This window comes from Ochotona princeps, chromosome 25, assembly GCF_030435755.1.
Source record: "Ochotona princeps isolate mOchPri1 chromosome 25, mOchPri1.hap1, whole genome shotgun sequence".
Taxonomy (NCBI): domain Eukaryota; kingdom Metazoa; phylum Chordata; class Mammalia; order Lagomorpha; family Ochotonidae; genus Ochotona; species Ochotona princeps.
Window position 1 is genome coordinate 26016741 of NC_080856.1, and position 60948 is coordinate 26077688.

General features: G+C 44.3%; 1 protein-coding gene across 15 annotated transcripts; it reads left to right on the top strand.

The window, feature by feature from the left end:
- Positions 1 to 3141: 3141 nt before the first annotated feature.
- Positions 3142 to 59831, top strand: EZH2 (enhancer of zeste 2 polycomb repressive complex 2 subunit). 15 transcript variants are annotated; one of them, XM_058655004.1, is made up of 21 exons: positions 3142 to 3257; positions 26404 to 26527; positions 27080 to 27208; positions 34491 to 34538; positions 37658 to 37774; positions 40222 to 40342; positions 41394 to 41534; positions 42542 to 42644; positions 43130 to 43308; positions 46834 to 46925; positions 48365 to 48605; positions 49310 to 49479; positions 50538 to 50632; positions 51802 to 51842; positions 52266 to 52391; positions 53165 to 53343; positions 55896 to 55991; positions 56892 to 56973; positions 57798 to 57878; positions 58013 to 58097; positions 59502 to 59831. In XM_058655004.1, exons 2-21 carry the CDS (start codon positions 26411 to 26413, stop codon positions 59560 to 59562), a joined length of 2304 nt encoding a protein of 767 aa, XP_058510987.1. In that variant the 5' UTR covers positions 3142 to 3257; positions 26404 to 26410; the 3' UTR covers positions 59563 to 59831. The 15 variants fall into 15 exon arrangements, with proteins under 15 accessions (XP_058510987.1, XP_004597859.1, XP_004597860.1 ...); XM_058655003.1 differs by lacking the exon at positions 3142 to 3257 and adding an exon at positions 3471 to 3609; XM_058655006.1 differs by lacking the exon at positions 3142 to 3257 and adding an exon at positions 3471 to 3609 and having other exon boundaries at positions 43130 to 43293.
- Positions 59832 to 60948: the final 1117 nt, after the last annotated feature.

Genomic DNA, 60948 nt, shown 5'->3' on the forward strand with positions numbered 1-60948 from the left:
GCACTCTGCCAATCATTGTCGAATGCTGAGCAAATAAATCAATGTCTGGGAAGGAAATCCCATCCATGGGATGCAAAGGGAATGTTCTAAAGCTAAGGAAGGAAAGGGAAATTCGCCACTTTGCATGCTGCCTTCTCTTGCTCACCCAGGTAAGTCCCGAAGGGACACTGGGCATCAGCAGTGCCCAACACAACACCTCCAGACTTCAGGGCTAAAGGCGCCACTTCTGGCTTCGCCCTATATTTAATACTGAATATAACAAAGAACAAAATGACTTACTAATTGCTTTTTTTACTGTAATCTGAGTAATTTTAGACAGACATGGCACTCACACTTGATATCAACCATTGTTTAGCTTGCCTTTCTGCCTTGTCCAATTCTCTTCAGCAGCTAGCATTCACACTCACACGTGGTCGGTATGCCTTATGCACTGTTAGATTTGTACCAAAGGCCTATGTATTTTCTTGCCCTCTCAGGCTAAACATTCTTAGGTAAATCTTCATTAAAAAAAAATTTCTTCTCATGTCTAGTCTTCCAGTATGTCAACATACTAAAAACAGCTGGGCCTGGTGTGGTAGCCTAGCAGCTAAAGTCCCTGTCTTGCATGTACCAGGATCCCATATGGGCGCCGGTTCTAATCCTGGCAGCTCCACTTCCCATCCAGCTCCCTGCTTGTGGCCTGGGATAGCAGTTGAGGACGGCCCAAAGCCTTGGGACCCTGCACCTGCGTGGGAGACCTGGAAGAGGCTCCTGGCTTTGGATTGGCTCAGGTCCAGCCGTCACTGTCACTTGGTGAACCAGTGGATGGAAGATCTTTGTTTCTTCTTCTCTGTAAAATCTGACTAATAAAAAAGAAAAAAAGGCTGCAAAATATCATGTTCTTCAAAACACAATGAAGTCCTTTTGCAATGTTTTAAATTATCTTTCTTCTGTCACCACTGTGACCTAAAATTATGTTGCTTAAATGTATAATGTTATCACTGAACTTAGGCACTATCACGATTCACTGGTCTAGCTCTTTGCTGTTCCAACTCAGCCTTTGTATTACACGAGGGAGATTTTCAAAAACTTCACGTCAAGTACGCATTATGAAAAAACTATGCACACATTTCAAAATTTCTTCAACAATTTTTAATTTCATTTTCCATCAATTTTGAAGCTCCCCTACACTTATACAACTTAAAAAGATTTATTTACTTTTATTCGAAAGTCAGATTTACAGAGAGAAAGATCTGCTGGTTCACTCAAGTGGCCACAATGGCTGGAGCCGAGGCGATCTGACGTCAGATTTTTCCTGGGTCTCCCGTGTGTGCAGAGTCCCAAGGCTTTGGGCTGTCCTCGACTGTTTTCCCAGGCCACAAACAGGGAGCTGGATGGGAAGTGGAGAGGCCAGGATACCAACTGGCATCCGTATTGGATCTTGGTGGTTGTAAGGCAAGGACTTTAGCTACCAGGCTACTGTGTAGCACCCAACTTTTTAAAATAAGTGCCTGTTAGCTTCCTCTGCTTGTTTTCCCAAGATGTATGGTCAGCTCTGGTTGGACCTGTAATTTCAGTGCATATTCAGCATCATTCCTTGATTCTAAATGCGTCAAAAAGTCAACACATATATATATATTGCAGTCATTTACATAATCTTTTGATTTACTGATAGTAAATGTATTGTAAGGCAGGGGTTACGGTGTGGCAGGTTAAGCCAGTTTGTGATGCCTGCTTCCAATGCTGGAGGGCTGATTCCAGTCCTGCCTGTTACACTTCAGATCTAGCTTCCTGCTGACGTGACTGGGCAGGTGGCAGAAGATGGCTGAGTGGTGGGCACCTGCCATCCACATGGGGGACCAGCAGGGAGTTTGTGCCTTCCATCTGGCCCAGACCTGGCTGTTGCTGCCATTTAGGGAGAGAAGCAGTAGATGGAAGATCTTTGTCATTTTAGCTTTCAAATAAATGGATAAATTTGTTACAAAGGCTTCTGCTGTTTTACTACCTAATAATAAAGAGATAAAGCCAGTAATTTGATAAACAATCTAGGTAGAAGTAGTTACGTTTTTGAGATTTAAATAGTTGGTCTAGAAGGGAGCATTTTACCATGGAAAATGAAATGTACTGGTGACTTAATAACACAATCACATAACACCTACCTTTCACTCTTCCCCACATTTCTTTGTGTACTACTTGGTTTTTATTGGGGGCACAATTGCTTTTTTTTTCTTTTCAGCTTCCTGTCACGTGCATTTTCCAATAACTGAATTTGCCTAGAACATATGAAGCATTAGTTCTTTAAGAAAGATCGGAAAACTTATGGGCGAATTCATCGAATCAACTTGTAAAACATGAAGACTTCTTACCTAAGCTGATAGCTGACTTTTGCTAACTTTCTAGTCGGAGCTCCCAACGTGGAACCCCAGTTTGCAAGAGCATGTGGCCCCACAGAGGCATCCTATTACAAAAAAATAAAACTGTAAATACTCACCTTCAACGCCAGATGCAGGAACGGAAGAAGAGCTGGTACCTTAGGTAGGACAGGCCTAGCTTAGCTCTGACTTGAGGCAGGTGGAGTCCTCCCATCCCCCTCACCCGAGGACATTCCATAATCATCATAAAAACTTGTGATCATTTTACCACTGTGCGGAGGTCACAGGGAACGGCCCCCTTGCCCAACACATTTTAAGGCTGACACGTGCTTGGAACGACAAACATCACCAGGGACCGAAAGGGGCGCTTTTTCACGACAAAGGCGACTTGACAGGTTTCTAGGGGGTGGGGACAGTGACCTCCCGGCGGCTCAAGTCCAGCCGGCTGCGGGAAAGCGGCCGCCTGAGAGACCAAAGTCGAAGTGACGGCGGCTTCCTAGGGTGGAGCCATGCCGGAGAGCCGAGATCCGAGCGCCGAGGCCGCGCGCCGGCCAACCCGGGGCTGGGCTCGGCGCGCGGGGAAACTCGGCTCGGCGGTTACAAGCCCTTCCCGCCCCCGGAGTTTTGAACTGGTTCAAACTCGGCTCTCCTGCCCTGCGCGCCCCTCCCCCGCCCGGGAACTCCGCCGCGCCGGTTCCCGCCAAGAGCCGCGAGCGCGTCGTCCCGCCCTCCAGTCGGTTCCCGCCACCCCACCCTTCCCGCCCTCCCGGGCTGTGGTGGCGGGCTTCGGAGGGCCGCCCCCAGACTCCCCGGTCCCCGCCCCGCTGCCCACCGCCTTCCCGAGAGGCGCCGAGCGCTCAGCGAAAAGAACAAAGAGACGGCGGGCGCCGGCCGGGCTTCCACACGGTGAGCCGCGTCCCTCGGCGCGGGCCCCGGCGCCAGCTCGCGCGCACGCGCCGCCGCGCGCCCGCCGGCTCGGCGTGAGGCTCGCTCGTTGCCTCCGAGCCCGGCGGGCCCTGGGATTGGACGAGCGCCCGCCTCGCATCCCGCCAATCGGGGCGGCGCTTGATTGGACCGGGGGGGTCAAATAAAAGCGATGGCGATTGGGCTGCCGCGTTTGGCGCTCGGTCCGGTCGCGTCCGACACCCAGTGGGACACACAAGGCAGTGGAGCCCCGGCGGCGGCTGTGGCGGCGGCGGCTGTGGCGGCCCGCGGGGGCGGCGCGCGGGAGCGGTGCGGGTTGGCGCGCGGGTCGAAGGTAACGCGCGCTTTCGAGCTGTGCTGTTCGGCCGGCCGGGCTCCGGGAGTACGAGCCAGGGTGGCGGCGGGCGGCGACGCCGGGACCTCCCCGCCGCTGCCCTGCCGGTGCGCGGTTACCGCCGGAGCCGGAGCTTTCCCGGTCTTCGCTCCTGCTCGCGTGCGCGCGCGCGGGGGAAGGGCACGGGGAGGACCCCCTGCCCCTCTCGCCCACCTCTCCACGAGGGACACCCCCCCTGCGAGGGGGCGGGCCGGCTCCTGCGACCCCGCGAGCGGGGCAGCGCGGACCCCTCTCCCAGAGATGCGAGGCGAGAGCCGCGGCGCGCGTGGGGCGGGGGGCTGCCGGGGGTCCCTCTGCCTGCCCGCCGGCTGGAGGGGACGTTCCGGTGCCCGGTCCGAGGGGCAGAGCCGCCCCTCCACCTCGAGCTGCCAAGTCTTCCTTTGTGTGGCGGGCCCGCGGGAGCGCCCGGGTGGGACGGGACAGACACAAGTTGGTGGGGACCGAGCGGCGAGTCCGCACTCAGACAAAGGACGGACTGTGTCTCCCCGGAGGGCTCGCGGCGTGAGGGCAGGGCAGGACACTCGGGGTCCCCCCCCTCCGGCCACGGGCGGGTGGGCTGGGCTCGGTCCCGCCCCACGCACGGCCCCGGCTCCCGGGGCGCGCCGGCTCCGGGACGGGCGTGCGCGACGTGGGAACTCCGGAGGAGCTTTGCATCTGACATCGCCCCTCCACCCCCCGAAAAGCGCCCCGAGACCCCCGTGTCGGCGGCAGGGTCGGGCCGCCGGCGCCTCGCGCCCGGGCTTTACCTTAAGTTTGAAGGCAGAGCGGAGCTCGTGGTCCGCCGTCTGGGTTTTGTTCGTTTGGAGGGCTTTCTGTTCAGTCCCCAGCTCCATTGTGTGTCCCCCTCCACCCGCCAAAAACAAAACAAAACAAAAAGCAGCCCTGCCACGGGGTTACTTTTTGAAAATGGGAGGAAGCAAGAAGCACGGTCTTTCGGAAAACTTGGTGAATGCTTAGTGAGTTCCCAGTTTTTCAAGAATTTTGCTTTTTTTTTTTTTTTTTTTTAAAGAAATTGCAAGCTGTTTTGACTAACTTGTGTGGTACAGCTGGGACCCGGCGACAGGTGCTAACGAAGTCAACTGTCATTTAGCCAGCGATTATTTGCCAATCCCGGGGGGTGGGGGGCGTCGAATGAAGATTGGATGGTAGACAGAGGTGAGCCCAGATCCATTCCAAAGCTGTATTTAGGCTCCAGGGTTAGCAGTTTATTAATTGATGTTACTTTGCGTGAACAATAGCTTGGTGAATCACAAAGACTGAATGGGGCAATGTTTGTTGCTGAAGACATTGAATGTGCCCTGCCCCATAGATAAGTGAAACTTAATTATCACGGTGAACCTGTGCAATCCAAACTGCTTTGGAAATGACGATTGTCTTTGGGATTTAAAATGTGTTACTGTGAGGTTTGTTTTCTAGATTTCAAGAAGTTTTAATTTTACAACGTTTTAATGTCGCATAAGGCAACTTAGAAAATAATCCTTAAAAACATAGCTCTGCTATAGTAGAATATAGTTAATACTTAGATGGATTTTTGGAGTTTATTTTCTATTGCTCTTCATTCCAGAGCATTGGGATTTATTTAGAATTCTACTGGTGTATTACTGACTTAGTATTTAGAATAAAATGCAGTGTGCAGAGATATAATTTTTATCCTGATTTGCTTAATCTTGTTTGTAACAAAATAAAAATATTTATGGTGTGTTTTAATTTCCTGTGTATAATCTGTAAAGTTAAAATTAAGCTTTAAGTAATTACAGTCTGTCTTTCTGGAGATGTGTTAGGAAGTGTCGTGTTTCAGCAGAATTGCTGTTTTAAATTCTAACTTTTGTGGAAAGTGAGTCTCTCCCAGGAAAAAAAGTTAGAGAAGCGTAATTTACCTTGTGATCACGTAGTGCTGGGCTGACGGGCAGAGAGCTGGCCACTCACGTGTGTGGCTTTAGCGTGCAGGCGGTGGGCAGTGCTCCACCCGGTCCCACCAGGAGCAAGTCAGTGCTGCGCTTTGGTAAGATCATGGTTCCATCTGTGTTAGCTGTTGATAATTTGGTGTTTAAAAATAGTGCTAACATTGTGTGTTGGTGTAAGATGAACTAGCTGTGCAGATTTTTGACGGAAATTTTTGGTATTTGAGGCTAACACATTTTGACTTTTGCCCTTGTATATTCTGTATTTGATAATAACTATGTTCTTACCATGGATTTTTTTCTAAGTCTCAGGGATTAAAATGTTTTAAATTACTTTTTGAAAAAGTGGAGAATCAGTTTAATGTAGAATTATTTAAATAGTAGCAAAAGCTCTTGTTAGAACAAATAGATAGTGCTGTCTCTGTTCACAATTGGGCATATAAATTATAAGTCTGTTTCGGCCATTTATAGATTTTAGACACATTTCTCCAGGTCACACTGGAGTTGTTTCAGGGTGTCTCATCCTTTGAGGTGACATTCTCGAGAAAATTGAATTTTTTTTATTATTAGCCTTTAAATAGGCCACGAAAACGAAACTTGGTCTGTTGCTTTTACAAAATCAACAACCACGTTGTTCATATATTGAGTTTGGGGGTCCTTATGCTTGTAATGGTTGGGGTTCCAGGTTTTGTCAATGAGGAAGGATTCTATGGGGGTTGACGAAGCCTTTAAGTGAGAACCTAAGTGGAGAGGAGCAGTTGGTTAAATTGAGAAAAAAGTTCCTGGTCAGGTAATGTTTTCCACCTTGCAGGCCTTTCCCTCAGCTTGCAGGTGTTCCTTGTGGGGACTCTGAATCCAGCGGTCTGTGGTGACTTGCTGCTGCCTGGCTCCTCTGTTCTGACTGCCAGGAGACAGCGGCTCTTGGTTTTTCTATTTAGGTATATACCTAACACCTATGTTGGCAGTTGCCAGAAAACAGGGATTTTCAATAGTTGAATGAATGAAGAGAATATGAAAAAGAGGGCAGTAATTTGATAGAGTAACTTGGAAAGTAAACAGGATGTGTTTGTGTAACAGAACTTTGGAAGATGGAAGATCTTTTTCTTCCAATTCTGAGAAACAGTGATTACAAAGAAAATGATTGTCAACATAAATTAGTTTCAAGGTTCTTTCTAGGTATAATCTGTGACATTGAGAATTGGAGGTCCTTTAGGTGGTATTATTAGTATTCCTGTTCTGTGTTTCAGGGAACCAGAGAGAAGCTTGGGAAGTCGTCTGGGTGCTTAGCATATAGTAGCTGCTGAGTTTGATTTATGTTTATATTGATGATCCTTGTACAAAAATATATGCAAGGGAGAGGTAAGAGAGGGTAGCACATCTTTTAATTCAAAGATGTCTGGTTAGAATTAATGAGTTCTTTATTGAGATGATTTGAGGTAGTTTTTTGTTTGTTTTGTTTTTTTTAATTGCCAATTTGAAAGAGCGAGGGTGAACTCCCATTCTGTTTCTGAAATGCCTGCAGCAACGAGGGCTGGACCAGGGGGAAGCTGGAACTCAGAGCTTTAATGAGCCTCCCATGTGGGACTCCTGCTCGAGCCATCACCTGTCCTCCTCCTGAGCAGTGCCTACCCCTGAGATAGATTGTGGAGCTGAAACAGGAGGGACTGGTGACACTAATTGTGAATCATTTATTGGGACACTCTTCTTTTTAATGATGTGCATATGAAGGTGCCCGCGTTGTGACAGAGTCGGTTAAACCACTGCTTAGGATACCAGCATCTGATACAGGCATCATTGCAATCCCCTGCTGCTCCACTTTTGATTCAGCTCCTTGCTAAGAACAATTGGAAAAGCCGCGGCAATGACCCCAGTGTCTGACCGCCTGCAGCTTTGGCCTGGCCCAGCCCCGGCCGTTGTGGCCATCAGCAGAATGACCAGTGGCTGGAAGATGCTTCCCCCTGCCGCTTTATGCGAATCAGCCTCTCAAATAAATCTCTAAAAAAATGTAGATATGCAGGTCCACTACTTGGGGCAAAAATATGACAAAAATAAAATGAAAAAGGAATTAAAGTGCCCACTATTTGCCAGGTATGTTTTTGCTGAGGTAGCATTCATGTCAGATGTCACTGTGCCTGGGATCCCATATGGGCAGTGGTTCATGTCCCAGCAGCCCCACTTCCCATCCAGCTCCCTGCTTATGGCCTGGGAAAGCAGTTGAGGACGGCCCAGAGCACTGGGACCCTGCACCCGCGTGGGAGACCGGGAGAAGGAAATTCCTGGCTCCTGGCTTCAGATCAGCTCAGCACTGGCAGTGATGGTCACTTTGGGAGTGAATCATTGGATAGAAGCTCTTCCTCTCGGTCTTTCCTCCTCTCTGTATATCTGACTTTCCAATAAAATAAATAAATAAATCGAAAAAAAATTTAACTGGGGGTTCCGGTGCAGTAGCCTAGTGCTAAAGTCCTTCCCTTGCACACAATGGGAGCCCTTGTGGGCTCCAGTTTGTATCCCGGTGGCCCCACTTCCCATCCAGTTCCCTGCTTGTGGCCTGGGAAGGCAGCTGAGGGCATTCCAAAGCCTTGGGACCCTGCACTCATGTGGGAAACCTGGAACTGGCTCCTGGCTTTGGATTGGCTCAGCTCTGGCCATTGCGGCCACTTGGGGAATGAGCCAGTGGATGTAAGATCTTCTGTCTGTTTCTCCTCCTCTCTGTGTATCTGAATTTTGCGCGCGCGCACACATACTTCACTCTGCCCCTATGAGCAGATGAATGAACAATAAAATGGAGTATAAGTGTGGTGGAATGTTAGATATAAAGAGTGCTGATTTATGATGTGGAACACGCGTGGACTTAGAAGACATCACACAGTGTTATTTAAGCCAGATCAGCCTTTTGTGGGAAGCTCATCTGATAGTTGAAAGGCTCTGTATGCAAGAGCTGTAATAGACAAGCTGGCAGAGACGGGAGAGCGGCTCCCAGGGCCCGAGGGCGGGCAGTGGGGTGGGGATTGTTCTGTGAGAACAGGGTGTCAGGGTGGTGGAAAGTTCTACATGTGGTGGTGGTGTTGGAGCAGTGTCTTGAGAGGCGCATTTTCTGTACCTTGTCGGTGGGCCGGGTTCTGCCACTTGAACAGACCTGCAGTGCCCTCTCCACCAAGACACATGGTACTGCCATCATCAGCAAGTTTGTATGTTCCATTATTTCCTCTCTGTTGTTGAGCAGATGTCTCTTGATCAGGAACTTCATATAAATGGAATTACACAGTACATAATCTTTGTGACTGCGTTCTTTGTTTTTTCAAAGGTGTATTTATTTATTTGAAAAGAGTGACAGGGAGTTGCAAACAAAAATCTCCCATCAACTGGTTTGCTTCCTAAATGAGTACGATGGCTGGGCCCCCGCCCCCAGACTGAAGCGGGGAGGCAGGAGTTCCGTTTGGGCCTCCCTCACCGGTGGCGGGGACCCAAGCATTGGGCAGTTTTGTACTTTCCCAGGTGTAGTGGCAGGGAGTCAGATTGGTAGTGGAACTACCAGGACTTGAACTGGCACTGTTGATACGGAATGCCTGCATTGCAAATGGCAGCTTAACCTGATGTGCCACAAAGCTGCCCCCCTCCCCCGTAACTAGTTTTTAAAAGTGATCGGTATTTTAGGCATTTTTGTAAGTGGGTTTAAGAGCTAGAGATTGAACCTCTTACACACTGCTGATGAGAACACAAAATCTAACACTATTTTGTGAAATAAATTGTTGTTTAAGCTGGAAAAAAAAAGTGATAGGTAGTGATTTTTTTTTAAGGGATACTGTGAGAGCGAGCTCCAGTCCCTGGGTTTGCTGCCCAGAGGCCTGCAGTGCCTGGAGAGGAGGGCCCCGGAGCCAGGAATTTGTGTGGGTCCAGTTACTTGGGCCATCGCTGCTTGCTGCTGGAGTGTCAGCGGGAAGCTGGACTCGGGGCAGGGGGTGGAGGGTGGACCTGGCTTCTCCAGTAAAGGACGCAGGTGTAACTCAGCCTAAATGTGTGCCCCTAGGGTTAGCAGTTCTTGAACTTTTCAGTTAGCATATTTCAGACCTTTTCATTTTTTAGTGAGTTAAGCCTTGATTTTTTTAAATCAAAAATTAGGTGAGACTATTAGTGTTAAGTTACAAATAACCTTGATGTTGAATGTGATATAGAAATGGTGTGATATGCACCGCCCCCCCCTCTCCCCAGCCTGGAGAAGCTCACAGAGCCTTGCGGGGAACGCCCCCTCGCCTCCCCAAACTGCACCCTTCTGGGAGTGTGTAGTCCACCTCTGCGCCCACTGCCTGACCGCTCGGTCCCGTGGGGCCAGCATTGGTCAAAGCCAGCTCAGGACTGGAGGGGGACTTCCAGTGGCTGGCCAGTCCCTTTGCTGACCACAGTCCCCATGATGGGATCACAGACCCTCAAATGTCTGGTGGTGACAGACCCCTATTTCCCAAAACTGGGCCAGTTTTGTGGCTAGAGAGCCACAAAATTGTCACATCTATATTGGGTCCCCAAAGCCCCCCCCCCAAAATGGTGTGATTGCCAAGCATGGTCTATATTCTGATAGCTAAATTTTTTTATAGACACTAGTGGTTTTTCAGTATGTAGTCAGGTGTATATACTTATATATACTTGATTTTACATATTTTATTTCTGTAAAATACCAATTTTTTCACTATGCTTGGTTTGTACCCAAAATAATTTTTAGTTTTTCTTTATTATACAAGTAACCTTTTATACTTCCTCTTTTTACACATATATGATAGCAGTGCACATAACTTTCCTTCATCCCGACAGCCTGAATGAAGTACTGTCAGCGTGAAGGAACAGGGCGAGCAGAGCTGTGGGCTTCTCTGCCGTTTCTGCTGCGTTCTCCGGTGAGCCCCCCTGGCCCAGTCCTGCCCTCCGCTGCCTGTGAGTGAAAAAGTCCCTGCAGCCCATTCCAGGCAGTCCACAGGGCAGCCTGAGGGTCTTCAACTCGCTCTGCTAGTCTCGGTGGTCTTCCTGGATGTTTCCGTGAGCTACACACTCTCCTGTGATTTTAGCTTCTCCGATGCTGTTCCACTGGTGGCTCAGAACACTGCTTGTATCCCTGCCTGGTCATGCTTCCCTCCTGCTTAGAAGGTAGCAGAAGGTATGGGTTGCTTGCTTGTTTTTCTTACCATTTTTTTTAAAAAGAAAAGCTTTATTTGCATATTCATTTACTGAAAAGAGCTTCCATCTGCTGGTTCACTCCCTGGCAAGACCAGTAGCCCAGAGCTTCCTCCAGGTCTCCCACAAGGGCGTAGGGCTCCAAAGTGTAGGGCCACTCCACTGCTCTCCTGGCAGGGCGCTGGGTGGCACTTGAACTTGCATCCATATGGGCCGCTGGCATTGTAGGAGTTGGTTTAGTCCGCTGCTCCACAATGCAGGCCCCTCCCCTTCGTTTTAAGTTTTTTTTTTTTTTACTCACGTGTATGACAGACCTTAGAAGCAGGTCCTGTGTATTCCAGGTACTAATAAAATATTGATGACATGATTTTGGGTCAGAATCCTGAAAATTTGGAAGAGCATTTGGCAGCAACTCAATAAATATTTGAGTATCTCTCCTAATCCATTAAAGTCTGCAGCGACGTACCAGATTGGTTCTGTGTGACTGTCCCCTACCACTCAGTGAACTTTGCTAGCCACCATTATGATACTGAATATTATAAAGATTTAATTTGTATCCTTAGTAGACTTGATTCAAGTCAGAAAGTGGGAGAAACTCATGCAAAAACTTGAATAAGGAGCTTGAAATAATTTACAAATTTATATCAGCATGCTTTTCATCACCTAGGTGTATTTTTTTAAGAAATGTTAATTTTTTTAAGATTTATTTTATTGGAAAGTCAGATATACAGAGAGGAGGAGAGGCAGAGAGGAAGATCTTCCGTCCGATGACTCACTCCTCAAATGACCGCAACGGCCGGAGCTGAGCCAGGAGCCTTTTCCAGGACTCCCATACGGGTGCAGGGTCCCAAAGCATTGGGCCGTCCTTGACTGCTTTCCCAGGCCACAAGCAGGGATCTGAATGGGAAGTGGGCCGCTGGGATACTAACTGGTGCCCATATGGGATCCCGGCACGTACAAGACTAGAACTTCAGCCACTAGGCTAGCGTGCTGGATCCTCACTTAGGAGTATTAGGAGTAGGTTTTTTTGCAGTGTATAAAAATGTCTCTAGTAAACTGAAAAGGATGTCAAAAAGATGTCCTGATACGATATTTGATCCATTTTCCCGTCTATTTGTCTGTGTGATAGAATGAGCAAACTCCCACCCACTTGTTTACTCGTATGCCTGGGGTAGTTGGAACAGCGCTGTGCTGAAAATGGGGGCCGGGTATTCAGTCTAGTCTCCTGTGTGGGTGGCAAGGACCTGAATCCTGGGCCGTTTCTGCTGCCTCCCAGGTCTGCATTAACCAGAGCTAGAGAAGGCGCTGGGGCCGGTGTCTCAGCCAGGTGCTGTTGGTTTGAGATGCAGGACTAGCTGGCCTTCTCACTGCTAAGCTGAATGCTCACCCCAGTGCCTTGGTTTTTGATGCTAAAGACCATCTGTTGGTAGCCCAGAAATCTAATAAATTAGGCAATGGCTTTTTTTAAACAGTGGAGGAATTCCAGTCATTCAAGCACACTTTTGTGTGTTCTGATGGTATAATCTATTGTAAAATTTCATTGTATTTATAGGTGTATGAATGTTGACAAATAATAGAATTAGTTACATTTATTGAAAACTTGCTCTGTGCTTAATATCTGTAGAGTTCCAAAATCAAATATTTTCCTTTTTTTTGTGTTAACAATATGCAACATTAAGATTGCCATCATCACTGGTTTTTAAAGATATAGTTCTGTAGTGTTAGTTCTGTTCACGTTACTGTGTAGCAGATCTCTTCCGTCTTGGGAAAGTGCAGTTTTATGCTCATTAGTCACCAATTGCCTCTTCTCCCACAACCCTTAGCAAGTAATTACTTATTTTCTTGCTCTCTCTTTTGAAAGATTTATTTATTTTTATTGGAAAGTCATACATAGAGGAGGCGAGGCAGAAGGATCTTCCATATGCTGGTTCATTCTCCAAGTGGCTGCAGTGACGGGAGCTGAGCCGATCAGGAGCCAGGAGCTGAGAGCCTCTTCTGGGTCTCCCACGCGGGTGTAGGGTCCCAATGCATTGGGCCGTCCTCGGCTGCTTTCCCAGACCTCAGGCAGGGAGCTGGATGGGAAGTTGCGCTGCTGGGATTAGAACCGATGCCCATATGGGATCCAGTTGAGCCATCATGCCAGGCCTAGGATTTCCTTTTTTAGAAATGCTGTTTATTCCATTGTATGTATATACCACATTTGCAAATTCCATCAGTTGGTAGACATTTGGATTGCTTCTTCCTCATGGCCGTTTTGAATAGACTGGAACGGGTATTGGTGAGATCATGCTTTGAACTGCTCTGAGCTTTTTCTTTTTCTTTTTTTTTTTCCCCCTTTGCAATTTACTTGTCAGAGTGATGGAAGAGATTGTGAGATCTTCCACCTGCTGGTAGAATGTGCCATGAGTAGGGAGCAGGATGGGAGTGGAACAGCCAGGACACAAACTGGTGCCCACACGTGATCCTCGCGTGCGTAAGGCAAGGACTTAGCCACTAGGCTACTGTATTTGTTTGTTTTTACCATTTGTCTGATCACTCATCCTGGTCCTCGGCTGCTTTTCCTGTATGGCTGTGCTGGGATTGAAGTCTCGCTTCTTGGAATTCTTAGTGTTTGTTTGGAAAATACAGGGAGAAAATGGAAGGGGTTATCAAACTAGTGTTCCTGTCGATAGTCTGAAAGCATCTATATAGGTATTTGGAGGAAAAAACCTATTTTCTCTGGCCTTAATTATTTTTGATAAATAGTATTATGGTAATATAGTAATATACTATACATAATATAATATTATAGTATTATAGTGATAAAATAATTGTCGTTTCAGTCCGTGCTGCTCTGACATAGCTGAGGTTAGGTAACGAACGTGTGCGTTGCTCTTGCACGGTGGCAGCCACAGAAGCTCAGGTGAGGATGGCAGGTGCTCATCTCACTCATGAAAGAGGCCCCGCTTAGTCAGACTGTCACATGGGCAGCCCCTGAACTTGTAAGGGGACATGTTGGAACTGTAGCAAGAAACTGGCTGTCATTGAGATTCAAGATGGCGGAATAGGGTAAGGACACGTTTATGCGGACAGAAAAACATTTAGTCAGGATGAAGCAGAGAGGACATATTTCAGGAAATAGGAAGGGACAGAACAACAGCAGAGGGGTGCCTGGAGACTGACCGACGCAGGAGAGCGGCGGACACAGCGGTGTGGTGTTGCAGAGACTGATACTCCAGCACGGTGTTCTAAACTCCAACAGCATCCGGAACTCCACGAGCAACCAGGTGGGAAGGGACTTTCACTAGGAGCTTGGGAGGTGAACCCAGACAAAGAACTATCCGTTCTGCTGGTCCGTTTGATTTGACCAGGAGCAGAGACAGAGCAGATCTCAGATGGGCAGTGCGAGAACAGAGTGGATTCCATAGCCCAGTCAGCCCCTTAGAGCTGAATTGGGCGCCATTTTGCGTAAGCAGGAAAGGGCAAGGGAAGGGATGGAGCATGCGCTGAGCTGGGAGTGAGCTCATTTCTGTCTCAGTGAACTGCAACGACGTGGCATTCTACGGGTTCCACCCAGGACAGGTCTGGATAGCCCTCGGATCTGACGGGCAGCAGATCAAGAACTGTAGTGGTTGTATATCAGGTGCCATTTTGGGCACTGTGGCAATAGCTTTGGGACTGCAGGGGACAATAGTAAACTGCGCATGTGCTGATCTCGCGAGAACTTGCTGAGGTCCGTGATAGCATAGGTCGCACAGGAAATTAATACTGACTCTGGCAGCGTACTGGTCAAAATAGGTCCGTGTGGCACCCAAACCTAAAGTCCAACAGGTTCCGACAAGATCAGCACCACCAACAACCTAATTATATAGGACACCTGGTGTCTCTCTAATCCTGGGACCTGCTCCAGCCGGAAGTGGGAGAAAGGTTGCAGTGACAACAGTGCAGCCTCAGCACAGTATCACAGGAGATGGTGAGTGGTGAGCCAAGAGCTGGGGCTGTGGAGACCACGGTGGAAATCTGACGTAAGAACCCAGACCTGGAACTCCCTGGAGGTTGTGGCACAAGTGGCTGCAAGGAAAAAGTTGTGTACCAACCGCAATAAGTAAAATCACATTGTAGACCTGTGGGTGACACAGCTTAGAAACCTGCCCCAAGGAATTCAAGACTCTGCTAACCAGAAGTACAATGAACAAGAGCAAAAGAAGAGACAAAGGCACAATGAATATTACCGAAGCCTCCCCTGCAAAGGAGCAAAACCCTATGCCAACCTCAGAGTTAACTGAGGGAGACATCGAGAAAATGGGGCACACAGAATCCATAAGACTCATTTTAAAGATTCTGATCAACAATGAGAAGCTCATGCAAGAGTTCAAAGAATTTAAGGAAGCAATAAAGCAAATCAAGGCTGGTATATCAGAAATTAAGAACACAGTAGAGCAAATTAAGAGTACAGTGGAGAGTCTCCAAAATAGAATGAAGAAAGCAGAAGAAAGAATCTCAGAATTGGAAGGTATTTCCTGTCATCAAGGGGAAGCAAACAAAAAGCTGGAAGCAGAGCTGGATCGGGCCAAAAAAAGTATTCAAGAATTGAAAGACACTATTAAGAGGCCAAATCTAACAGTTATGGGAGTCCCAGAAGGTGCAGAAAGAGAAACTGAGTTTGCAAATGTATTTAATGAAATAATAAAGGAAAATTTCCCTAATCTGGAGAAAGAATTGGGAAACAAGTTCCAGGAGGGGCACAGAACTCCCAACAGGCTTGATCAAAAGCGATCTTCACCAAGACATATGATAATCAAGCTCTCTTCAATTGAACATAAGGAAAAGATCCTTAAATGTGCACATGAAAAAAATCAATTGACATATAAAGGAATGCCAGTTAAGCTCACAGAAGATATCTCACAGGAAACTCTACAGGCAAGAAGAGAATGGAGTGACATATTCCAGATTCTAAAAGAAAAAAATTGTCGGCCTAGGATAACATATCCAGCAAAGCTTTCTTTTGTCTTTGAAAATGAAATAAAATTCTTCCACAGTAAAGAAAAGCTAAAAGAATTTGCCTCTTCCAAACCTGCCCTACAAATGATACTTCAAGAAGTTCTCTTGACAGAAAAGAGGAATAGCACCTACCAAAACCAAAGGCAAATGTGAAGAACATCCCAGTAAAATGACAACAGAAGACTAAACCAATGAACAACCCATTTCTAAAATGACAGGACCAAAGTAACACCCATGTATATTAAACTCTGAATGTAAATGGTTTAAGCTCAATCAAACGTCATAGATTAGTAGAATGGATTAAAAAACAAAACCCATCTGCTTATTGTCTGGAGGAGACACACTTCAAGAAAGATCAGCGGAAACTATATCGCATGGGTTTTGTTGTTTTCTGTTGGTTTCATCTCTTCAAAATACTTCCTTCTGATTAAATCATTCAATGACTCGTAGATCATGAAGTGGCATCATTTTCTTCAAGAAGGTTCTTGATTTTCATTTCTTCAGCTACACATTAGTCATTTAATAGCATGTTATTCAACTTCTTCATGTTGTTAATTTCTTTTTTCTTCCAGATGTTGATTTTGTTTTGTGGCTCTTCATTTAAGGGGATGTATAGTAGCCGTGTAATAGAGACTGTCATATTTAGTAACATGTCATTTAACTTTGGGCATTGTAAATTTCTATTTTTCTTTTTATTGTTGATTTTGTATCATGACTTTTCATTTAAGGGGATGTATAGTAGTTGTGTAATGGAAACTGTCATATCTAGTAACATGTCATTTAACTTCATGGCATTGTAAATTTCTCTTTCTGTTGTTGATTTTGAATCGTGACTTTTCATTTAAGGAGATGTACAGTAGCTGCGAAATTGAGACTGACATTCAGATGTGAGGATGTAGTGTGGTATGCATTTCTGCTTCCAGACAAAGATGGACTTACAATGAAACTGTTTACTATATCTTGACAATAGGATGCTGGACTCTCTGCCATTGTCCATGCCCACAATGATGGACATATGACTGTGTATGAAGAACTGTATTTTAGTAATGATATAGAGGAACTGGGGGGGAGGGAACTGGGGAGGGGATAAGGGAATATGAAACTATTATAAAATAATAACAACAATAATAAAATGTATTAAAAAAAAGGAATGATTATGTGAATAATAGTTGACACATTGGAGGTTTTCTAGAACCTCACCAGTACATTTGATGTTATAATTCTTAGCGATAGAAGAATTCTGCAGAGGCTCGTAGCTCCTCACTGCTCCGGTTTACATCACCTCCTGTTTTGTTGCTGACCTGGTACTGTTAGTAAGATCACGAGCCAGAAGTTTCTGAAAGGTTTCTGCTTTAGTGAAGGTTTTTCTTTTCTTTTTTGTATCCAGACTAAAGGAATGTTGGTTGTGTTTTTATGTCTTTGGAAGAACTGATACTAGTGTGCTCTAAGTTTAAATACAGAAAGGACCAAATAATGGTTACTTGGTTGTAGTATATTCAGAAATTCTGACAGGTGCTTTCAGTGTTTTGGAATTTTTGGTTTGGACCATCTAGTCAGTTTTAGGGCTCTGTGTTCAAAATATAGAATCTGTTTCCTCTTGTTTTGGGAATTAGAATATAGGGTCCGTGTATGATGTGAAGATGGCATGTAAGTACAGTTGATGTGCACAGGCTACTGAGACCCTGTTGGAGGGGAGCTAGAACAAAAACTAGATACCAGCAACAATCCGTAATCGCCATATCATAGTATACATGACTAGTTCCTAGGAAAATCTTGTCACAGATGGCTTATGCCAAATACTGTTAAAGTCCAACACGAGCCCATTTCTCTCTAGAATGAACAGAGATCATTGTTGTGTGAGCAGTGTGGTGTTGGTTTGCACTTTGCGCGCAGTGCTGTATGAAATATGCGTCTCCGAGTGCTGGAATCGCTGCGTGTCGGGGGCCTGTCCTGGAGGAGGCGTGCAGAGAAGTGGGAGGCAGCGGTACGTTCACATCCTGTCTTTGCCCCTCCATTTAAGTCTACGTTTGGCTGGGTTGGTGAGTAGATCTTTGTGTGTACCCAAAGTGAATTTTCTCTAAAAGTTGGCTCCCTATGTGTTAGATTTGTGGAAGTTAAATTAAATGTTGGGTTATGAGGTTTAAGATTTAAAATAGAAATGTCAGTAGAATATCTGTCATCAGACTTAACCAACTTTTCCATTCTGGTGTTAGATGGACTACTGAGTTAGCAGGTATCTCTCATCTTGCCTTTGATAAGGAATTGTATTTCATACTTTTAATTTCTGGTACATATATTTTGTTGTTGCGTTTTCTCTTTTACAGTATCTCGGTGAACAGAGTACATCTGCAACGAAATGAGAAAAAGTCTAGTTTCCCAGGAAAACTTTAAATGGATGGCAGTTTAGCTAGTGGATCTGTTTCCTCTGTTTAAGCTAATTCTTCTATCATACTTCCTTTCTCCAATTGTTTGAAAATAATGTCATCATTTCTAAGACATTTATTTGTAAGCTGATAGTCTTTTAAAGCAAGTGCAGGAATGCTTGTTTAACTCATGAGTTTACTGTTGCTAGAAAGAGGAACGTGACCTTATTTTTGTGAAAAAGACACCAGTACAGATTCTTACTTGTGCTGCAGCCCACAGTCAGGTTACTGTTGCTTCGTCTCGGGTTCTCCTGTGCTCTTCAGCTGCTTGGCACTGCTAAAACCACGACTCTAGATGCTCCTTCCGCTCTTACTTCCTCCTAGTCACTAGCATGTCTTTTTCCCAAAGGCTGCTTGAGCACAAATGCTGTTCCTCGTACGTCCCTCCGTAGTTGCTTGTACAGGTAATCCACTGATGTGCAGGTGCTAAGGCCTGTTGTGTGTCTGCTACTCTGGAGGGATCTCCCATGGGATTTACCCTGCCAGAATGTTCCAGGACCTTGTGTTGGCTGGTTGATAATACCTGCGTTCCTGGCTTTCTACAAGCCCTGCGGAAGCAGTTTTAGAATTTTCTACTAGCATTTCACAAATTGGTGGAGTCCTATGATAGTGAGATTGTGTGTTTTTGTCATTATCCTTAAAAAAAATTCAAGGAAGCCAAAAAAAAATTCCTGGAACAAAGTCTTTGCTTTATTTTTTAATGAGGATTGAAGAAAAGTATGAACAAAATGAGCGTAGAGTTGGTAGAATAAGGTTTTATTGTGGAAGGGTCAGGGGTTACTGGGACCAGCAAGTATAGAGTTAGCTCTTAGGGCTACGGTTTTAGTGTGAGAGGGTGAGGGCTTACTGTGACCGTTAAGGATACCTTCGCAGTGGTGAGAACAGAAGATAGGTGAAAACAGAAGCAGTTTGTTCAAAACAGTTTCTGTTAGATATTATACTACAGACGGACGGTAGACTTTTGATTCTATAGTTGACACAGTGAAATACCTTTCATTAACTATTCCTCAAATAGTGGCTGGTGTGGTGGGCTGCTCCTCTGCCTGCGGTGCCAATATCCCGCATGGATGCCAGTTCTAGTCCCAGGTACTCCACTTGGATCCAGCTTCCTCCTAACAGCCTGGAAAGGCATTGGAGGCCGGCTCAGGTCCGTGGGCCTCCCTGTGTCCAGACGGGAGTCCCAGAGTAGGCTCATGGTTCCTGGCTTCAGGCTAACTTGGCTCCGACTATTTTGGAGAGTGGGCTGGTAGATAGAGAATCTCTGTCTTTCAAACAAAATCAAATCTTTAAAAAAATTCTTCATGTAGATGTTTGCCCCCCACTTTTTTTTTTTCCAAATTCCAAGAGTAGTGATTTCTTAGACGTTCATTCTAGATCCTGACTTTTAGCGGTAGGCAGGGATGTCTTGCAGTTCAGTTTTTGGAATGCTGTGTCTCAGCTTGTGTTGGAGTCCCTGGCTGTATTTCTTATTCCTGCCTCCTGATATTGCACACTCTGGAAAAATGCAGGTGATGTTTTAAGTAGTTGGGCCTCTGCTGCTCTTGTAAAAGACGCAAATTGAGTTCTTGGCTACCAGCTTTAGCCTGGCCCAGCTCTGGCTTTTGTTGGGGATTTGTGGAGAGAACTAGTGGACGCGTAATTACTTTTTCTGCCTCTCAAATCAACTCTTGAAATACATAATTTGATTGTGTTTCTTTTTCTACATTTTCTGCTAGTCAAATGTACAGAGTGTTTTGGTTGCTTATTCATATGATGTCTGGGTACTTTTATGCCAACTGTTCTTTTTTTTTTTTTTTAAAGATTTTATTATTATTATTGGAAAGCCGGATATACAGAGAGGAGGAGAGACAGAGAGGAAGATCTTCCATCCGATGTTTTCACTCCCCAAGTGAGCCGCAGCGGATCGGTGCGCGCTGATCTGATGCCGGGAACCTGGAACCTCTTCCGGGTCTCCCACGTGGGTGCAGGGTCCCAAAGCTTTGGGCCGTCCTCGACTGCTTTCCCAGGCCACAAGCAGGGAGCTGGCTGGGAAGTGGAGCTGCCGGGATTAGAACCGGCGCCCGCAAGGGATCCCGGGGTGTTCAAGGCGAGGACTTTAGCTGCTAGTCCACGCCGCCGGGCCCGGAACATAACATTTTTTAAAAATTACTTTGTTGTAGATGATGTTTACATAGTTGAGAGGGATGCATGTCCATGTGGACCACTAGTCAGGGTGGGGAGGGTCAGGGAATGGGGAAAAGTAGATGAGCCAACGGACTCATATCTCCCTTTTTCTTCCTATATCTGGGGAAAGTGGAGACAGAAGGGAAGGAAGCCACTCCCAGCAGCCCAACCACATCAGCACCCAGGAATGGGGGAAGGCCACCAGTGTATCCCAGGGTCCCTGGTGTGGAGCCTGTTACGAGGGTACCATGAGGGTGCTCAAGTGGCTTGGATAGTTCTGAGATGCGGTTGATTTCATTGCTCCAAGATTGAGGAAGTCCTTTCAAGGTTCATTGGCTGACATGTCCACCTTAGAGTCTTGATACTTGTCAGGGAGAGCTGTCCAATTTGTTCTGCCCTCCATGGTACTAGCTGTCCTCTGCAGAACCCAATAAACTGGTTGTCATAATCCACATGTGTATCTGGGCATGCCATCTACAGCATAGGCCTCAGCATCTGTGGAGACCCAGTTCTGACACATGCAGTCCTGGTCAGACCACATGTTCTGTGATTTTCCCCATGGTTGGAGTTCTGAATTCAGTGATCCAGTTGTGTATATGTGTGTATGTGTGTGGGTGTTGCCAAAAAACCTCACAGAGGTGACCCAAACCTGAGTCCTGTGTATGTCAGCCAGGGTGAGGTCTGGCTATGTCCGTCACCCACATCAGCCTACATACACACACTGGTGGTCGCAGTCACCGGGGCAGTTCTGTCCCTAGCCCCATCTCATACACAACCAGTGGATGCTGCTGCCCAGCCTGACCCTGCCCACCATACCCTCTGCCCTCACATACACCAGTGGGAATTGTAGCCTAATTGGAGCTTCCCTCATAACCCCCACCAGGCCCGACCCCAGCCCTGGTTCCTGTGCATGCCGATATGTCCAGCAGACTGATCCAGTCTGGCCCGTGTCCCATTCAGCTCTTGTATGTATGAGTGGGCATTGGAGACTAGCTCAACCCAACTGATCCCACTATCCAGCCCAGACTCATGCTGCTGGGTGCCACTGCCTGTCTAGCCCCGCCCGCTCCCTGCCATGTTTTTTTTTTTTTTTTTCCTCCTCACCAGTGAGAGTCGTAGCCCATCAGAGAGGTGCTTTCCGTTTCTCTACTGGGCCCATTCCCAGTCCCAGATTTGCACTTTCCAGATGGTTCTGCTGTCTAATCTCACAAGTCTTGCTCCCAGTCCCAGCACCTGCCGGCTGATGCTGCCATTAAGTCCAACCAGCCTGCAGTTACTCTGGCTCATGTCTGCACCAATGGATACAATCTGTTAGCCCAGCCTGGGGGTCTCTTCAGTCCCAGCTCTCATGCTCACCAGCAGGAACAGTGGCTCAGCAGGGAGCCCTTGCTGCTACTCTGCTGGGCTTGCCCCCATCTTAGCTTTTACATTTGATGGTGGCAGCTGCAACCCAGGGTGGTATAGCTCATCTCACCTTTGCACCTGTTAGTGGGTACTGCAGCCTGGCTCGGCCTGTGGTGCTCCCAGTTCCAGCTCATGCTGGTGGATACTGCAGCTTCGCCCAGACCAGCCAGTCCCCTGTCCCAGCTCTCATGTCAACTGACTGGTGTCATGCACTAACCCAGTCTGTCTGGCACCCTATTCTGGTTCTCATGTGCCAGTGAGTGCTGTGGACTGGCCCAGCCTGGCCTAAGGCCAGGTCTGTCACATGTGTGCCAATGGGTACAGTAACCTGGCTTGGTCTCAGCTGCTCCTAGCCTCGGTTTTTGTCAAGTCACCTCCCAGTCACAGATCTCGTGCACACAGGTGGGTCCTTGGCCAAGCCTTATTTGGCCCACCTCCTATCCTGGCAGGACCAGCAGCCTTGTCCTACTGACCCACACCCATTCTGGCTCTTAATGTTGGGTGCTATAGCCCAGCCACATGGCTGGAGCCAAACCCAGTCTGTCCTGTGTCTACCCTGGCTCTTGTGAGTACCAGTGGGTGCTGCAGCCTAGCCCAGTGTGGCACCCCTTAGATCCAGTGCACATCCATGCTAAGGGATGCTGCAGCCATGTCCAGCCCAGTCATACTCACTAGAGAGAACCACAGTGTAGCTTGGGCTTCCAGTTAACTTCTTGACCAAGCTCTTCCAGCCACTGGTCTTGAGTGTGACAGTGTTTGCTCCGATCCAGCTGGCATAATCTATCGCCCAGATTGGCCTTTACCATTAGCTGCCGTGGCCTGGCTTGTCCTCACCCCAATTCCAACTCTCACTGGTGGGTGCTGCAGCCTAGCCCTGCCCAGCCTGCCCCAGTAACTAGCTTTCATACAAACTGGTTGGTGTGATAGCCTAGCCTAGCTTGGTATGGCCTGAACCCCACCCACCCTGGTTCCTGCACATGCCAGTGTTCTGCGGTTAGTCTGGCCCTGCCCAGTCTGCCTCCCTACAGAGCCAACTAACACACCTGCCAAGAAGTGAAGCAGCCCTGCCCGGCCTGACCAACACCTAGGCCTGACTCACGTGTTCACCAGTGGAAGCTATGGCCCACCAGGGGGTTTCCCTGAGTTTCCTCACCAGGTCCACTCCCAGACCCACATCTCATGTACTTCGGCAGATGCTAGGCCCTTATCTGACAGTCTGCTGCACTCTCTGGGCATTTGTGTGTGCTGGTGGATGTTTTGGCCCAACCCACCCCACTCCCAATTCTTGGGTGTGCCTGCAGGTGCTACAGTGTGGACCAGCCTAGTCTGGCCTGTTCCCAACCCCAGTACCCATGAGTATTGTTGAGTTCCATGGGCATACCTAGCTCACCTGTCACCACCCCCAGCCTTTGAGAAACCAACTGGTATGGCAGTCCCACAGGGGTGAGCCCATGTTCCCCCACAGAATGTGCTCCCAGACCCAGTACTTTTGTGAGCTGATGAGTGTCATGGCCCAGCCTAACCTGTTCTACCCTCTACCCCAACACGCACTGGTGGGTACTGTGGTTGAGCCCTACCGGGCAGGTCTCCCAGCCATGGCTCTTACGTGCACTGGTAGGCAGTGGTTGATACCACCAATCCCAGCTCAGGTTTCTCATGTGGGGGGTTATATTGGTTTGTCCCAAAAAGGTTTTCTGATTTCCCTGACTAAACCACCTGATCTCGGTCCCTTCGTGTAAGTGCAGTAGCCAGGTTGGTGGAAGTCCCCCAGAAATTACTCCTCACTTGTCATGTTCTCCCTAAGCAGTCCTCCCTCCCACACATCTCCAGACCTGCTTCCATGAGCAATCCATAGTCCCCCACATCCAGTCCTCTGGCAGTGTGCCAGTCTGGGGGTACTGCCTGCCTACCTGGGATCCACACACACACACTCTTGGTCCCCACACTCTGATTATTGGTATGTCAGCATCTGTCCCTCATATATGTTTTTTTAAAAATATAGAACAGGTGCCTGTGCTGGCACACTGGTTAGTTAGCATACATTTGGCATTAACCCAGTCCAGGATGCCCTCAAGCAATTCGCTGCTTTTCTCCCAGTAGTGTAACACTTGCTGAGGTACAAGGCAACCTAGGCCGTTGCTACAGCTGGAGGGGAGGGAATATAAAACTTTTTAAGGGAAAAGTTTTATTCATCTTTGTATATTCATTTTATACAACTTTGCTCACTTCCTGGTTCATAATATTTGCTACATACTTGGGAAGATAAATTGCTTTGCATCCTTTTCGGTTCTGAATCAATCATGATATCAGGGATTTCTGTGTTGCTGGTTGGTGATTGAATATTGTGTAGAAACTTCAGGACTTCTGTTCCTCTTAATTTTTTTTCCTGGGTAGATTTCTTTTTGCCTAAGGGTTTTATGTAAACATGTAAATGTAGCTCTACTCAATAGGTTGGGTTATTCAACCCAGAAAGTTGACTTTACCATCACTTTCTATATATTTTAAAATTTTTGATTTTATTGATTTGAAAGGCAGAGACAGTGAACTAGAAGTCTTCTACTTCTTGGTTTCTTTCCCGCATGCTCACAGCAGTTTAATCCGGTCTCTGGATGACATGGACTCAAATACTTGCACTATTAATCCTTGCTTTCTTCCAAGGTACGTTCATGGCAAGCTTGAATCGGAGGCAGAGCTGGGACTAGAACCGGGGCACTCTGTTGTGAATATAGCTGCATCAAACATCTATCTCCATTTGCCATATTTAAGCTTTATTTGGTTAAGGGACTTGCGAAGGAGCTCCTGAATTCATTTTCCTTTTCTGCACCAGAGCAGTCTCAGCAGCCGCTGTCATCTCTGGCTGAGAGAACACTTCAGGGCATCTCAACCTGGTTCAGGCCAGTTACTGCCAGGCTACTCCCATCTCCACCTGGTGCAGACCAGTTACTGCCAGGCTACCGCATCTCACCTGGTTCATGCAGGCCAGTTACTGCCAGGCTACCCCATCTTAACCTGGTTCACGCAGGCCAGTTACTGGCAGGCTACCCCCATCTCCACCTGGTGCAGACCAGTTACTGCCAGGCTACCCCCATCTCACCTGGTTCAGGCCAGTTACTGCCAGGCTACCCCCATCTCACCTGGTTCAGGCCAGTTACTGCCAGGCTACCCCATCTCACCTGGTTCAGGCCAGTTACTGGCAGGCTACCCCATCTCACCTGGTTCACGCAGGCCAGTTACTGCCAGGCTACCCCATCTCACCTGGTTCACGTAGGCCAGTTACTGCCAGGCTACCCCCATCTCATCCTGGTTCAGGCCAGTTACTGCCAGGCTACCCCCATCTCACCTGGTTCAGGCCAGTTACTGCCAGGCTACCCCCATCTCACCTGGTTCAGGCCAGTTACTGCCAGGCTACCCCCATCTCACCTGGTTCACGCAGGCCAGTTACTGCCAGGCTACCCCCATCTCACCTGGTTCACGCAGGCCAGTTACTGCCAGGCTACCCCCATCTCACCTGGTTCAGGCCAGTTACTGGCAGGCTACCCTCATCTCACCTGGTTCACACAGGCCAGTTACTGCCAGGCTACCCCCATCTCACCTGGTTCACGCAGGCCAGTTACTGCCAGGCTACCCCACCTCTGCTCTTGTTTCTTTGGCTCTCAGAGTGTTTTTTTCTTTCTCTTTTTTCCCTCCCTCCCTCCTTTCCTCCTTCCCTCCCTTCCTTCCTTCCTTTCTTCCTCCCCCCGTTTTTTAAATTGTAAGGGTGGATTTACAGAGAGAAGGAGAGACAAAGGTCGTCTATTCTCTGGCTCACTTCCCAAACGGCTACAATGGCTGAAACTGAGCTGATCTGAAGCTAGGAGCCAGGAGCTTCTTTTGGGTCTCCCACACAGGTGCAGAGTCTCAGGCCACAGGCAGGGAGCTGGATGGGTTGCGGGGCTGCCGGGATTAGAATTGGTACCCACATGGGATCCCGGTGTGTGCAAGGCGAGGACTTCAGCCAGTAGCTGCTGTGCTGGACCCACTTTAAATGATCTTTAGATTACATGTAATACTTAGCAGTGTAAATGCTATATAAACAGTTGCTTAGGAAATGGGACAAGAAAAGTGTTGACGTTCATCTATGTGCAAGGCAAGCAGCACCCAAACACTAGGTGCTGCGGCGAGGTGGTGTGACGCGCAGGAGGCCGCAGCAAGGTGTGTCTGCACGTGACTTCTATGTGTACTCGTAGTGCTTGACCTACAGCCAATTCTAATTTTGTCTTTTTGATTTTTTTGTTTTCTGAATGTTTTCAATCTGTGATTGTACTAAAATTTGGGGATGTGGAATACCAATGTTATCTATATCTTGCTTTCATTACAGTTAGTTTGATGATAAAAGCACTGTTTTTACATTTGTTTTCCTGTATAAATTTTATCTCGTGCAAATGCTAATTGGTGGTATAGTTTGTGTTCCTGCCATGAGATCATATATCCGTAAGATAGGAGTTACTTAGAAATGTAGAAGCTGTTTAAATAAATATCTTCTAAAGATTGTGTGAAAAAAAAACATTTTCAATTAAATGCTTCAAGAATTTAATCACATGGAATAAGCACCTTTTGCAAACTGTAAAATGTAATTTCAAGTGTAAAAATGTAATTTCTTTGTTGATTTCTTTCAGCTTCTTGGGTTGATTAGATTAGTGATTTTGATGTGGATCTATTGCTTTTAGAATAATCATGGGCCAGACTGGAAAGAAATGTGACAAGGGACCAGTCTGTTGGCGGAAGCGTGTAAAATCAGAGTACATGCGACTCAGACAGCTCAAGAGGTTCCGACGAGCCGATGAAGTAAAGGTATTGTTCTGTGTTTTGTCAAAATGCATATACAGCTGAAACTTGGGGAGGGGTTTCTGTAAAGGTAAATCCTTCTTATTTTGAAATGATGTATTTTCAGTCAAGGCTAGATTTCTAGTAAGATCAGTGAGAGCGTGGACGCTGAGGTCATCAGTGTGCCTCAGTTAGCATGTAGCATGCGCATTAGTGATAGAAGGCTGTAATCTAATGCCCGTCAGCCTGCTGGAAACTTCGTCTTTCCAGTGTACTTTCATATCACATATACAGAAGTGGATGCAAATGCCAATGAGTTGTTCATGATTTTAGATTTCTAAAGTCTTTTTTTTGTACAAAGCTAACAGAATGGAAATAATCTTTTCACAGTCACATTATAGGTATGGGGGGTGTGTGTGTGTGTGTTGACTGGGAAGCTACAGCGTAGTGTTAAATCAGCATTTGAAGAAATGTTGATGTTTGTGAGAAATGACTAGATTATAACCTGCTTTAGAAATGTTACATGTTTTCTAGTAATGAGCAACTCATTTTGTTTTCCTGTCCTTCATTTTCTTAAAGAGTATGTTTAGTTCCAATCGTCAGAAAATTTTGGAAAGAACAGAAATCTTAAACCAAGAATGGAAGCAGCGGAGGATACAACCTGTGCACATCATGACTTCCGTGAGCTCATTGCGCGGGACTAGGGAGGTTGGTCAACATAACATGTTGTTGTGGTTATGAGACATACTGATCTTTGTTGTTGGAAGTCATCGACTTCAGGATGCCCATGTTTTTATTGCTGTTTCTTGTTAATGTGTAACTGTTTATGCTTGTCTTAGATCATATGCCTAACTATTTCTGAAGAGTTTTAAGTGCTTAGGATTTCTAGCTAAATTTCTAGATTTTCTAACTGTTGATTTGTCGTATACTCTTTTTTTTTTTTTGGAAAAGGTTTATTTATTCTTGTTTGAAAGATTTACAGAGAGAAGGAGAAACAGGAAGAGGGAAGGCTCCACCCCAGTGCCCCAGTTGGCTGCAATGGCCAGAACTGATTCCCTCTGAAGCCGGGAGACTCACCTAGGTTTCCTACTCTGTGAAAATGACAGAAGCCTAAACTGTCTTGAAGTTGCCAACAGAGTTCTAGTTTAGGCATTTCTGTGGAGTGCCTGTGTTATCTGGAAAATCATGCTGTAGGATCTTCACATAGGAGCTGAAGCAAAAAGGGGATAAGGGACTTAGAGTTAAAATTAAACTGTGTTGATTACACCTTGTTGATGGGTGCCTAAACTTGGGAAAGATCTAAACACTGGAGCTTTTTCTAAAATTTCTTTTCAATTAGTAGCCATTTTTATATAGCGTTTTTACAATAATAGTCTGCTCTTGTGAGGTATGTCGAGATGATATGACACACTAGCTCCAAAAACTTCGTGGTATCATTGTAGCTACAACTTATCCTCTGATTTCAGGAGTCTTGATGGTGAGACGTGATTGGAATGGTTCTCAGTCATTTGTGTTTTGTCAGATGACAACTCGTTAAGGTTTTGACTTACAGTGTATTAAATGCTTACACCTTCCTCATTTTCTGGTGCAGATCAGAGCCTAGCTATTAGAGGCAAACTACTTTTTATTAACACCACACCGAATGTGAAAGGAACTTGTCCTGCTTATCCAAACATCTTTAAGGGCGGTAGGAACAAGGCTTTGAAAATATTGTCTGGTAAGCTTTTGGAGTTTTAAGGGAAAGCAAAAAGGAGCCTTATTTTTCTATCCTGAGGAATAAGTCTTGGTAGTTTGAAGAAGAAAATTCCCTTTGCAAATGTTTACAGTGCTGCCAAAAGCCCAAGTTAGAGTTATATAAAAATTAATAGCAATAATGACTTCTGGCACTGTGGTAAATACACCACCTCATTTAGTCTTCAAGATGGTTTTTTCCCCAGGCAAGGGTACTGGGCATTAGATTGGGGAGCTTGCTCCAGTGATCAGGTGTGGTCTGGGGAGAATGCTCTTTGCTCAAACTAGAGAGTAGAATCTACTATTTTTGTACAACTGAAATTTCTCATGATTTTTCATTAAATTTAAGAGGATAGTTTAGCTATTTACTCATTGAATTTTAATTTTGGCAGAAGTTGAACATAGATACCCATTTTTTGGCGGGGGGTAGTTTGTATGAGAAACGGAGAGCAACTCAGCATACTTAATAAAATTGTTTTCTGAGCTTTGTATTTGCACAGTACCTGACATGGTTGAGGAGTTTCACAGAATTCTGGGGAGGGTCGGGCAGGGAGAGTTTTCCTCCACCTTAGTAACTGAACTTCGTTGAAATAGAAGTTTGGGATCAAGATCTTCAAATGTTTGCATCATTGTTGGTAGCAGATTCTACTTGAAATGATTCATCTTTTATTTATGTTTCTTTTTAAAAAATCATCATCACCACCTTTTGGAAACAGGCTTTATAAGGTTTGCGATAATCTTTTTGCTATTATTTCAATAAGTCCCAAGTTTTAAGACTGGAAAGAACTTTAGTGCTCTTATAATCTAACTTTTCAGATGAGAATAAAGACCTGTTTATTGTCTCTCTGGTTTGAGCATTTCCATCTAAAATTTCCTTCATTTATTTTAAAACTTGGGAGTCTGACGTAGGTCAAGCGGGAAGAAAAAAAGTGAGCACGTTTTACGAAGACTTTTCTAGTGGTTTTGCTGGCAGAATTTCAGACTGCAATGTTGATCAGATCTAGAAAGTCAATAGCATTCAACACTGAAGTGCCATATAGCATTGTTTATTAGCTTTTTGTAGCTAATTGTATTGTAAATGGTGACGTTTTCAGTTTGAGTTCCCTGCGGTGTGCTGCATCAATGACATAGTTCTTCAGTCAAGTCTTAGACACCACTTCTGTAGTTCTGCTGTATGAGCTTGTGTGGTTAATTTCAGTAAGGAATGTGACTGTGTACTTTCTAATCGAATGAAGTAACTACTATAAATGTTTAGTTCAGATCAAAGAGCTCCACAGATTAGCTTAGGGACTGTATATTTAGTGTATTTTCTTTCTTTTCTTTTTTTCTTTTAAGATTTATTTAACTATTTGAAAAGCAGAATTATAAGAAGGGAAAGGCACAAAGAGATCTTCCATCTGCCAGTCCATTCTTCGAATGTCCTGGAGGGGTAGAGCCACGCTGACCCAAAGCCAGGAGCCAGGAGCTTCCCCTGGGTTTTCCACCAGGACTCGGTGGCCTAAGTAGTCGGGCCATCCTCTGCTGCTTTCCCGGATAGCAGTAGGGAGCTGAATCACAAGTGGAGCAGCCAGGACTTGAGTTCACGCCCCTAGGGGATGCTGGCACTGTAGGTGGTGGCTCTGCCCACTACCCCACAGCCCCTGAGTGGATCGTTTTCTTCATGAGTTATTAAGGTATTTTTGGTTACATTACAGAACCTTGCCTCTTTTGCCCTAAAGTTTTAGTACAGCACGAGTTCCTAGTTTTTATTTATTTTTTAAAAAATGCCTCTCATATCTTGAAGACAGTAACTGATTTACTTTTGCTTTCTGGTTAATCCAGTTAAGTTAGAGTACCAGCTTTAAGCTATCATTCAGCAAATACGTAATAAGATAAAACTTGCCATAAAATGTGGTTGTTTAACAAAGGAATTTTACCTAGGTAACTATCATTTTGATTTCATTAAGTCTTCAGTTTGTAGTCATATTCCCAGTACGAATGGTAAATCTTTATGCGTTTGTTTATTTCTTGGAAAAAGCTGCAAGATATTTTCGCCACTGATTGTATGAGTTTTTCCCCATCCGTATTACAATTGGGCAAGAGAAACTTGGCACAGCTTCTCTTTTTCTTCCTAGTAATGTTTTAAATGATTTTAAGTTCATTGCGTATCATTTGCTGTTTGCAAATGATTTCTTTCTTGGAGAGGGTTCTATCAGAATAGAAATTCTTCCATATATTGGCATCTTGAACATGCCATTGTTATTAGAAAAGCATAACTGGCTTACATGTCAACTCTCAGTTGCATTATTTATTGACCTGGTAATGTAATTTCCTCAGTTAATTGTAATTATGAATCCAGTTGCTATTTACAAAGAAAGAAAATTTTGTATATCCAGTGAAAATTTAGTGGTCTTTAATATTAATTTTGTAAATTTAAGAATTAAATCTCTGGGTTTACATCTTGATGAGTCTTGAGCAGATATGGCCTTGGGACCCTGCACCCAAGTGGGAGACCCAAGTGGGAGTTCCTGGCTCCTGGCTTCAGATTGGCTCAGCTCCGGCCTTTGTGGCCACTTGGGGAGTGACCCAGCGGATGTAGGATCTTTCTGTATCTCCTTCTTTCTGTAAATCTGCTTTTCCATTAAAAAAATATAAATCCTTACAAAAAGGAAAAAGGAAAAAAGGTAACTTAGGATGTTTGGTTTAAATGTACGTGTTATGTATTAAGTATGTATTTCATATACTTAGGATGGTGATTATAAATTTAAGATCAGATACTGTAAGTCTAAAAAATGAATGTTTAAAGAATGTCTAAATGTAACATTTTTGGAAGATTAGGCAAACTTCACAGTCTGCTCTGGCAACTGATGAGGCAGTTTTGCAATGGCTCGTGCATATTGGGTTAGTAAAACTTGCCTAAGAGTTTTATCTTGCCCAATTCAGAGGTCACTGTAGAAGTGACAGTACAGAAACCCAGGGAACAAACCTGCAGTCCAAGCCCTCTTGCTTTGTGTTTTCTTTTTTTGTGAAATGTGTGAGTAGATAATGTATGTTTTTAGGAATTACTGGACAGATTAAACGTTTGCTGTTTTGGCTTGTCACTTAACAAGTTATGTCAAGATTTTTTTGTTCTTTAAAAAATGCATATATTTGGTACTCAGTTTATTGCTGTGTATATACATGTGTGTACATCTAGTTTTTGTTTTTTAGTTGCACACAGTACTGTAGTTGAACGTCCTTCCTATATACCTCTTTGAATCTTTGAATATTTCTGCAAGAAAAGTTCCCAGGAATATAATCGCTACTATATTCAAAATTTGTATATTTAAAATTCTGAAATTACAAAATACTCCTTAGGAATTTTGTATTATGTACCCACCAGCTGCTTGTGGGTGTGTCGCTTTGCTCAAAGTCCTAGCAAAAATATTATGTCTTTAATCTTTATCAGTCAGGTAAAAAAAATTAAAATTTGTTGCAATTTTAGTTATTTACTGAAGCTGAATGTCAGTTATGGTATATATGTTATCTCCATTTTGTAAGTAAAGAGTTATGGTATTGGGCTTTTTCCTTATAAAGACTATTATTTATAAATTTTACTTGTCATGTTTTACACATACCTTTTTCTATTTTAACTTATATTTTACTTGTGCTTTTTTGATTGTTTTATGAGAAATATTTGTGAGAAAGACAAGAGCTAGAGGAAGTGAGCGAGCATGCAGTCTCAGGCGTGTCCCAGTCCCCTGGGTCACTCCCCAGGGCCTGGCTGGGCCCTGCAGGAACGGGCAGCCAGGAGTCCCAGGCGCACTGCCCACATACTCCAGTCTCTCGAGTCATCCCCCTCCTAGGCTGAGTGTTCACAGCAGGCTGGAGTCAGGAACCTGGGTCCTGAACCCAGGCCTGGCCCTTTGTAGTAAAAATACTCTAATTTCTTTCTTTTTTAAAAATTTGTTTCATGTATTTGAAAGTGAGTTATGGGGGTGGGACATTGTGGTACATCGATGTTCCATGCACTGGTTCATCCCCCATGTGGCTGTCATGGCCAGGGTTGAGCCAGGCTGAGCTGGGAGCGTTATCCGTGTCTTCCATGTGGGTACCAGGATCCCAGGACCTGGGCTTTCTCAGCTGCGTTAGCAGGGAGGTGAATAGGAAATGGAGCTGCTGGGCCTTGACCCCGCACCCATAAGGCACGCTAGTTTTGCAAGCAGTGGCTGGCTCCATGTTTTCATGCTTATATTATCATTTAACCAATCGAGAACTTCCTTTTTTATAGTGAGAGATTGGGAGGTGTTTAGTTTTGAATTTTTTGTTTAGCTTTACTGGTGGTTTGAACACTATTGAATTGTCAGTGACCAGTTGGAGTAGTTGTGAATCTGTTAAGATGAGCAGAACAGCCCACCTGGTTGGTAAGCTGTCCAAGTGCCAGGATTGGAACATTGTCCTTTAAAGACCACATTTGTAATTGTCTTGCCTGTTTTTCCTCTGGTTCCTGTACTGCTCTATAGTAAATCTGTTCATTTATGCAAGACTTGAAAATGATTTTGTTGCCACGGCAGGGGAAGCCATGGACACAATACTTTATTCCATTTTGTAAGTTTTTGTTTTCTTCCTCCATTTCCTGCTTTTCTTATTTCTTTTCCTCATAGGACTGCTTTGGAAGTAGATGCTTGGGTTTGAATGTATTGGATGCATATGACCAGTTACCTGCTTCATGTTCCTTTTTGAGTTTTTTATTTTTACAGTTTAATGATCAGAAACAATAATTTCCAGTCACCAGTTTTTTTTTTTTGTTTTTTTTTTTTAACCAAAGCTGGGGTTTTTAGTGAAGTTGCAGGTAATAAGCAGATGACTTAGGCTGCCAGCAAGCACCCTTCTGAGCAGGATAACCTTGGGTTCTAACCTGTAATTGATGTTTTAGATTTCTGATCTCTTTAATTCAGGGCCAGGCTTCTGAAGCTTTGGTGCAAGGACTAGCCTTAAGGGTCTAAGCATAGTAAACTTGTTGCATGTTTATGTTAAATGTTATACATGTATCACCTCCCAAATCCCAGGCCCTGGGAGCTAGTGTAACAAGTGGCACGGGATAAAATGAGCTCCGAAGTCATATGCTGCGGAGTGGAGCTTCTCTGCTCATTCTGGGATGGCTCGGTAACATAAATATTTAGCAACAAACTAAAATAATTTACAATCTGTTCCTCTTTTTCATGCTTTAACCTGATTAGTTGCTTTTATCAAATACATCTGGGTCAAGATGTTAAGAGTTTTCCTCTGTATTTTTATTTCTTTTCTTCCTGTTTGAGATCATGAGTCCTTTGATCACTTTTCTCCTCGGTTTTTTCCCCCAAGCATTTATTTTGTTTTAGTTTATTTTATGTTGGAGTTACACAGAGAGAAGCAAGATCTTCCACCCACTGGTTCACTCCCCAAATGGCCACCAAGGTCAGGGCTGGACCAGGCCAGAGGCAGGAACTTCATTCAGGCCTCTCACTTGGTGCAGGTGCTGAAACACTTGGGCCATCTTCCTCTGTTTCCCCAGGCACGTTAGCAGACAGCCTGTGTCCCCTTGGGTGTTGGTGTTGCACGGTGGTAGTTTGACCTGTTATGCCACATGCTGGCCTGCCCTCTTTTGGAAGTTGTGGGTTTAAGTTGTATAAAGTGCTGTCTTCACCAGATAGGCTCACTCAATACTTGTATGCATTTTCTTTTTTCTTCTCCTCAAATTCTGGAAAATTTAGGGTCTTTTGAGAAGTCCTCTCTAGCTTTTCCCTGTGGCTGCTGGTGACTGATTGCTGGGGTGACAACTTTACCTTCCTCTGTGTTCTCAGGTGGAAAGGCTAAGAGAGAAGTGACAATGTGGACAGTTCATTGTTCTCTGACTTGAACTAAAACAAACCAACTAGTACCCGAGAATACTTTTGACTTGGCTTACTGTGTATTTCCTCTTACTACATGGAGGTTGGACTTAACCTTGTTCATGGTAAAGACTGTTGAAAGGCAGGATGGCCCCGGAGGGTATCCCCAGGATGGTATGCTGTAGAAAACGGGCAGTGATACCTAGCTCACAGCGTAGTTGCGAATTTTAAAAAAGTGAACTTTGGTAACCTCTAGACAGTGCTGGCACATAGTAGGGTGTGTTAATTTCTTTCCCTTCCCTGCAGGCCATTCACCTGCTCTTCCCTCTACGATTTTCCATAACACAGTTTTTACTTGGAACCAGCCTGCCAAGAATCTGTTGGGTTGTGTACTCTACAACTACTCTTTTTGGCTTGACTTCCCTCTCCAGCTCCCAATGGTCCAGTCACACAGTCGCCTATTGTACCAGCTGGTTGATGTAAGTCTGTGCATCCTCAGAGGAACCTGGTTACTTACCAGTAAGCTCCCTTTCTCTGAAAATGTAGCGTCCTTGATAGACTGGCTACTTCCTCTCTCTATCATTGATGAAAAATGATTTTTCATAATTTTTCTGTGTGATCCTGAAGTTGGAACTAGAGTTAGAGAAATCAGTATGTTGATACAGATCTTATAGTTCCTCAGTCCAGGACACATGACTGTGATCAGGTAAAATTTTGTGAGTACCTGTGAGGTCAAAATTCTTTTCACTGCTTTGAGTGATACAAGACTTAATCATGTAAACTGTCAAGGATGGTACATTCTCAAAGAAAAAAAAGTTGCTGTTAAGTAATTGGGAATTTTGATTTATTTTCCTTTAAGTCAAATAAGAATTCCCTAACTTGTTATTTTTTCTTTTTTAACAACAAATGCTTTTGCATTTGGATATGATTTTATGAATGAAAGGAATATGGTTATTAGCTAACATTAACAGTTAAAGCATGGAATACTCTAGAGATGCTGCAGAGATAGGAGGTGGGATAGACCATTCGTTTTCTGAATAGGTACTTTTGGCTTTAAACAGAAACTGAAGTTGAACACTCGTTAGGGAAAATCAACAAATGCAGTCCATTCAGTCCAGAAACATTTTTTGAGTGCCTACTTTTTTTCTTCTTTGAGACACTGTGCTGAGTATTGTGCACTTTTACTCCGAGTCAGCGGCTCTTGCCCTCGGAGCGCTTACTTCCTGTCCCTTAACGACTCACGGGTGCCGGAGAGTGGAGATGGAGGGGAGGGGAGCAGCAGAGAGGTAGTTGGTAGGCAGTGGTTCTCACCTGCTTCAGCCTATGCCTTCTGGATTTCGGTGCTTTCTTAGGTTCTTTCTGTTCCTGGGGAAACCAACTGACTATTCAGTATACGTTGGAGCATTTCCTGGATTGCCAGAGTAAATAGATGAAGCAAATCGTGGTCCTTTTGTCTAGTTGAATATTTAACTGTTGAACCCTACATGTGACATTGGGTTAGATGTTAAGTCAGTCAGCCCGAGTTGGGAAGGCAGCCCTGACCCCAGACTTTAAAGGCAGCTCTTTCACAGAATTAATTTTATCCCCTTCTTTACATGTAAAGCAAACACTGCATTTTTAAAAAAAATTGAAAATGATTTTGTGTTTGATAATGCTGAAGAGTATGTAGCACTTCATTCATTGACCAAGCCTTACCCCAAATTTACTCAGTTAAAAATAATGAAGGAAGACTTGATGGTTATAGAAATAATAAGAGGAGGTTGGCACAGGAGTTAATCCTATAGCAATGCCATATGTCTGTTTCATACAGCAGATCTTACATAACTATCTTTGTTACTTTTCCCTATGAGCATTTCAGAGGTAAGAACTAACAGCCCAATAATAAACTCTTGGGTGATACAGTCAGATTTAGGTTTGAATTCTGGGTTTGTGGTTTGCTACCTCTGTGACTAGGCAAACTGTTTAAAATTTCTGCACCTCAGTCTGCTGATGCAAAAGTTCTGATACTAAAACTATATCATAGGGTTGTAATAAAGAATAAGGATTATTTGCTGAAGGACTTAGCACAGTGCCTACCACACAGTAGGTGCTCAACAAATGTTACCTGCTCCTCTTGGGCAGATGGAGGAGAGGGTTATCTGAGGCCAGAGAGCAGGAAAGGGCAAGATTGCAAAGTGTGAGCCAGCGTGCACATCATCCAATGTAGACGTCAGCTTTCTAGTATTTTATCTTTGCCTTTGGAAAGTGAAGGTTAATTGATGAACCTTTGTCACAGTGCTTCCCAAGTACTCCGTCATTTAACCTTTGCTTCCACTAAGGAAGGAGTTACTGTTGAGCTGTAGTAACCATGATGATCTTGTGGTTGCCCCACTTGCTGCACGGCACACTCGAGGGACGGTTGTGACCTGTATGCCAAAGATTTCTACTACAATTTCACTAAATCTGGTTCTGCTGTTTTGCATCTAAATAAAAATTAAACATTTCATGTTTTTGTGTATATACATATATATATATATAAATTTTTGTTTCATCGTATAGCTTCAAATCTTTTTGCCTCAATTCTTTTTGCAATGTTTTATCTTATGAATAAAACGTCAAATATTTTTGTGAACGCTCTGGAGACCTTTGATAGTAAGTAGTAGTGCTCTTTTAAGAAAAGGTATGGGCTAGATAGGATGGAAAGTAGTGGGATACAGATTTTTGCCATATTTCATAGAAAAGGAAACATTTTTTTACATGCAGCATGCACAATTAGAATCACTGTGTTAAGAAAGTTTGTCATAGTTTGATTGGCAAATGATTTTGCCTTGAAATTAGTAACTTTGTAGATCGTCTCAAGTATGCTGTTTCAAGGAATTAGATGCCCTGGAGTGTAGAAATCATGTGTCGTGGCAGGATGTGGTGGTTAGGAGCCGGGCCTCCAGTGTTAGGCTCTCAGGGTTTAAATTCTAGCCTTACCTAATACATTGCCTTGGGCAAATTTATCTTTCTTTACCGTAATTTTCTCAACAAAATGAGCGCTAAGAATAGTTCCCATCTTAATATCATGAGAACTGTTAGACATGTAAGATGGCTAAAATAATGTCTTGTACACAGAAAATACTTAATATTGTCTATTGGAGATTTACAGAATTGATTTGAATCATTTTGTTGTGATTGAAACTCAGATCTGTTAATAACAATAATATTTGTATATCATTTGATAACATCAGGAAAGTACACTTTGTTTTTTTAAATAACACAAAGAAAGGTAAACCTAAAAAAGTTTCCTTACTATAAAGATTTGGTTGACTTTGGCATACATCTTACTATCCTTTGTGATTGAGGTAAAAGAGAAATTAAGCAGGAGCTAGGAAATGTCTAATAAAAATGTGGAGCAGTCAAGCAGATTGCTGAAGTTAACGCATGTAGCCTTTGGTGGCTGTGGCTCTTGGTAAGTATGAGAAGATGGGTGAGGGCTTTGGCTGTCTGCAGTTGCCCGAGTTGGTTCTGTGAGCTCTCATGTCCTAGCTAGGGGTGTTCTCTCTGGAGGTGAAGTGTGCAGGATTGCTGTCGGATGTGTGTTCCTCCTTCAGAGCCGCTCTGTTCTCTGTCTTAGTGCTCGGTGAGCAGTGATTTGGATTTCCCGACCCAGGTGATCCCGCTGAAGACTCTGAATGCTGTGGCCTCTGTACCCATCATGTATTCGTGGTCTCCTCTGCAGCAGAATTTTATGGTATGGAAATAGTGTATCTTCTTATTTGATAGTAACTTAAATACATTTTTTTTTCATCAAGATAACTGAAATAACAAAGTTATCAAAATGATGGCTCTTGGAGTGATTTTGAAAGATGAATATGGTATGTATTAAGTATTGGTGGACTTGAAAGGCCGAGTTAGAGCGAGCTGTGGGACAGGGATAAAGGCCTTCCACCTGCTGGTGTGCTCCTGCAGTGGGTCCAGCGCTGCGACCCTCTGGCTGGAGCAAGGTGGGCTGAACCACGAGCTTCGTCTCAATTGCCTATGCTGGTGGGTTAAACACTCTCTTTTACTACTTTTCCAGGAACAGGAAGCATGATTGGAAGTGGAGCAGGCAGGAGTGGAATCAGTGTTCATATAGGGTGCTGATATTGCAGGCAACAGTTTAATTTGTTGTACTGCACTACCAGGACAGCTTTTAAGTTGGTAATTTTGCTTGGCCTGTGAATGATGTTACAGATATACAAATGGGGCCTGGCACGATAGCGTAGTGGCTGAGGTCCTTGCCTTGGGATCTCATGGGCGCTGGTTTGTATCCCAGCTTACCCCACTTCCCTTCCAGCTCCCTGTGTGTGGCCTGGAAAAGCAGTCGGACGGCCCAGAGTTGGGACCCTGCACCCGCGTGGGAGACCGGGAGGAGGCTCCTGGCTTTGGATCATCTCCGCTTTGTCCGTTGTGGCTGCTTGCGGAGTGAACCTGCAGAAGGAAGATCTTTCTCTGTTTCTCTCTGTAGATCTGACTACTTTCCAACAAACAGAAAGCAAATATACAAATGGCCTTTGATGCAGATGGCCTTTGGCAGGAAGAAATCATAGTTGGCTAAGGAATATATTAAAAACTGAATTTGTCATTTTATATTTCGCATTTCCCCCTTTCCCAGTTTCCCTTATTTGTGTGAAGACCTGTTGTCTGTAGGAATGCTCCAGGTGGCTGGAGTTTATCTGTGGATTACTGGAAGGTTCTCCTCTTCCTCTTGCTTTCCTGTCACGTGTGTTTTGAGGCCTGCCCTGTGTCATTTTCGTATTAACCGTGGTCATGTTCCTGGCCCCAGCCTGTGCTGCCGCACACTTGTCTCTTTGGTCTCAGCCAATCTCTTCTGTGGAAGAGGTTTTTTGTTTTTGTTTTTTAATTCTGTTTATAATCGCTACTTTGAGAGGTTCCTTAAGATTGACTTACCCTTACTTTGATTTACTCTTTAAATGTGCACTTAACAACAATCCAGTTTTCATCTAGGATTCCTGTCCCTTTTATTTTTAATTGAAAAGAATGTCATGAAGGACAGCTTTCTGTTCCTTGTATTCTTGACTGTTCCATTCCTTCTGAAATTTTCTGTGATTATTTCCTGCAAAGGTAGAACCGTTCTTTGTTGTGGTCTTCTAAACCTAGATATGAACTCATTTATTATTATATTTACTAGTTCAGTCTACTTTGATATATCTTGTTCATATCATTATTAAAGTGCTTTGTAATTGTACAGTATGCTTTTGCATAGAAGCATGAATTCTTTGGAATAAACCTTATTAGACTATTGATGTGGTACTATACATCCCTAAAATCTTGCCACATTGAATGTATTAATTAGCTAGATATCAAGTGAAATTTAGAAATCTCTACTCCTATTCTGATAGTAGTCTTTTTTGATAATCTTTTTACTTTAGTTAAGCAGCTGTGTGGCATAGGCATCTCCTATGGATACTGATTTTTTTTTAAAGATTTGTTTATTTTTATTGAAAAGTCAGATTTACAGTGAGAAGGAGAAACAGAAAGATCTTCCATCCACTGGTTTATTCCTCAAGTAACCACAACAGCTGGAGCTGAGCTGAGCTGATCGGAAGCCAGGAGCTTTTGCCAGGTCTCCTACATGGGTGCAGCATCCCAAGGATTTGGGCCATGCTCGAAAGCTTTCCCAGGCCATAAGCAGGGAGCTGGATGGGAAGTAGAGCAGCCAGGATATGGGATACTGGCATATGCAAGGCAAGGATTTAGACACTGGGCTGTTGCACCAGGTCCTTTAGTTATCTTGTATTGCCATTTAAAACCTATTTTGGGACCCAGCATAATAGCTGGATTGGCTCATTCTTCTCTCGGGATCACATGTGAGTGCCTGTCCGTGTCCCGGCTGTTCTTCTTCCCATCCAGCTTCCTGCCTATAACCTGGGAGAGCAGTAGAGGATTGGCCAAAGCCTTGAAACCTTGCACCTGTTTGGAAATCTATACGAAGCTTCTGGCTTCTGGCTTTGGCTCGGCTCAGCTCTGGATATTGTGACCATCTGGGGAGTGATCGAGCAAATGGAAGATCCTTCTCTCTGTCTCACCTTCTCTCTCTGTATATCTGCTTTCTTAAGAAGTGAGTGTTTAAATAAATAAACAAGACCTGTGTTGACACGGGGATGTCTGTTTTAAACTGTTTTTTTAAACTTTTAGGTGGAAGATGAAACTGTTTTACATAACATTCCTTATATGGGGGATGAAGTTCTAGACCAGGATGGCACTTTCATTGAAGAACTAATAAAAAATTATGATGGAAAAGTACATGGAGATAGAGGTGAGCCATGATTATTCCTTTGGAAAAATGGCTAAAGAATTCTCATATTCTGGTTTTATTAACCATAGGACATGAACTAATTTTTAATAATAAAATTTAAACTGTAAAGGGTGGACATCTAGTCAGAAGCCCTATATTTTCTTTCTATTCTCTCTTTTTATAAAAAAGAGTTTGAAATTTGTATTTGAGAAGCAGAGCAATAGAGAGTGTTCCGTTTGCTGTATCACTCCCCAAACGTCCCCAACAGCAGGGACTGGTTCAGCTGGAGCCAGGAAGCAGGACTCCACGTAGCACTCTACGTGTGTGTCAGACAGCCAAGTGCCTGAGCCATCGCCCGCTGCCTCTGGGACGCAGGGCCAGGACGGCAGCCCAGGCTTCCTGCTGCTGGTGTGGGCCCAGGGCCTGCTCCTTCCCTGTTCTTGCACTGCGGGCCATGTTTGCCACTTCGTTGTTTGTGGTTGGTGGTAGCATATAGTATAATGCAGTAACAGGGAAGTGAAATAGAAATTGCGTGGATATGTGGAGTTTAAGATTGTTTAGTAATCAGGCCAATTAGAATTCAGTCTCTGAGTGGCATGTAAGTGAGACGGCCCTGCTACTAAAACATGCCTTTTCTAGACTACTGTAATGCCCGAAACACAGTTGTTAACATCTTTCTGTCTTTGGGAATATGTGTGGAGGTTCTGTTCATAGTGTCTGAAAGGAGGGCGGTATCTTTATTGTTCTCCATGGTCACTGTTGGTGTAAGCCAAGTCTGATGTGACCAGTTAAAGGCCAGGTATATTATTGGAGAGGAGGCGAACACCATGATTAACTGCAGAGGATGGGTTAGTGCTAGGCCTTGGGTGCAAGAGAAAGTGATAAGTACTGGAAATAAGTTTTTCTTTCAAACTTTGATTAAGAACAGTCCCGAAGATTATCTGTCCTCTAAACCTGGTATTATTATATCGGTAAGCTGTGTTCTTTTCTCACAAATTAGAAAAGGAATATGTAAACTTTTGTCATTGCCCCATTCCTGTGTGTATTTCTGAACATCTTTAATGAATTTCAGAATGTGGGTTTATAAATGATGAGATTTTTGTGGAGTTGGTAAATGCTCTTGGTCAGTACAATGACGACGACGATGATGATGATGGAGATGATCCTGATGAAAGAGAAGAAAAGCAGAAAGATCTAGAAGACCACCGAGATGGTACGTGTGGTTGTTAGTGCTTTTTGGTGGGCTTAGCCTTCTTACAACATTATAGGATGAATATTGAAAGTGATTCCTTTCTCTCCTTATCTTTGTGTAAGTCACATTTACAGTAGTATCAACCAAATTAGAACATTATTTGCAACATTTTATCCTGCCCTTGAACATTTTTGTGTTTTTCTTGGTGTTAGCAGAGGAACCAAGTTTTTTGTGGGGCATCTGAACAGTCAGCTTAAACATCACTGTAATATGACGTGCTATATGTGTGCATAAAATAGAAATAAGTAAATAACCTTTATATGCATTTGCCGTAAGCATGTAAATTGTGCTCTTCACTTAATATACATGGATTTAATCCTCATAAAAACTGCATAAGGTAGTTATTGTTATAACATCCATTTTGTATTCAAGGAAATAGATACAGAGAGCTTAAGTTTTTATATGAAGTTGTGCTATTGGGAGAGAGCTGGCCTCCCGAGCGCAGATGAGAACCTGTCTGTCAGTCTAGCTCGGTCTGTGTGTAACTCTGGTTACGTGTTTACTGCCCGAGTCACTTACTGTCTGCAGTCTGTAGTTGGTGTTATCTGCTTGGCATTGCCTTCGTTAAAAGATGATAGAGTAATTCGGGGAAAAATTTGAATTTTAAAGATGTGTAGGTTTCTTTGTGTGTGTGTAATAAAATAATAACCTTAGTGGTGACTAGTTCAGCTTTTAATTTTAGATGCAAATTTTAGATGGTTGAGTTAATGAGGCCCAGACACGAGAAATAGTAGCAGATTTGGGATTAAAACTTAGGTTTTTGCTGCCAGAACTCTTAAACTTTTTTTATATCTGAATCTTTTGTTTAATCTATCAACATCTCATAAAAACATAAAATATGCTACAAGTGAAATAAAAAGTTGATTTCATAGACAGTCAGCTTTGTAGAAATTCAGTTATGTGGGGACAGTTAAAGATTGAAAACTTGTTTCTTTTCTCTTTTTCCTCTTTCGTATTTCCCCATTTAGATAAAGAAAGCCATCCACCTCGGAAATTTCCATCTGATAAAATTTTTGAAGCCATCTCCTCAATGTTTCCAGATAAGGGCACTGCAGAAGAACTGAAGGAAAAGTAAGACTTGCTCCTCCGAGACGGTCTCAGCTGAGTGCTGTCGGACTCCCCTTGTTGTTTTTTTGCAAATGGAACAGATATAGCCACTTTTTGTGTAGGATGTTGGCAAGATATTTGAAGCAGTATTTTCCCTGTGGCATTTTATGCTATAAAGCTTATTATACATGGAATAAGGACATTTATATTAATGTGCATACTCTACATAACTATGATTTAGTAGTATAGTTAGTTAGAGGAAAATGTCTCTGTATATTCGTAGAATGTTTAATACATTTGTTGCTTTATTAAAACTAATGCCCCTTTTCATGATATACCTGAATCGCTGCAGTGAATCTTAGCTTGATATACTGTATACTGTTTAATTGTCTGTAGAAGTTGATTTAGGTCAGATATACTTGTTTTTGTTTTAGGCAAGATAAGCATTATTTTCAGAAAGCAATTTTTTTTCTTTCATATTTGCTTATATTTTTCTTGGTTAATGTCAGATACAAGGAACTCACTGAGCAGCAGCTTCCAGGCGCGCTTCCTCCTGAATGTACTCCCAACATAGATGGGCCACATGCCAAATCTGTTCAGAGGGAGCAGAGCTTGCATTCATTTCACACACTCTTCTGTAGGCGATGTTTTAAATATGACTGCTTCCTACATCGTAAGTGCAATTATTGTACGTTTGCATTTTCCATCTTTGTGGAATTATCTCTTAAAGCACCTTAAAGTGATGTCATTTAATGCAGTTAGAGTTTTTCTTGCGTCTTAATAGTTAAGATTAAAAGATACGTGGAGATGTCAGGATTGTTATCTTTACATTGTTGCTTAAGGACTGTTTTGTGCACATTTAGTTTGGACTGTTGTTTTCCACTGGCTTGGAACACAGGTGTGCACAGCGTAAACGCTAAACAGTTGCTGTGTGAACTTGCTGATGGCCCAGGGCAGCATCACTGATACTGACAGAATCTGTGCGATGATGAATTGAGCAGGGATGGAAGTCGTGTCTCAGTGCCACTGCCTGGGTTTGCTTTGTCCTTTCTCCAAGTGCTGCTTCCATCTAGCTCCCTGCTGACACAATGGGAAGACGGGGAAGACGCCTGCCAGCCACATGGGAGATGCCCAGTGGAGTTCTGATCGCTCAGCCTGGCTCAGCCTTGGCTCAGTGAGCCAGTGGATGGAAGATCTCTGTCTTTCCCTCTCTCCATCATTCTGCCTTTCAAATAACTATAGCTATAACTATAACTGTATGTCTGTTAATGTTTGTTTATTTAAAGAAATCAGCTAAAGCAGTATGATATTCTTGTTTACTTAGTGGGTTTTGTTTTTTGTTACTTTTTAATTTTTAGCCCTCTGGGTAAATTGCTCTGTACTCACAGTAACTTCAGGGATGACTCGGTAGTCTTCGGTTTGTTGCTTGAGGTATTAGAGAGTTACCAGTGTTTTATCTGAGCTGTGTTATTTCACACAGCTCTTGAAATGGTTGCCTCAAATTACGTTTTAGTTTACATACCATTTAATTAAAAATGTCTTTTGTGCTAAGAATATTGTAAATTGCATTTGAATGTCATTGTAAGGATTGGAGGCATATTTGTGTTTGAGTTATTGATAGGGTCTTTCCAGTTTGTTTATAGCTGTTGTATTTCATGTATCTTTTTGTTGTATGTATGACCCTGCAAAGTAGGATAACCACTTTTACGTCTTATTGCGAGAGTTATTTTACTGTGTTCTTCAGATATGAGTAATTTTGATGAACCTTGAACATGTTAATGATTTCATTCACGTTGGAGAGAAGGGAAATATTTGACTTTAATAGAGACAACTTTCATGGTGTCATAGGTTGCCCGCTTGTGGCTCTAAGTCCATCTTTCTTTTGGACTAGAATGAGTTTCTTCCTAATAGAACCTCAGTGAATTCTGTAGATGCTTCGTTGCTTTATGTGAACTTGACATCTACATAGTATATGTGTTTTTCTTTTGCAAAATAAGTAGTTAAAATATTAAAAGAAATGTCAAATGTAACACTTTGTGCTTCAGGTTGCCCCCCCCCCCACCCATTGGAGATATGTAGTACCTTCTCTTAAAGGTGTAGTGAGGATTAAATGAATTAGTAAGTGTGAAATACTTGAAATAACCGGCTTTTATTAGCTATTGTTGTCTTTTAAATAGGTCATCTTTGTTGTTTACATTTCAGCAGAGAACTGCAATGCGTACAGTGAGGTCTCCTTTGCCCAGCTGCCTGCTGAGGCTCCAGCTCACTTCTGGCGGTCACTCTGACTTTTCTTATGTGTCCTTTCACAGTTCACCGGGAGTTGTTAATGTGTCATCTTATTCAAATGGTGCCATAATGTTCCAATTTTTCTCTTTCCTGACTTTAGATTATGAATGGTTAGGCCTGTCTGTATGATAGTATTGTACCATGGGAGGCTTTCTGAATTACCAAGTTGACCCCTTAACATGATTACTTTGGATTATTGTTTTACTGTAATAGTGAATAACATTACATGTACCTGTACCCATTTTCCACAAGTTCAAGTTTAAATGATAAACTCAGTTAGTTATATGGATATATGTTGTACACCAGCATTCAACAAACCTACAAGAAAACAAAGGTTGAGGCGGGCACTGAATGAAAATAAGAAAAGATTCAGAAATATCAGGACTAGGAGTCTCTTTGTCCTTCAGTGCTCAAAAACCATGAACAACTCCCAGAGCCTGTTTTTATTGTATGTGAAAGAATCAAACATTGTTTGAATCTGAGGGTCTGTGATTATTTGTGGATTAGCAAGTACATTGAGTGATTAGTTGTTTGATTTGCTGTCCTCTTAGGTGCTGGGCAGTCTGGGTCTACGGTTAAGTGAACCACGGCTTATTGACTCCATGGTCTCCTTGGCAACTGGGCCTAGCCATAGGCATTCCATACATCCACCCTGCCCTCTGGCAGCAGGGTCCTGGCCACATGAGGCATGCTACCTCCTTAAATAGCCACAAGAAGAAAGGAACACCGTTTTTGGTCAACAAAGTGGAATCACCTATCACACAGACTATGGTCTGGTCTAAAATCATGCCTTACTGACACCTGAGTTAGGCCAAAGCTAAAGCTAGAAATCCCAGTAGGAATATGCCTATTTAAAAAACTACCAGCAAAATAAGTCTTTGTTTCCTCAGAGTCCTGCCAGTAAAATGTGTTAGCAAAGTAATTTTTATGTCTAATTGATTTTGTAAAGGGAAGGTTTTTTTTTCTTTTTAATATTTATTTTTATTTGAAAGGCAAATTTTTACTGAAAGAGAGACAGAGGTCTTCCATCCATTGGTGCACTCCTCACATGGCTGTTAAACGTTACTTTAACGTTTTCATATTATTTGAGAATTTCATGTTTCAAAGACTGTTATCTTTCTGAAACCTATTTGATCTGACCCTTGTGTTTCCTTAGAAAGATGCCAGCTCTCATTAGGTTCTGAATTGAGTTTGATTTTCAAACATTACTTTTCAACAGTATGGGTTAGTGCTATTTACCTTTTTTCAAAGATTTACTGATTTATTAGAAAATCAGAATCAGAGAGAAATCCTCTATCTACTGGAAACTTTGTCCAAATGCAGTAGTGGGAAGGCTGAGCCAGACCAGGCTGGGAGCCAGGAGCTTGGTCCAGGTGTCCCGTGGGTGGGAGGGGCCGTCCTCTGCTGACCAGCAGCGGGGCAGCAGGACATGAGCTGTCACCCGTGTGGGTGCTGTGTAAGAACAGTGCCAGCCCCGTTCTTTTTCAAATGTGTTTTAGTTATGAATCTCTTATTCTACCTTCCAACTGACAATTGATTGTTGATTTTTTCTTTTGAGATCAAGAAATTGTAGGTGTCAGAATCCTTTTGATAAAAAACTAGTGGTGTTTTAAGAAAATATCAGCTGTTTATATGGGGAACGTTAAAGACCGATTGGAAAGATAGGCTTAGTAATTCTGTGCATCGGTTCTGTTCGCAAGGAGAAAATAAGAAATTGGTAATAATTCTAGAACTTGCTATGTTTTCTTAGAGGAAGCTGAGCAAAAAGTACATTTGACAGCTCAACTTCAAGGAAAGTCATAACAAGTAATGTCAGAAATGTTTTAGGAAGGTTACAGTCTAATATAATTGAGTTTTCCCAGAGTACTTAAAAATCTGAAAAGTTAAATGTTTCGCAGTTGCATTAGATGTTTAATTTGCTTTGCAGCTTTTCATGCAACACCCAACACTTACAAACGAAAGAACACAGAAACAGCCCTGGACAATAAGCCTTGTGGACCACAGTGTTACCAGCATTTGGTAAGCTTTAGTGCTGCCCAGTTCCCGAGGGTGTTGGAGAGGCCTTGACCTTGGACTGTGGTGGAGGTGGTGAAGTCAGTGCCAGCGTGGTCTGTCGCTTTGACTGGCCATGGATTAGGTAGAATGTTCTTACCCATGTCATTTCTTTTATAGTCCATATACTACACTTTTAGTCCTTCATTAATGTTTTATTATTTTTTTGTTTATCTGTTACCTCTTCAGTGACATTTCAAGGTCTTTAGGATCAAGGACTTTGACTGAGTTTGTGAATGTGGAGCCCAGGTAGCCCACCTAGAAGCCAGGCAGGCAGGAAGTGTGTGCTGTGGCTCCTGCGGCCATGCGCCCTCTCTGAGTGTCAGTAGCACTGTAGTTCAGCGAAATTATAGATCCCAGGTTTGGTTGTTGTTTCTTTTGTTTTTTGTTTTTGGTTTTGTTTTTCCTTTTCCTTTTTCTTTTTTTAAGTGATGGAGACAAGGTAAGGGGTTAGGAAAATATGAGGTAGGAAAGTTGTTTTTTACGGGTACTATCTTATTTTTACCATTTCCCCTCTTTGAACCAAGCCACTCCTACCTAGGAACTAAATGGGTATATATTGCCTGTTGGATTTTGGACAGAAGATTCATTGAATGGCACCTGCAGAAGGTATCATATTTTTAAGCAATTTGGTTTGTGTAGAATGAAGTGTAAAAGTGTTGGCTGCTCTCAAACTTCTCCCTGCTATTTTCACTAAAAAAACCAAATTCTTGAGCACTGTTTTGTAATATTCTGTAGAAGGCAGAATTTCATTTAGCTCAGCTAGTACTTGCTGTATTCTCTGTAAGCCAGGCTCTTACTGCTGTTTGAACTTTCTGAGACTGGAGAGTTGTACCTCAGTGCAAACTGTAACCCTCGGAGAGTCCTTTTCCTCAAGTTCCTTTCATGTCTTCCTGTGATTGCTTATCCCTCACAGGAAACAAACAAAAAAAACCAGGGTGTTTTAATAGTGAGACCAGGAGATGAGGAGCTGAAGCATGTGTGTATGTTTTGTCTTTAAATATTACTGTAGAGGGTTACTGCTTTATCTTCACTCCGAAGGTAGGAGGTCTGAGTTAATGAACAGCATTCTTTCTGTAAAAGATGCTCCTTTGTATATGTGTGTGTAAGCAAAAATATAGAAATAGCTATCTTTACACATAAGGAATTCATGTTGTAGCTCAGTTGTAATCAGTTTACATTTAAGACTATTGCGTGACAGTATGGTGAACGAATGTTTACCTTTCTAAAATCTTAAAGCTAAATGCAAATTAAAACAGTATATTTCAATATATATGTATTTGTGATGAGTGGATCTTGTGGTAGATATCTCGACTAACTTGTTCTCATGTAATCTTTATTTTTTTGCTTTTCCGCCAAAATCATTGTAGAACTTTACACTAATGCCCGCCTTTTTCATTTTGTAGGAGGGAGCAAAGGAGTTTGCTGCTGCCCTCACAGCTGAGCGGATAAAGACCCCTCCAAAACGCCCAGGGGGTCGCAGACGGGGACGACTTCCTAATAACAGTAGCAGGCCCAGCACGCCCACCATCAATGTGCTGGAGTCCAAGGACACGGACAGTGACAGGGAAGCGGGGACCGAGACTGGGGGCGAGAACAATGACAAAGAGGAAGAAGAGAAGAAAGATGAAACGTCCAGCTCCTCTGGTGAGGCACACCTGAGATCTGGATTCTACCACTGGACAGTGTCGTGCTTGGGTAGTTTTCATTAACTCGTGCCCAGTTGCTACTGTCTTCTGCCCTCACCCCTACCCTGGTGAGGGATTGATAGCACGGCTTATTTTCACTCTTGGTGCCGTGTGTTTTCTGTTTTTCTTGAGACATCATGAAATTCAGGTCATGTGACTTAATGATCTTGATATTCTATGGTTTCTTTTGGTTAAAGAAAACTGGTGTGGATGAGATTGTCTTTTACTGATTGGATTTTAGTTCTCTATTCCTGATTAGAATACAGTTACAGCAAGTGTCTCCTGCCTTAAGGTAGGACAGTGATCTCTGCTGTGTCCCCAAGACTTGGCACCACAGGAGTGCCATCCTGCCCTCCTGCGTGGTGCTAGAGACCCACCTTCTCTGGCCACCTTCTGCCTTCCAGGTGTACCGCCAGGGAGCTAGATGGGAAGAAGTGTTCAGTGGAAATGACGTTGGCACTCTGTGCAAGCAGCCCCTCAAACCTCTGGCCCACCTGAAGGCAGAATGACAGGATGGTAGAAATAGTGCCGATACTATTTCTTGCTTCAGTTCGTTTGAAAATATTATTTCCTTTCTGCTTTGTCCTTGAATACATCCTGATTTTACTTCTTCAAACTATTTCTACATCACCATTTTTGACCGTTGTTTGCATTTTGTTACAGAAGCAAATTCTCGATGTCAGACACCAATAAAGATGAAGCCAAATATTGAACCTCCTGAGAATGTGGAGTGGAGTGGTGCTGAGGCCTCAATGTTTAGAGTCCTCATTGGCACTTACTATGATAATTTCTGTGCCATTGCTAGGTTGATTGGGACCAAAACATGTAGACAGGTAAGCATATCTGATAAATTTTGTTATAGGAGCTTGAAATGTAGATATAAATATGTAGTGATTGTCCAAATACAAGGATATTCTTGATGGTTGTTAAACACCTGTTCTTGTCCTGAAAAGAGTTGAATTTTGTGTTTTTTAACCTGAGAAAGAGTTGAGTGGAGATTATCCATCAGCGGGGTGGCAGTGGGTTTTGTATATGTGCTGCCGAAGCAAGTACACTCGTAGCAGTTTACTGTTCTTTATTTTAAAGGTTTGTTTTATTTTATTTTTGTTTTTTTGAAAGGCAGATTTAGAGAGCAAGAAGGAGAGACAGATCTTCCAACTGCTGGTTCACTCCCCAAATGACCGCTATGGCCAGAACCAAACCGATTCTGAGCTGGGAGCCATAGCTTGCGCCAGGTCTCCCGTGTGGGTGCAGGGAGGACCTGGTCTTAGAGCTGCTATCTGCTGCTCTCCCAGGCCCTGAGCAGAGAGCTGGAGCAGAATTGGAGCAGCTGGGACTCAAGCTCATGCCTGTGTGGGATGTCAGTGTTGTAGACAGTGGCTGAACTCGCTACACCACTGTGTTGGCCCATTCCTTTTTTTTTTGTTTGTTTTAAAGATTTATTTATTTATCGGAAAGGCTTAGTAGCAGAAGGAGAAACATTCACAGTGCTCTTCCTTTCTCTGGTTCACACCCCAAGTGCTGGCACCACTGAGGCTGAGCCAGGCTGGAGCCAGGAGCTGGAACTCCATCTGGATCCTCTGAGGGTGTCAGAGACCCACGTTTCTGGGCCATCATCTGGTCCCTTCCCAGGGGTCTTAGCCGGGACTCAGACGAGATGCTCTGGTAGGGGCTGTGGCCATCCCAGGGGGCAGTCTGATTTGCTGCACGACCATTGACCCCAGCACCACTACTTTTGACCACAGTATGCCTGCAGCTACTCTCTCCTTCTTAAAGGCAGAACTGGTGATTTCTGCTGTTCTAGGAGACAGAAATCTTTTTAGTAAAGATGGATGTAAGAAGAATTTGCTTTAGAAAATATTGTCATGTTTGTGTGAATCTCTTCTGTCAGGTGTATGAGTTTCGAGTCAAGGAGTCGAGTGTGATTGCTCCGGTTCCCGCCGAGGACGTGGATACCCCTCCGAGGAAGAAGAAGAGGAAACACCGGTAGGTCTGCTGACAGCGGGGCCAGAGCAGAGGCCGCAGGCCGGGTGCCTGCTGAGGGGGGGCCACTCACTTCCTGCTGCTCCGTTAGACAGAAACTTAAAAACTGCTCTCAAAAACATTCCCTGCAATCTTGTTTCCAGTGGTAGTTGCTGTTATTTTTCTGTAAGAGTACAGCAGTCTTCTGAAAATGTGGAATGTTATGTGTTATATAAGTTATGATTACTGTGCTGTATATTGGTTAGCAAAATCATACTATGATTTAGTGGCTTTTGCCGTAAAGACCATCTCATTTCAGCATTTTGTTAGGAAGCATTGTGAAATGTGCTGCTGGGAGGTAGTTTTTAGGCATGTCTCTTTTTTAAAGATTCATTTTGTTTGAAGAGAAAAAGAATGCGCTTCCAAGTGGTTAACAGCAGAGAACGGGCCAGGCCAAAGCCAGAAGCTGGGAACTCAATGTGGGTCTCCCTTGCGGGTGGCAGAGACCATACTGCTTGAACCAGCACATGCTGCCTTGGTGGTAGGAAGCTGTGATCAGCCGGGCACACCACTGTGGGAGAAACTGTCTTAACCACTGGCCTGCATGTCTGCCTCTTTGTGTTTTATTTTTTTTAAAGAGAAGCATAGTTGAGTGAGTAAAGGAATACCCAGATGTGTTAAAAAATTGTGGACAGGCTCTTGGTACATTTCTTTAAAGATAGAGTCAGTCTCATTCAGAACTTACAGTGTAAAGTTTTCTCTGTAAAGTTTGGTCTTAGTAGAATCTAACAAACTTTTGGTTGAATTATTTGTGTTCCTTTAGCCCAGATGGATTAGTAACATGGCTTGAAGTTAGACAGTGTAATTCTCCTCAGAATAAATGAGATACAAGATGTGTCTGCTTGTAAGTTCTGAGCATAGTGGAGCCGGTGGGCCAGCCTCCCAGCACACACCAGGCAGCCGGGCCATCAGGCTGTTGTGGAGTCGCTCTACATTGATGACCAGTGGAAGCTGGGGATCACCTGACGCTGCCAGCTGCTTGGCCTCAGGGCCCTGCTGTGTTGAGGGCACAGGTCGAGCCAGTGGGGCTGTGCTCTCTGATTTTTAGCTGTGACCATACTTCCTAGCCTTATGACAAGTTTGTATTTTTTTTTTCTTTGTGTGTTGTTTCTTTTTCTTTCTTTCTTTTGCAGGTTGTGGGCAGCACACTGCAGAAAGATACAGCTGAAAAAGGGTTAGCATCTTTCCATTCAACTTCATTTGTAGCTTTAAAATGTCTTTGTGCATTTGATTTAGAATAGTGACTGGATTAGAGTTTGGGTTATTCTGATATAACTGATTTATGTATGCTGAACCTGTATCAGTGGAAGGTGTCTCTTTTATGAATGGCCAGTAAATGCTGTTTTGCAGAGACACCGAGTGGATGAAGAGAGTCTCTTGATTGGAAAAAGGAAAAGCAGTTTGGAAAAGATGCACTTTGAGACTTAGTGGCAAAGATGATGAGTCTTTAGGGGTGGGGGGATTTTTGTCTTCATTTTGTTAACAGGACTTTGTGTAACATCCACAGGTGGTAGGAAGAGTGTACTCTTGTGAAATGTGTGTGATCCTTTTGCCTCTCCCTGGATTAATGGGCCTGCATGCTGTTATCTTTACTCAGATGGCTCCTCTAACCATGTTTACAACTATCAACCATGTGACCATCCACGGCAGCCTTGTGACAGCTCGTGCCCTTGTGTGATAGCACAAAATTTTTGTGAAAAGTTTTGTCAGTGTAGTTCAGAGTGTAAGTATTTGTGGCTTTGGCGCAATTGCATGAGAACTAAGGCGATCTTTGGCCAGCATTTAAATCAAACTGCAGAGCCGGGGAATGCTCCCCTGTTGCCTTAGGAGAGGGCATGTTGAGTGTCGTAACCGGCCCTCTCCTGGTACCCAGTCATTCTGCTGGGTAGCATGAGTGTGTGTGAGTGTGCATGTGTGTTTGTGGGTGTGTGTGCACAGGACAGACAAAATTGCATGAAAGGAACTGAATGTTTTGTCTCTGATCACTGATGTCAAGCCATCCTACACTTGGCACAGGATGTAAGGGGCATGAATCTGTTAGCTACAGGGTAATTGTGAGGCAGCAGAGATGGTCAGAGTTAGGATTTAGTCTTTAGAATAAAAGAATATGCATAGGGTAATAATGTTTATATTTGTTCAATGAAGCTGCACACAAACCTTGCCTATTAAGGAAATGATTGGAATGGTTATGGACCATGGATGTCTTGTAGTCTAAACCCTTCTTTCATACCTATTTTATAAATCATAGACCCTGAAACAGTAAACCATTTAACAAATGAAAAACAGAAACACAAGAACTCAGTGGTGTTCTTTTTCAGTCCGGACTGCTTTTTCTTTGCTGTTAACTTCAGTTTCTTCAGCTGTGCAATGGGATGGATAATCAGGTGTTGTGAGGGTTCAATGTGAGTTGGGTGCCCAGCCCAGTGCGCTTACCTGCCTTTCTGCACATTTTTGCATGTGATGATGAGGATGATGATGATGAACATCTCTCTGAAGGTCAAAACCGCTTTCCTGGATGCCGTTGCAAAGCACAGTGCAATACCAAGCAGTGCCCGTGCTATCTGGCTGTCCGAGAGTGTGACCCTGACCTCTGTCTGACCTGTGGAGCTGCTGACCACTGGGACAGTAAAAATGTGTCCTGCAAGAACTGTAGCATTCAGCGGGGTTCCAAAAAGGTAACTAGCGTTCACTCTGGGGTCTTCCTGATGAACTGTTGCACGTCGGCCTGCTCAGCCGCGGAGCGAGGGGCGGAACAGCCAAGTGATTGTTAGTCTCCTTAGTGAAAATAAGTCCTGGGTGATTTCTGTCAAGCTTGAGAACTCATTCTTACCAAATAGGCTTCTGGGGGCTGGCACCTAGGAAGGCTAAGCCAGCTGCAGCAGTGCTGGCATCCCAAGTTGGGGGTCACTTCCAGCCCAGCTCCCTGCTCATGGCTTGGGCAATAGCAAAAGGTGGCTCAGATGTTTAGGCCCGGCGTGTGAGACCCTGAAGGAATGTGTACATCCTGGGCTTGGCCTGGCTCGGCGCTGGCTGTCAACGGCCGCCTGGGGAGTGAAGCAGTGAGTGAAGGCTGCTTCTCCCCTCTTCCCTTTTCTATCTGTTTCAAACAGATAAGTAACATTTAAAAAAAATAGTATTTTAAATATTTGAAGCCTTTGAATTGCACGTGGGTAATTCTAATCATAGCAAAGTAAATATTGAGCAGATATTGTGCAGTACTGGGAAAATTCAGTCTTTTTAGGATAGATGATGTTTTTTTCCCTTTGGTTGTTTTTTTAGTAATAATAACTGACTTTTTAAAAAGATTTATTTACTTACAGGCAGTTTTACAGGGAGAACAGACAGAAATATCTTGCATTTGCTGGCTCATTTCTGCAGATGGTTGCAGTGGCTGGAGCTGAGCCAATCCGAAGCCAGCAGCTTCATCTGGGTCTCCAATGTGGAGGAGCCCAAGGGCCCAGGCCACCTTCCTCAGTTGCTTTTCCCAGGCCACAAGCAGGGAGTTGAATGGGAAGTGAAGGAGCCAGGTTAAACTGGAGCTCATATAGGATGCCGTTACCTGCAGGTGGAGGATTAACCTGTTAAGCCACAGCACTGAAATTTTTTAACCATGTAGTATGTTACAGGCACTGTTCCAAGTGCTTTGTGTATGAACCCATTAATCCGATAACTCTGGATTAGGAATATCCATTAATTCCCTTTGTAGATAAGAAAGCCCAAGTGGCAGATTTTTTTTTTTTTTTTTTTAAAGATTTATTTATTTTATTACAAAGTCAGATATACAGAGAAGAGAGACAGAGAGGAAGATCTTCCATCCAATGATTCACTCCCCAAGTGAGCTGCAACGGCCGGTGCTGCGCTGATCCGAAGCCAGGAACCAGGAACCTGTTCCGGGTCTCCCACGCGGGTGCAGGGTCCCAATGCATTGGGCTGTCCTCGACTGCTTTCCCAGGCCACAAGCAGGGAGCTGGATGGGAAGTGGAGCTGCCGGGATTAGAACTGGCGCCCGTATGGGATCCCGGGGCGTTCAAGGCGAGGACTTTAGCCACTAGGCCACGCTGCCAGGCCCAAGTGGCAGATTTCTTAAATTAGTAAGAAATCAAGTCTGGGCATTTTAGCGCCAGCCTCACTGTTGTGTTGTTCCACCGCCATCGTCTTGTGTTCAGATGTGTTTCATGGGCAGTCATCTTAGTTTGTTGAACTCTGTTCCATTAGATGCCCTTGTGGTTGGTTCTCTTCGGCATGCCACCTAACTCCTCCTGAGCTAAAAATCTTCAAATTTCTTTGCCTCATGCCATATTCACCATTGAATGATACACTTTTCCATTAGTTTGTTCAGAACATGGGTAATACTATTATTATTGACATGTTGTTATTGTAGACATTTCTTAATTCTCAAGACAGAAGCCTGTGTGGCTGCCTTTACCAGTTGGATTTTATTTTCCTGATCATATTTAGCTGCTTTCTAATGAGGAGAGCATGTGGGAGACTTACTTGTCAAGTGAAGTCAGGATGGACCAGAACAGGGCTAGACTGAAAGCTTGGGTGGTCAGGCAGCCTTTTGACAATTCAAGGATTTTGTATGAAAGTACTAATGAGCATATGTTTGGGAATGAATCCTTAACTGTAAAATTGACAGTGATTATCTTGGCATTTCAGCTAAAAATAGAGTGCCAGACTGGGGGAAGAGGTAGATGGGGGGCTTCCGGAGGGCTGAAAGTGGAGGGGCCAGTAACGGAATCCGTTTGGGGAGTGATTGGTGTTCCTTGGTTAAATTCAAGCTGAAAGTCGGTCACATAAGGCCGTCAAGAGCCAGTGCAAAGCAGGGGTGTTCTCTGAGACCAAGAGTAACTCTCCCGTCTCTTTACTCTTTGAAAGGGCCAAATGGTTGCGCTAGCGGGGTTGAGTCAGCCCAGAGCCAGTACTCAGAATTCGCTCTGGGTTTCCCAGGAGGGGCCAGGGACCCAAGTACGTGGGCCATCCTCTGGTGCCTTCCAGGTGCCTCGGCAGGAAACTGCATTAGTAATCGATCCCAGGCCACGGGACAACAAGTGCTGTGCCAAACGCCCCCTCCCTCATGTCATCCAGAACAAAGCTTTGTGTCTGCAGTTCGCCAGTTGTCCTCAGCAGCTTTCATGTGACTGAAGATACAGTGTTTTGAATCACTGTGTTGGAATAGGTCCGTCTACTTTCCTTTATGATAATATGATTGTGTTTTATTCTCTAGCATTTGTTGCTGGCACCATCTGATGTGGCAGGCTGGGGAATTTTTATCAAAGACCCTGTGCAAAAAAATGAATTCATCTCTGAATACTGTGGAGAGGTAAGGTGGACTGAGCGTGTGTTCTCATGCTCACTGGGTAAGTCCACTGGGTTTGATAAGCAATGAATAGAAAATAACCTTCCGGCATTTGTGGATTTGGGGTGCTCAGTAACTGGGGTGCTTCAGTTTTAGCCTCATGTGGCTTTTCTCACTTGGTGGGAAAGAGGAGAACGAGCACTTTGCCATGTCGGGTTTGTGGTGCTTCAGCTCGCAGTGGGAGTGGGAAGGACCTGGACATGATCGTGTCGTCAGTATCTTAGGGTTGGCGGTAGGCCAGGGCAGGGTCACAGGGCGCCTCTGTGTTGAAGCTGCAATATACTTGTTGCTCAATAGAAACACTGTTGTTAACCATTTTCTCTAACTATTTTTTTTTTAATTAATTTATTTTTGTTGGAACGTCAGATATACAGAGAAGGGGATAGGGAGAAAGGCCTTCCATTCACTGGTTCACTCTGTAAGCGACGACAGTGGCTGGAGTTGAGCCAGGCTGAAGCCAGCAGTTTCCTCTGGGTCTCCCATGCGGGTGCAGGGTCCCAGGGGTTTGAGTTGTCCTCCACTGCTTTCCCAGGCCACAAGCAGGGAGCTGGATGGGAAGTGGAGCTGCCAGGATTAGAACTGGCACCCATATGGGAATCCTGGTGCATTCAAGGCGAGGACTTTAGCCACTAGGCTACTGCGCCAGGTCCTAACCATAATTGTTGTACTATAAAACAGAAATATTTTTGAGTTGGAATCCTTAAAAATGTTGCTGTTCTTATCAGTGTACAAAGCAAATGAAAAAGTGATGGGTTGCTGGTGATCTTTTGTTCAGTGTTCTTAGGAAGGTGGAAGGTCCTTGAACTTTTCTGGGTACCAGCAGGCTGTGTTGCGAGGCTCAAAAACTCTTCTCGTGTCTTTCAGATAATATCTCAAGACGAAGCAGACAGAAGAGGGAAAGTGTATGATAAATACATGTGCAGCTTTTTGTTCAACTTGAACAATGGTGTGTTTCTGAGCCACAAGTGCTTTGCTCCTCTGAGCTGCAGTTGGGGTCCCGGGCTGCCTGTTTGGAAAGGGCGTGCAAGCAGTGGCTCCGAGGAGCTCTCGGGCAGAGCACTGTGGTGCTTTCCACCCCCTGGCAGAGAGGGAGGGCTGAGCTGGGAGCAGGGTGAACTCTGGGAGGAGGGTGCTGTGCGCGCCCCCGCCCGCCCCCGGGATCACATCCTGCATGCCGTCCCCTGTGGTGGCCCTCTGGTTTCCTGAGAACTTGGGTGTTGAGTAAGCTTGCCAGCCACCTTCACGTCAGTACTTCTGGCATGGGAAGGACATGGAACATCATACTTAAAAGCATCTTCCAAAACTTCCTCTGCCTGTTACCAAAGACAGAGAACCAAGGGCTGCTGCTCGGAGGGGAGCAGTGATGTGATGGTGTGAGGGTGTGTTCTGCGTGGAGAGAGATGCCGCTCGAACAAGTGGTTTTGCATATGTAAATACGTTATGTAAACAATATGATGAAAAAAAGTAATATAATCTTACTCGTGAAAATGGCTATTTTTATGTTGTGTGGGATTTAGATCCCTTTAAAAAACATTGTTCTGCTTAGTAATACACAGTAAGTAATGGTATGAGGAAAGCACCTTGAGTTACCAGTGTTGAATTGTAACTCAGAACAGCCATATTCTCCCAGATGGCATTTAGAATGGGATGAAGTTAGCTGCATGATCTTTTTGCTTTTAAATTCAGACTCTGAAGAACTAGACCCAGTTGTATTTCCAGAATGTTTATTAATCCATAGTAAACTTACCACCATATTTTTTTTTTCTTTAGATTTTGTAGTGGATGCGACCCGCAAGGGTAATAAGATTCGTTTTGCAAATCATTCAGTGAATCCCAACTGCTATGCAAAAGGTGGGTAACTTGAGATGTCATGCGCGTTGTGGCGTGACCTGCCTGGCTGCTAACGAGGGCTGAGAACTTCCGGGGCAGCTGCGTTACGTGAGCAAGCCGGTTCATGCTGCTGACTCCAGTGTCTCTCTTCCCAGTTATGATGGTGAACGGAGACCACCGGATAGGCATTTTTGCTAAAAGAGCCATCCAGACGGGTGAGGAGCTGTTTTTCGATTACAGGTTAGTTAAAAGCACGTTTCTCATTTCCTACCTGCATCGTGAGCCGTGGACAAGAACTGTCTGTCAGTGCCTGGTGGGATCTGCTGTTGATGGAGGGGGACTTCTCCTGACTGGTCAGTCACAGGTGATGTTGGCGTTGGCAAGGCGTTGCATCAGGCTTTCCCAGCAATGCAGCTCCTGTACAGCAGAGCTTAGTGTTAAGACCTGCAGAAGCCTATGCAGAAAGCCCTGCTGCTCAGAGCTGCATGTGCCTGCTGGTCCTTGTCCTCACCTTGAGTGCTTGACGGTGCAGTACAGTTAACACGGGTAGAGCGACTTCAGGTTTTCAGGTGCTAGAATACTTAGATCCTTGTGTATTGTTTGAAAAGTCGAGCGCTGTTGGCAAATACCTGTGGGTTATTTCTGCAGGAGAGTCCTTAGAATGCTGGGGGCCACCAACAGCGATTACGAGGTACCCGTTAGGCCAGTAGTTTACAAGCTATACGTGTAATGTTCATTTAAATGCAGTCAGGTGAATGTCTAAATAAATCCTGTAGCTGAATATAAATTCCACGCAGAAGTTGTTTTTAGAACCTGTTATTGCATTCTAGGATCTAATAGCAGGTCTGAGTCAGGTCTTTGGGAGGATGGCCACAGTCCAGGCTTGCCCTGAGCCGGGAGGGGCAGGTGCACACAGTGTTGCAGAGTGCTGGAGGGCTCCACCCGGTGGTGACTGGTATCTCATGGTCCCCAGCTTTCTTCACCTGGCTTCCAGTTACTCCTTGGCCCTTTGTCCTGGTGGCTGTAGTCATTGTTGCTAAGTCAGGATTATTTCTCTGTAGTGACTGCCTCAGCTTGTTGTACCATGGGATGTGAGGCCCAGAACCATCTAAGCCTCTGAACTTCACCTTTAAACACATAGACACAGCTATTTTATCACATAGTTTCTGCCCTTCCCTCTAGGAATACCTATCCTCCATGGAAGGTCGAGGGGAACAGCCTTTCTACCAGCTTTGCTGAGGTAGGAGGGTACTAGCAGAGAAGGCCGGTTTCCTTTGCCAAGCTGATGACCAGGTTAATTTTCTTTGTCCGAGCGGTGCTTGAAGGAAAATGGGACCAAATTCAACCCAAAGAAGCTCCCTGGTATCATTGAGATCAAAATTCTTCCAGAAGTCAAGATTTAGCTCCCCACCTTACTACAGAGAAATAATCCTGACTTAGCAACAGTAATTCCCCTAGTGGGGGAATGCTTGTGATGGACCAGGTCTCCAAGTTGGGAACCTGCTGGCTGCTTTCCTGTTGCTTCCCGGTGACGCAGCGAGGACATGCAGCTCTGTGTTGGGGTACGCCTCTTGGTTTTGTGCACCCTGTTTAGCAGGCGTGGGTGTGTTGGGAGGGTGGTCACTGTTCTCCATATTGTTTCAGATACAGCCAGGCTGATGCCCTGAAGTACGTGGGCATCGAGAGAGAAATGGAAATCCCGTGACACCTGCTACCTCCTCCTCCCCTTCCTCTGGAACAGCTGCCTTAGCTTCAGAACCTCGAGTACTGTGGGCAATTTAGAAAAGGAAAATGCAGTCTGAATTTCTGAATTTGCAAAGTACTGTAAGAATAATTTATAGTAATGAGTTTTAAAATCAAGTTTTTATTGCCTTTTCACCAGCTGCAAAAGTGTTTTGTACCAGTGAATTTTTGCAATAATGCAGTATGGTACATTTTTCAATTTTGAATAAAGAATACTTGAACTTCTGCTTGTTTGTTGAGTCAACTGTCATTAAGCTTCATCAGCCGACTGTAGAAAAGGACTCTCTACCGAGAACACTACCATGATGGGCAGCATGTTGATTTGCACAATAATGCATTGCATAGTAAATCTATAGTTTAATAACAGATAACAGAATTTACTAAGACAGCAAATGGTAATATTGCCTGTTAGTAGGCAGAAGACATCTGTAAGTTGCCCTTACAGATTTTTTTAGCTCTTTATTTTGTTTTGTTTTAAATATTGTTTATATAGTTGAGGGGGATTACAAACGTGTGGGTCTCTGATTAGGGTGGGGTAATTTTTCCTCCTTTGTCCATGGGGGAGGGGGCTCCTTCAGACCGCGTCGGCACCCAGGGATGGTGGGGACAGTCGTTTGATGAAGCCTCGGAGACCCCGACGCGGGGAGCATGTTCTGAGGGTGTTACTTGAGTGGCTGTGATAGTTCTGAGATGTTGTCAGCTTCATTGCTCCAGGGTTGAGAAGATCCAAGGCCCACCCCAGTGCATCCACAGGCCAAGGAACTTGCTGCAAAGCTTGGCCAGGAGGGGGGTGCCGCTTGCTCTGCTCTCTCCTCCAGGTGAGCTGGCTGTCCTATCCCCTGTGTGCATCTGGACATACTGTTCACCGCACAGGCATCAGCAACTGAGGAGGCCCAGTCCCAGTACATCCACTCCGAGGTAGGACCATTAATCTGTGATTTTCCCTGTGACTGGGGTCTGAGTCCAGTGGTTTAGTTGGAGAGACCCCCAACCCCAAGAAACTTCACCTGGAGTGACCTCAGACATGACCAGTGCAGGGTCGGGTTCAGTCCACCTCCTGCACCAGCCAGCACACATTCTGCTGGATGCGGTTGCCTGGTCAGCCGCCAGCCCCATCGTTCACGTGATCTATGGGTGCTGTGGCCTAGCACATAGGCCTGGTCTTTGTACACACTAGCAAGTGCTGCAGCCTGGTTGGGGTGAGTCCCAATAAACCCATCAGGCCTGCCCCCAGCCCTGGTTTTTGCATGTGCTGTGACCAAGCCCAGTTCATTCCACATTCCATCTGGATCTCATGCATATGCGTGAATGCTGCAGTTTACCCCAACCCAAACTGCCCACTCGGGTA

Coding starts and splice junctions, on each gene's coding strand:
- EZH2 (XM_058655004.1), top strand. CDS start 26,411: ATGGGCCAGACTGGAAAGAAATGTGACAAGGGACCAGTCTGTTGGCGG. Junction 53,344..55,895: donor TTCAGCGGGGTTCCAAAAAG/GTAACTAGCGTT, acceptor TTTATTCTCTAG/CATTTGTTGCTGGCACCATC. Junction 56,974..57,797: donor TTTGTTCAACTTGAACAATG/GTGTGTTTCTGA, acceptor TTTTTTCTTTAG/ATTTTGTAGTGGATGCGACC.